This window comes from Hyperolius riggenbachi, chromosome 7 (genome assembly GCF_040937935.1).
Source record: "Hyperolius riggenbachi isolate aHypRig1 chromosome 7, aHypRig1.pri, whole genome shotgun sequence".
Taxonomy (NCBI): Eukaryota; Metazoa; Chordata; class Amphibia; order Anura; family Hyperoliidae; genus Hyperolius; species Hyperolius riggenbachi.
Genome location: NC_090652.1, coordinates 64,405,411 through 64,477,499, shown reverse-complemented (window position 1 = coordinate 64,477,499; position 72,089 = coordinate 64,405,411). Strand labels below are relative to the sequence as shown.

At 45.2% G+C, this 72,089-nt stretch overlaps 1 protein-coding gene across 1 annotated transcript; it reads right to left on the bottom strand.

Annotated features, from left to right (window-relative positions):
* Positions 1 to 20,594: 20,594 nt before the first annotated feature.
* On the bottom strand, positions 20,595 to 69,588 carry LOC137525540 (golgin subfamily A member 6-like protein 6). The gene is made up of 7 exons (XM_068246670.1): positions 69,484 to 69,588; positions 65,539 to 65,807; positions 61,201 to 61,386; positions 57,694 to 57,776; positions 51,703 to 52,126; positions 38,473 to 38,649; positions 20,595 to 24,352 (listed from the first exon to the last, which is right to left on the bottom strand). The coding sequence occupies exons 1-7, from the start codon at positions 69,507 to 69,509 to the stop codon at positions 23,283 to 23,285; spliced, it is 2,235 nt and encodes a 744-aa protein (XP_068102771.1). The 5' UTR covers positions 69,510 to 69,588; the 3' UTR covers positions 20,595 to 23,282.
* Positions 69,589 to 72,089: the final 2,501 nt, after the last annotated feature.

Genomic DNA, 72,089 nt, shown 5'->3' with positions numbered 1-72,089 from the left:
ACTAGGGGGAATGCGTTACTGGATCTGATCATTTCGAATAGACCAGATAATGTATCAAATGTGCAGGTTCAAGAACATTTGGGAAATAGTGATCACAACATGATAACGTTTGATCTGGTGACTGATAGGCCACGGGGCAGCGGGACCACTAAAACTATGAACTTTAGAAAAGCAAAGTTCAATCAAATCAGGCAGGCACTAAGTTTGGTGAACTGGGATAATGTGCTACAAGGGGAGGACACTGAAGGGAAATGGCAAGCTTTTAAACGTATTCTCAATCAATATTGTAGTATGTATATCCCATATGGAAACAAAATGTCTAGGAATAAAAAAAGGCCTCTATGGATGAATAGAAAGGTTAAAGATAAAATGAAGAGGAAAAAGAATGCCTATAAGGTCCTAAAACAGGAGGGGACCGAGGCTGCACTAAGCAATTATAAGGAGTGCAATAAAAATTGTAAAAAAGAAATTAGGCTGGCAAAGATCGAAGCTGAAAATCAAATCGCTAGGGATATCAAATCTAACCCAAAAAAGTTTTACAAGTACATCAACTCTAAAAAAAGAAAGGTTGACTGTATAGGACTCCTAAAGGATGAGGGTGGGAACTCAATGGTGGATGACCAAGGTAAGGCAGAGTTATTAAATGCTTTCTTTGCTTCTGTCTTTACAAAGGAAACAGCACTGTTGCAAATTACAGAGGCGGAAGAGTCTCAATCTTCTAACTGTAATATTAAATACTTAACGCAGGAAGAAGTAAAGGCAAGACTAAATAAATTAAAAATAGACAAGGCACCTGGCCCGGATGGCATGCATCCTCGGGTCCTAAGGGAATTAAGTTCAGTTATAGATAAACCCCTTTATCTTATCTTTTGTGACTCTCTTGCAACTGGCAGAGTCCCAGTGGATTGGCGTACAGCCCACGTTTTCCCATTATTTAAGAAGGGCAAAAAATCAGATCCAGGAAATTATAGACCTGTAAGCTTAACATCAGTTGTATGCAAACTATTTGAGGGGTTACTAAGAGATACTATACATGACTTCATAGTAGAAAATAATCTTATTTCTCAGCATCAACATGGGTTTACTAAAGACAGGTCCTGTTTGACTAACATGCTCAGCTTTTATGAGGTAGTGAATGCTAATATGGATATTGGGAATGCTGTAGATGTGATATACTTAGACTTTGCTAAGGCATTCGACACTGTTCCCCACAAAAGTCTGGTGCAAAAGATGAGGATGCAAGGACTGGGGAAGAGTCTGTGTGCTTGGATAGGGAACTGGCTAATGGACAGAAAACAAAGAGTTGTGGTCAATGGATCATACTCAAAATGGGAGACTGTTAGCAGTGGGGTCCCACAGGGGTCTGTACTGGGTCCAGTGCTCTTCAATTTATTTATTAATGACCTAGTGGATACAGTAGTGAGCAATGTTGCTATTTTTGCAGATGATACAAAATTGTGCAGAATCATCAACTCTAAGGAAGATAGTGTTATATTGCAACAGGATCTGGATAGGATGGCTATATGGGCACATACATGGCAGATGAAATTCAATGTTGACAAATGTAAAGTCATGCATTTTGGTCGTACCAATGGTCTAACACCATACAAAATAAATGGGATACAGTTGGGGACATCAAACTTGGAGAAGGACTTAGGAGTACTCATCGACAACAAGTTAAATAATCGTACTCAATGCCAAGCCGCTGCAGCTAAAGCTAACAAAATTTTGGGATGCATTAAAAGGGAAATAAAAACTCGAGATGCTAGCATAATATTGCCCCTGTTTAACTCTCTAGTAAGGCCACATCTGGAATATGGAATTCAGTTCTGGGCACCACATTACAAAAAAGATATTGCAGTTTTAGAGCAGGTGCAGAGACGAGCAACAAAATTGATACGTGGGATGGAAGGTCTCACTTACCAAGAAAGGTTAGATAAACTGGGTTTATTTAGTCTAGAGAAAAGACGCCTTAGAGGAGATCTAATTAACATGTATAAATACATCAGAGGGCAATATAATAGCTTGGCGGATGAGCTTTTTGTCCCTAGGCCTTCTCAAAGGACTAGAGGACATGATCTGCGCATGGAGGAAAAACGTTTTAGCCATTTATTTAGGAAAGGGTTCTTTACAGTAAGAGTGATTAAGATGTGGAATGCATTGCCACAGGAAGTCGTTATGGCAAACTCTATACCTGCATTTAAAGGGGGCTTAGATGCTTTCCTTGCGTTGAATGACATCCATGGCTACAATTACTAGGTAATGCCAATGATGTTAATCCAGGGATTTTATCTGATTGCCATCTGGAGTCGGGAAGGAATTTTTACCTTGTAAGGGTTTTTTCGCCTTCCTCTGGATCAACAGGGATATGTGAGGGAGCAGGCTGGAGTTGTACTTTGTACTGGTTGAACTCGATGGACGTATGTCTTTTTTCAACCAAAGTAACTATGTAACTATGTAACTATAGTGGGCACAGATGTAGGTGGGAGGGGTTAAGGTTAGTTTTTTTTGGGGGGGGGGGTAGTGTAGGAACTATGAGGTGGGGTTTAGGGTTAGGCACCATGAGGTGGGTTAAGGTTAGGCACCACAAGGGGCATTAAGGTTAGGCACCACAGGGAGGGTTAAGTATTAGGCACCACGAGGGGTAGGGTTAAGGGTTAGGCACCCACAGCACAGGGTTTTGTGTGAAAAGAAGTAGAGGTTAGATTACAGTAAAATATCAGTAAATATTACCATTATTTTACTATATGATTGCAGAAATTTACAGATATTCTACTACCACTATTTTGCGTCCTTTTAAACAGGCACTTTTTAAAAATGTATGCGCACCTATCAGTGGCGTAGCTAAGGAGCTGTGGGCCCTGATGCAAGTTTTACAATGGGGCCCCCCAAGCACTCTATACATAACAATTGATATACGGCGCACCAAAACCTGCCAATGGCAACTACAGTGTCAGAGGTGCAAGAAAGGAATGGGTAGCAGTGTGTTAATGATTACCACTATTCAAAGCATCTATAGAAGTGATTATTATGAGCACAGGACCAATAGAGAGCTAATACTGAAGTTGAGGGAGGGTCCCCCGGGGCCCCTCTGGCCCTGATACAGTTGCAACCTCTGCACCCCTTATTGCTACGCCCATGGCACCTATGACTGTTGACTGATATTAAGGGCTCTCTATGACTGCTGCCATATATTGGGAGCCATCTATGTCTGCTGGAAAGTATTGGGGTCACCTATGACTGTTGACAGATACCAGGGATGATCTATGATTGCTGGACAGTTACGAGGGAAAGGGGGGCTTATAACTGCTTGCCGATATTGAGGACCACCTGAAACTGCTGACAGATATTGAGGGACACCTATGACTGCGAACAGACTGAGAGGCCACTTGTGACCTGGCCAAGGCTGGGGGTAAAACTAAATAAGTACTTTTAGATTCAGGGGCCCTCATAGGGACTGCCAGGCTGCAGTAGTGATTAGCATGAATTTCGCATAATTGTAATTTCACATTGTAATACGCAATTGCCATGCAAAATCATAATGCAAAATTTCAGCAAAAAATGTAATCAATTTTTGTTCGTAAATGTAATCAGGAATAGTGTTGGGCGAACACCTGGATGTTCGGGTTCGCGAACGTTCGCCGAACATGGCCGCGATGTTCGGGTGTTCGCGCCGAACTCCGAACATAATGGAAGTCAATGGGGACCCGAACTTTCGTGCTTTGTAAAGCCTCCTTACATGCTACATACCCCAAATTTACAGGGTATGTGCACCTTGGGAGTGGGTACAAGAGGAAAAAAAATATTTGAAAAAGAGCTTATAGTTTTTGAGAAAATTGATTGTAAAGTTTCAAAGGAAAAACTGTCTTTTAAATGCGGGAAATGTCATGTTTCTTTGCACAGGTAACATGCTTTTTGTCGCCATGCAGTCATAAATGTAATACAGAGAAGAGGTTCCAGGAAAAGGGACCGGTAACGCTAACCCAGCACCAGCAGCAGCACACGTGATGGAACAGGAGGAGGGCGGCGCAGGAGGAGAAGGCCACGCTTTGAGACACAACCCAGGCCTTGCATGAGGACAAAAAGCGTGCTGATATAGCAATGCTTTTTGCCGCCATGCAGTCATAAATGTAATACAGATAAGAGGTTCAATAAACAGGGACCGGAAACGCTAACCCAGCAGCAGCAGCAGACGTGATGGAACAGGAGGAGGTGCAGGAGGAGAAGGCCACGCTTTTTGAGACACAACCCAGGCCTTGCCTTAGGACAAAAAGCGTGCTGATATAGCAATGCTTTTTGCCGACATGCAGTCATAAATGTAATACAGATGAGAGGTTCAATAAACAGGGACCGGAAACGCTAACCCAACAGCAGCAGCAGCACACGTGATGGAACAGGAGGAGGCGCAGGAGGAGAAGGCCACGCTTTTTGAGACACAACCCAGGCCTTGCATGAGGACAAAAAGCGTGCTGATATAGCAATGCTTTTTGCCGCCATGCAGTCATAAATGTAATACAGATGAGAGGTTCAATAAACAGGGACCGGAAACGCTAACCCAGCAGCAGCAGCAGCACACGTGATGGAACAGGAGGAGGCGCAGGAGGAGAAGGCCATGCTTTTTGAGACACAACCCAGGCCTTGCATGAGGACAAGAAGCGTGCGGATAGCAATGCTTTTTGCCGCCATGCAGTCATAAATGTAATACAGATGAGAGGTTCAATAAACAGGGACCGGAAACGCTAACCCAACAGCAGCAGCAGCAGCACACGTGATGGAACAGGAGGAGGCGCAGGAGGAGAAGGCCACGCTTTTTGAGACGCAACAACCCAGGCCTTGCATGAGGACAAAAAGCGTGCGGATATGGCAATGCTTTTTGCCGCCATGCAGTCATAAATGTAATACAGATGAGAGGTTCAATAAACAGGGACCGGAAACGCTAACCCAACAGCAGCAGCAGCAGCATACGTGATGGAACAGGAGGAGGCGCAGGAGGAGAAGGCCACGCTTTTTGAGACGCAACAACCCAGGCCTTGCATGAGGACAAAAAGCGTGCGGATATGGCAATGCTTTTTGCCGCCATGCAGTCATAAATGTAATACAGATGAGAGATTCCGTAACAAGGGACCGGCAACGCTAACCCAGCAGCAGCACACGTGATGGAACAGGAGCAGGCGCAGGAGGAGAAGGCCACGCTTTTTGAGACACAACAACCCAGGCCTTGCATGAGGACAAATAGAGAGCGGATATAGCAATGCTTTTTGCCGCCATGCAGTCATAAATGTAATACAGATGAGAGGTTCCGTAACAAGGGACCGGCAACGCTAACCCATCACAGATGTTCATTGGTCATGTTACTTGGTTGGGGTCCTGGAGTGTTGCGTAGTCGTTTCCAATCCAGGATTGATTCATTTTTATTTGAGTCAGACGGTCTGCATTTTCTGTGGAGAGGCGGATACGCCGATCTGTGATGATGCCTCCGGCAGCACTGAAACAGCGTTCCGACATAACGCTGGCTGCCGGGCAAGCCAGCACCTCTATTGCGTACATTGCCAGTTCGTGCCAGGTGTCTAGCTTCGATACCCAATAGTTGAAGGGTGCAGATGGATTGTTCAACACAGCTACGCCATCTGACATGTAGTCCTTGACCATCTTCTCCAGGCGATCGGTGTTGGAGGTGGATGTGCACGCTTGCTGTTCTGTGGGCTGCTGCATGGGTGTCAGAAAATTTTCCCACTCCAAGGACACTGCCGATACCATTCCCTTTTGGGCACTAGCTGCGGCTTGTGTTGTTTGCTGCCCTCCTGGTCGTCCTGGGTTTGCGGAAGTCAGTCTGTTGGCGTACAACTGGCTAGAGGAGGGGGAGGATGTCAATCTCCTCTCTAAAGTCTCCACAAGGGCCTGCTGATATTCTTCCATTTTGACCTGTCTGACTCTTTCTTCAAGCAGTTTTGGAACATTGTGTTTGTACCGTGGATCCAGAAGGGTATAAACCCAGTAATTGGTGTTGTCCTGAATGCGCATAATGCGTGGGTCGCGTTCAATGCAGTCTAGCATGAATTGAGCCATGTGTGCCAGAGTCCTGCCAGAACCATCATCATCCTCTTGTGGGCATTGTGATTGTTGTGATGCATCATAGTCGTCACCTTCTTCCTGGTCTGCTTCTGCTGACCATTCGCGCTGAATTGTGGAAGTCCAACGTGCACCGCTCTGGCCCTCGTCAGTGGTGGCCTGAAATTCCTGCTCCAACTCCAGCTGTTCCTCCTCCTCTTCTTCGTCATAGCTGCTGCTGGGGCCAGCGTTCCCTGAGGCAGATGGCCTGATGTTGGTACCATCACGCTGATCGTTTTCTCCTTCACATTCCCCCAGTTGCATCATGGCAGCTGTTTCCTTGATTTTCAACATTGACCTCTTCAGTAAACACAGCAGTGGTATGGTAATGCTGACTGAAGAGTTGTCACTGCTCACAAGCAACGTGGATTGCTCAAAATTTTGGAGGACTTGGCAGAGGTCCAACATGTTGGCCCAATCGGATCCACAGAAGCTTGGCAGCTGTCCGGGTGCGCCTCGGTACTGCGCCGTCATGTACTGGACCACTGCACTCTTCTGCTCGCAAAAGCGGGCTAGCATGTGCAGCGTAGAATTCCAGCGCGTAGGGACATCACACAGCAAGCGATGGTGGGGGAGATTGAAGCGCTCCTGCATCTTGGCAAGTGCCCCCGAAGCAGTACTGGAATTTCTACAATGTTGCCCACTCGTCGCACCTTCAACAGAAGATCGGCCACGCCTGGGTATGTCTTCAGGAACCGCTGAACTACTAGGTTCATCACGTGCGCCAGGCAAGGGATGTGTGTCAGCTTAGCCAACCTTAAAGCGCGAATGAGATTACTCCCATTATCACACACAACCATGCCCGGTTTCAGGTCCAGCGGTGCCAGCCACAAATCCGTCTGTTCCTTTATTCCCCTCCAAATTTCCTCCCCTGTGTGCTGCTTATCCCCAAGGCAGATCAGCTTCAGCAACGCTTGCTGACGCATGCCAACAGCTCTGCTGCATTGCTTCCACGATCCTACTGCTGCTGGTGCTGGGTTAGCGTTTCCGGATGAGGTACAGCTTTGAGATGCGTTGGAGGAGAAGGAGTCAGAGAGGTAGGTGCTGCTGTTGTTATCCAGTGGGAGGGACGGCGGTGCAGCTGTTTGCGGCGTGGGCAACACCCGCGCCGTAGCAGGTGAGGAATCGCTGCCAGGCTCCACAAGGTTCACCCAGTGCACGGTAAGTGAGATGTATCGACCCTGGCCGAACGCACTCGTCCAAGTGTCAGTGGTGAGGTGAACCTTGCAGGCAATGGCATTCTTCAAGCTTCGGGTTATTTTGCTGACCACGTGCTCATGCAACTCAGGCACTGCAGAGCGCGCAAAGTGGTAGCGGCTGGGAACCACGTAACGTGGGATGGCCACTGACATCATGCCCTTGAAGCTGTTTGTCTCCACCACTCGATATGGCAGCATTTCGCAGGCCAGAAGCTTGGCTATGCTGGCTGTTACTGCCACGGCCCGGGGGTCATTTGCTGGCAATTTCCTCTTGCGCTCAAACATCCCCGAGACAGACAACTGAACCGTAGGGCTGCACACTGAAGGGCTGTTGGTTGTTGTGTTTGATGAACACTGGGAGATCAGAGCACTACTCCGGAAAGTGACAGTGTCAGCGTCGTCTGATGTTTGTGAATGTTGTGAACCACGCAATGGCTGGGCTACTGCTGCTGCTGAGGCGGGTCTGGTGGTGAGTCTGGTGACCCCAAGGGAGGCAGTGTTGCTGGTACCCTGTCCTGCCGCGTTTGCCCACAGAGTGGGATGTTTGGATAGTATGTGGCGGCTCATGCTGGTGGTGGAGAGGTTGTTAATACTTTTCCCCCTGCTCAGGCGGGTCTTGCACACCTTGCAAATCGCCATGGTACCATCCTCAGTGCAGTCTTCAAAGAAAGCCCAGACTTTGGAGCACCTGCCTTGCTGGCGATTTCTGTTTGCGCCTCTTTTGCCTCTCACTTGAACTTCCACGCTTGTGTTGCCTGAAATTGCGCGCCGCCTACCTTGTGGCACAAGACGAACTCGTGCAGCAGTGGGTTCTTCAACAGACTCATCTGTGCTGCTGCTACGACGGCGATGTTCTCGTTTACAAACAAAATCTGGGTCTATGTCCACATTGTCCATACCCTCCTCTTCCATCTCCTCAAACGCATCATATGTCATTGTGGGGGGCCGCCGCCGTGGAGTAGAGCTCCCCAGAACAACCTCTGCGCAGCTCACTCCAACGTCGTCTTCCAGATCTTCTCGGCCGACCTCCTGCAATTGCAACCCCTCCTGCCCAACTTGCTCTGGGATTTGGGTTTCAAAGTCCTCAGACTCGCCTTGTATTTCAGTGCGCGGTGCATTTCCCACAGTTAATGGTTGTGAATCCGGGCACAGCGTTTCTGGCTGTTCCTCCATTGACCTTTGAAAGGTGGAAGTTTGTTGGGCTGGGAATAGCTCCAGCGAATACCCCATTGTGTCCTGAGGAAATTCATCGGACTGGTTATCTGGCAGTTGTGTGCGTGGTGTCGCTGCCGGTTGTGTCAGCTTTGTGCCCCCTGGCTCCTTGTAACTGGCTGAGGACTCGGACCTCGTGCGTGATGTGCTGGTGCTGCTTAACCCACTGCTGGACGCTTGAGAGGTCATCCAAGTAATTATCTGGTCCTGTTCTTTTGAATTTGTGAGGGTTGTTGTCCTGGACAACATGGGCGGTATTGAGTGGGTTTTCTTGGGTGTTCCCCTGTGGCCTGTACGTGAACCGTCAGGGGAAACACCTCTTCCCTTGCCCCTCCCTCTTTCACCGGATTTCTTACTCATTTCACTTATCCTTAAAGTACACGCTGACTGGCAGCAGTACAGTGGCAGTACAGAAATGCTATACAGTGGTGGGTGAGCGGTGTACCACTATTGCCAGCAGCGACACAGAGCACAATGCTATACAGTGCTGGGTGAGCAGTGTACACAGAGTGGCAGTAAACACAATGCTATATAGTGTGGCTGAGCGAGCGGTGTACTACTGTTCCCAGCAGCGACACAGAGCACAATGCTATACAGTGGTTTTGAGCGGTGTACACAGAGTGGCAGTAAACACAATGCTATATAGTGTGGCTGAGCGAGCGGTGTACTACTGTTCCCAGCAGACACAGAGTGGCAGTAAACACAATGCTATATACTGCTGGGTAAGCGTTGTACACAGAGTGGCAGTAAACACAATGCTATATAGTGTGGCTGAGCGAGCGGTGTACTACTGTTCCCAGCAGACACAGAGTGGCAGTAAACACAATGCTATATAGTGTGGCTGAGCGAGCGGTGTACTACTGTTCCCAGCAGACACAGAGTGGCAGTAAACACAATGCTATATAGTGTGGCTGAGCGAGCGGTGTACTACTGTTCCCAGCAGCGACACAGAGCACAATGCTATACAGTGGTTTTGAGCGGTGTACACAGAGTGGCAGTAAACACAATGCTATATAGTGTGGCTGAGCGAGCGGTGTACTACTGTTCCCAGCAGACACAGAGTGGCAGTAAACACAATGCTATATACTGCTGGGTAAGCGTTGTACACAGAGTGGCAGTAAACACAATGCTATATAGTGTGGCTGAGCGAGCGGTGTACTACTGTTCCCAGCAGACACAGAGTGGCAGTAAACACAATGCTATATAGTGTGGCTGAGCGAGCGGTGTACTACTGTTCCCAGCAGACAAAGAGTGGCAGTAAACACAATGCTATATAGTGTGGCTGAGCGAGCGGTGTACTACTGTTCCCAGCAGCGACACAGAGCACAATGCTATACAGTGGTTTTGAGCGGTGTACACAGAGTGGCAGTAAACACAATGCTATATAGTGTGGCTGAGCGAGCGGTGTACTACTGTTCCCAGCAGACACAGAGTGGCAGTAAACACAATGCTATATAGTGTGGCTGAGCGGTGTACACAGAGTGGCAGTAAACACAATGCTATATAGTGTGGCTGAGCGAGCGGTGTACTACTGTTCCCAGCAGACACAGAGTGGCAGTAAACACAATGCTATACAGTGCTGGGTGAGCGGTGTACACAGAGTGGCAGTAAACACAATGCTATATAGTGTGGCTGAGCGAGCGGTGTACTACTGTTCCCAGCAGCGACACAGAGCACAATGCTATACAGTGGTTTTGAGCGGTGTACACAGAGTGGCAGTAAACACAATGCTATATAGTGTGGCTGAGCGAGCGGTGTACTACTGTTCCCAGCAGACACAGAGTGGCAGTAAACACAATGCTATATAGTGTGGCTGAGCGGTGTACACAGAGTGGCAGTAAACACAATGCTATATAGTGTGGCTGAGCGAGCGGTGTACTACTGTTCCCAGCAGACACAGAGTGGCAGTAAACACAATGCTATATAGTGTGGCTGAGCAGTGTACACAGAGTGGCAGTAAACACAATGCTATTTAGTGTGGCTGAGCGAGCGGTGTACTACTGTTCCCAGCAGACACAGAGTGGCAGTAAACACAATGCTATATAGTGCGGCTGAGCGAGCGGTGTACTACTGTTCCCAGCAGACACAGAGTGGCAGTAAACACAATGCTATATAGTGTGGCTGAGCGAGCGGTGTACTACTGTTCCCAGCAGCGACACAGAGCACAATGCTATACAGTGGTTTTGAGCGGTGTACACAGAGTGGCAGTAAACACAATGCTATATAGTGTGGCTGAGCGAGCGGTGTACTACTGTTCCCAGCAGACACAGAGTGGCAGTAAACACAATGCTATACAGTGCTGGGTGAGCAGTGTACACAGAGTGGCAGTAAACACAATGCTATATAGTGTGGCTGAGCGAGCGGTGTACTACTGTTCCCAGCAGCGACACAGAGCACAATGCTATACAGTGGTTTTGAGCGGTGTACACAGAGTGGCAGTAAACACAATGCTATATAGTGTGGCTGAGTGAGCGGTGTACTACTGTTCCCAGCAGACACAGAGTGGCAGTAAACACAATGCTATATAGTGTGGCTGAGCGAGCGGTGTACTACTGTTCCCAGCAGCGACACAGAGCACAATGCTATACAGTGGTTTTGAGCGGTGTACACAGAGTGGCAGTAAACACAATGCTATATAGTGTGGCTGAGCGAGCGGTGTACTACTTTTCCCAGCAGACACAGGGCCTGATTCACAAAGCGGTGCTAACAGTTAGCACGCTGGTGAAAAGCCCTTTATCATGCCTAAACTCAGTTTAGGCATGATAAGTTTAGGTGTGATAAGTTTAGGTGTGATAAGTTTAGGCATGATAAGTTTAGGTGTGATAAGTTTAGGCATGATAAGTTTAAGCGCCAACTGGGTTAGCACCGCAGTGCACAGCTGATCAAAAGTTTTACGCTAGCAAAGTCTGGTCCACTTCGTATAAAGTTTAATGGTGCTGCATTGCGTGCAGGACTTTGCAAGCGATCTAAACTTATCTAAACTTATCATGCCTAAACTTATCACACCTAAACTGGCTTTTCACCAGCGTGGTGCAATGGTTATCATGCCTAAAGTCTCTAACTGGGTTAGCACCGCTTTGTGAATCGAGCCCACAGAGTGGCAGTAAACACAATGCTATATAGTGTGGCTGAGCGGTGTACACAGAGTGGCAGTAAACACAATGCTATATAGTGTGGCTGAGCGAGCGGTGTACTACTGTTCCCAGCAGACACAGAGTGGCAGTAAACACAATGCTATACAGTGCTGGGTGAGCGGTGTACACAGAGTGGCAGTAAACACAATGCTATATAGTGTGGCTGAGCGAGCGGTGTACTACTGTTCCCAGCAGACACAGAGTGGCAGTAAACACAATGCTATATAGTGTGGCTGAGCAGTGTACACAGAGTGGCAGTAAACACAATGCTATATAGTGTGGCTGAGCGAGCGGTGTACTACTGTTCCCAGCAGACACAGAGTGGCAGTAAACACAATGCTATATAGTGCGGCTGAGCGAGCGGTGTACTACTGTTCCCAGCAGACACAGAGTGGCAGTAAACACAATGCTATATAGTGTGGCTGAGCGAGCGGTGTACTACTGTTCCCAGCAGCGACACAGAGCACAATGCTATACAGTGGTTTTGAGCGGTGTACACAGAGTGGCAGTAAACACAATGCTATATAGTGTGGCTGAGCGAGCGGTGTACTACTGTTCCCAGCAGACACAGAGTGGCAGTAAACACAATGCTATACAGTGCTGGGTGAGCAGTGTACACAGAGTGGCAGTAAACACAATGCTATATAGTGTGGCTGAGCGAGCGGTGTACTACTGTTCCCAGCAGCGACACAGAGCACAATGCTATACAGTGGTTTTGAGCGGTGTACACAGAGTGGCAGTAAACACAATGCTATATAGTGTGGCTGAGTGAGCGGTGTACTACTGTTCCCAGCAGACACAGAGTGGCAGTAAACACAATGCTATATAGTGTGGCTGAGCGAGCGGTGTACTACTGTTCCCAGCAGCGACACAGAGCACAATGCTATACAGTGGTTTTGAGCGGTGTACACAGAGTGGCAGTAAACACAATGCTATATAGTGTGGCTGAGCGAGCGGTGTACTACTTTTCCCAGCAGACACAGGGCCTGATTCACAAAGCGGTGCTAACAGTTAGCACGCTGGTGAAAAGCCCTTTATCATGCCTAAACTCAGTTTAGGCATGATAAGTTTAGGTGTGATAAGTTTAGGTGTGATAAGTTTAGGCATGATAAGTTTAGGTGTGATAAGTTTAGGCATGATAAGTTTAAGCGCCAACTGGGTTAGCACCGCAGTGCACAGCTGATCAAAAGTTTTACGCTAGCAAAGTCTGGTCCACTTCGTATAAAGTTTAATGGTGCTGCATTGCGTGCAGGACTTTGCAAGCGATCTAAACTTATCTAAACTTATCATGCCTAAACTTATCACACCTAAACTGGCTTTTCACCAGCGTGGTGCAATGGTTATCATGCCTAAAGTCTCTAACTGGGTTAGCACCGCTTTGTGAATCGAGCCCACAGAGTGGCAGTAAACACAATGCTATATAGTGTGGCTGAGCGGTGTACACAGAGTGGCAGTAAACACAATGCTATATAGTGTGGCTGAGCGAGCGGTGTACTACTGTTCCCAGCAGACACAGAGTGGCAGTAAACACAATGCTATACAGTGCTGGGTGAGCGGTGTACACAGAGTGGCAGTAAACACAATGCTATATAGTGTGGCTGAGCGAGCGGTGTACTACTGTACCCAGCAGTGACACACAATGACTGGGGGGACCCTGGCTAGCCTGGCTGGAGAGAGAACTACCCTGCCTGCCTACCCAAAGCTAAACCCACAGACAAATGGCGGAGAAATTACGTGGTTCGAGTATTTATTTACCCGAACCACGTGACACGCTCGGCCAATCAGAGCGCGTTTGGGTCCGAACCACGTGACCCGTTCGGCCAATCAGAGCGCGTTCGGGTCCGAACCACATGACCCGTTCGGCCAATCACAGCGCTAGCCGAACATTCGGGGAACGTTCGGCCATGCGCTCTTAGTTCGGCCATGTGGCCGAACGGTTTGGCCGAACACCATTAGGTGTTCGGCCGAACTCGAACATCACCCGAACAGGGTGATGTTCTGCAGAACCCGAACAGTGGCGAACACTGTTCGCCCAACACTAATCAGGAACCGTAATTTTCAGATTTTGCATAATTATCACAACATGTTATGCTAACTTTAGCTGTTAATAACAAAGCCCCCATATATACGTACAAGTCAAAAAAAAAATTCAAAAAGCTTGTAGTTTTTGAGAAACTAGATTTAAAAAATGTAAAGGAAACATTTTTTTTAAACTGTCATTTTTCTAAGTTTAAAAAAAAAATTCCTTTGCATTTTAAAAATCCATTTTCTCAAAAACTACAAGGCCTTTTCCTACTATTCCCTGTAACATACCATGCAATTTGATGACAATAGCATGTATGAGGGCTTTGCTATTAAAAGCTAAAGTCGGCATAAAATTATGCGAAAATTATGCAAAAATACAAATGGATTATATGGAAGGTAGGAGGAAGATATACCGCTGCACCCAAATAGGAGACAGAGCTGGACCGAGGCCGCCCAGGCCAGTAATGAAAATGCAAAAGAGGAACACTGGTCCGCTTCAATGTCTCCACAGTTTATTGAGGACTTATCCCAAAACAGAACATACAAAATGCTGACATGTTTCGGACCCGACCTGGTCCTTAATCATAGCAACTATGCTATGATTAAGGACCAGGTCGGGTCCGAAACATGTCAGCATTTTGTATGTTCTGTTTTGGGATAAGTCCTCAATAAACTGTGGAGACATTGAAGCGGACCAGTGTTCCTCTTTTACAAATGGATTATAGTTGCGTGTAGTCCGAAGTTGCATGTAGTTGCGTGAATCCGAAGACAGAACAACAAAAGTTGTTTAGCTGGTATCTTTAATGACTGGATCAGAACCATACCTACCTTGTACAATTAGTCATTAAAGGCATCACCGAAACAACTTTTGTTCTTCTGTCTTCAAATGGATTACACTAAATCAGTTGAATGTCCAAATCATAATTACGGCCGTAATTGTGAAAATGCATGCAAAATTTTGCATCATAATTTGCATTTACGCAGTGTGACCCAGTGAACCCTAGGTGAGAGTGATATGGAGGCTGCCATATGTTTTTCCTTTTAAGCCATACCAGTTGCCTGACTGTCCTGCTGATCCTCTGCCTCTAATACTTTCAGCCATAGACCCTGAACAAGCATGCATCAGATCAGGTGTTTCTGACATTATTGTCAGAACTGACAAGATTAGCTGCATGCTTGTTTCTGGTGTAATTCAGAAACTACTGCAGCCAAATAGACCAGCAGGGCGGCCAGGCAACTAGTTCTATTTAAAAGGAATAAATATAAATAAACATCCTGGCAGCAGTGATCTTCACATGGAGCTCGGAAGGTGAGCCTTTACTTCACCGCTCCTGCTGACATGCATTGTTCAATGGAGGGGGAAACACGGAGGGGGGGGGGGGGGGGCCGAAGTTAGGGAGGGAGGAGACAGACCCATCTCCCGATGGCGGAGTCTCAGTGCGACACTGCTCCCCCTTCAGCGCGTCGGGGGGGGGGGGGGGCTAAGGTATACTGGGGCTAAAGATTAAATAAAACTATGAGCCAATGTATCATCAAGGAATACAAATGTCTATTTATTAGTTTGATGATACATTAATTCTCGTACAAAAATACACACTATAAACACTAATAGTGCCAATCTATACATATACAGTGGTGTGAAAAACTATTTGCCCCCTTCCTGATTTCTTATTCTTTTGCATGTTTGTCACACTTAAATGTTTCTGCTCATCAAAAACCGTTAACTATTAGTCAAAGATAACATATTTGAACACAAAATGCAGTTTTAAATGATGGTTTTTATTATTTAGCGAGAAAAAAACCTCAAAACCTACATGGCCCTGTGTGAAAAAGAAATTTCCCCCTGAACCTAATAACTGGTTGGGCCACCCTTAGCAGCAATAACTGCAATCAAGCGTTTGCGATAACTTGCAACGAGTCTTTTACAACGCTCTGGAGGAATTTTGGCCCACTCATCTTTGCAGAATTGTTGTAATTCAGCTTTATTTGAGGGTTTTCTAGCATGAACCGCCTTTTTAAGGTCATGCCACAACATCTCAATAGGATTCAGGTCAGGACTTTGACTAGGCCACTCCAAAGTCTTCATTTTGTTTTTCTTCAGCCATTCAGAGGTGGATTTGCTGGTGTGTTTTGGGTCATTGTCCTACTGCAGCACCCAAGATCGCTTCAGCTTGAGTTGACAAACAGATGGCCGGACATTCTCCTTCAGGATTTTTTGGTAGACAGTAGAATTCATGGTTCCATCTATCACAGCAAGCCTTCCAGGTCCTGAAGCAGCAAAACAACCCCAGACCATCACACTACCACCACCATATTTTACTGTTGGTATGATGTTCTTTTGCTGAAATGCTGTTACTTCTACGCCAGATGTAACGGGACACACACCTTCCAAAAAGTTCAACTTTTGTCTCGTCGGTCCACAAGGTATTTTCCCCAAAGTCTTGGCAATCATTGAGATGTTTTTTAGCAAAATTGAGACGAGCTTTAATGTTCCTTTTGCTTAAAAATGGTTTGCGCCTTGGATATCTGCCATGTAGGCAGTTTTTGCCCAGTCTCTTTCTTATGGTGGAGTCGTGAACACTGACCTTAATTGAGGCAAGTGAGGCCTGCAGTTCTTTAGATGTTGTCCTGGGGTCTTTTGTGGCCTCTCGGATGAGTTTTCTCTGCGCTCTTTGGGTAATTTTGGTCGGCCGGCCACTCCTGGGAAGGTTCATCACTGTTCCATGTTTTTGCCATTTGAGGATAATGGCTCTCACTGTGGTTCGCTGGAGTCCCAAAGCTTTAGAAATGGCTTTATAACCTTTACCAGACTAATAGATCTCAATTTCTTTTGTTCTCATGTGTTCCTGAATTTCTTTGGATCTTGGCATGATGTCTAGCTTTTGAGGTGCTTTTGGTCTACTTCTCAGTGTCAGATAGCTCCTATTTAAGTGATTTCTTGATTGAAACAGGTGTGGCAGTAATCAGGCCTGGGGGTGACTACAGAAATTGTTATTTTTTAACAAGGGGGGGCAATCACTTTTTCACACAGGGCCATGTAGATTTGGAGGTTTTTTTTCTCACTAAATAATAAAAACCATCATTTAAAACTGCATTTTGTGTTCAATTATGTTATCTTTGACAAATAGTTAACGGTTTTTGTTGAGCAGAAACATTTAAGTGTGACAAACATGCAAAAGAATAAGAAATCAGGAAGGGGGCAAAACGTTTTTCACACCACTGTATAGTGTTAATCTATACTGGGGCACCTATACCTGGCTAAGCTATACTGGGGCATCGATACCTGGTTAATCTATAATGGGGCACCAATACCTTGCTAACCTATACTGGGGCACCAATACATGGCTACCTATACTGCAGTACAAAGGAGTTTCAGCAGTGGCATACTTACTTACTCAAGATTCGGGAGCATAACCTGGGTGCTAAACCAAGTCACCCAGAAGTCAATCAGTAAAATAGAAAGCCAGGTTAGCACACCAAACTTGTAAATGCAGTGTTCCATTTATTGCACTGTCAGCACAAGCTTGGCAATTATTTCGGGGTCACGGAGGGTTCACTTCTTCAGGAAACGCAGAAAAGTGCACTTTCTGAAGAAAGGGACCCTCCGTGGCCCAGAAACAATTGTCAAAGTTGTGCTGACAATGCAATAAACGGAACACTGGATTTACAAGTTTGGTGTGCTAACCTGGCTTTGTATTTTACCGATTGGCTACCTATACTGGGGACACCTTTGCCTGGCTACCTATACTGGGGGGCTAAATGCCACATTGCAAATAACATTCCTGAGCCCACTGGGGAGGTACCATTTGACACCCTTTCGCCCTGGGAGCAATTTAGCCAAGAAACTGTTATAATTTAAGTAGGCCTCAGTTATTTGGACTGAGTTAGTCAAAAAGGCTTGAGGAGCAGACCTGCCCTTTAAGGGATTTTCTCTTAGAGAGAAAATCTGCAGTTCTGTCAGCAGAACTAGAACATACCAAGAAGCTGTTCTGTGGACAAGGCCGCAGGTCTCACTGACCTCAGCTTGTATGCCACTGGAACAATAAACATCAGCCATATTTACTAAACAACCAGATTCCTTGTAAGTGGGGCAGAAGCCTCATTGACTATTAATTGAGTAGGTGTGTATGATGACACGAGTGGGTCCACCAATAGTCTGATCTAGGGGATGGCGAATATGATGTCACGTTGAACTCTTTCCTAGTCGGTATTAAACACCTAGGTGGGCGATCAGAGCTCACTATGCTTCTGACTTTCCCACTAGATCTAAAGGCTGACTGGAACCTCTAAGTATTTTCATTCTATATGTAATCTGATATAATGTATGCTGTACATAGGTAGTCTAGATGTAACATAGAGTAGATACAAGAAGACCTGGGTACCTTCAGCAGGAAGGTACTCACGCAGCTGTAACGCAACATGGAAATCTGCTTTGCCAGGATAGGATGAACTGTATCTATCTGTATTTCTGTTTCTGAATAAACTCCGTAAACATTGAAGAAGCCTGAGAAAAGTCTATCTCCTGCTTGCTGTGTGGTAAGAGTCAAGTGGTCTCACAGTCCGTGAGACGCAACTGTAAGAAGTTAATGGTGTCGAAGCAAGGTGATTTAGAACAGTTTATAACAGAAACTACCTTGTTATTCAGGATACTGACTGTTATGGTAATTTTCCTGGTTTCAGCACCCCAAGTACATCCTACATCTATACTGTGTATTGCTGTATATTAAATGTAGCCCTCCCGGTGATGATGTTTAGCCTAGGCTGATTAGCTATTTGGAAATCACCCCCCCCCACCACCACCACCAGACCATTCTGCGGGTCCAGGTATAATTTGTATTGGCCTCTGAGCACTAAGTAAACAAACATTCCGCATAAATCACCTGACAGAACTAAAAATGTCACCACCTGTAAAAAATTATAGAATGTAAATCGGGGTGAGGAAAGATTTTGCAGAGGCTGAACACCGACAAAATAATTTATAAATGAAAATTGTGAAAAATAAATACATAAATAAATAAGCTGTTATGCATTGGGTTATTTTCACTACAGTTGCTCTTCAATATTATTTGCATAACAGCAATCAGAGATTCCCTGAACCTTTCTCAGCTCCAGCTGTTTTGCATAGCCAGACGACAGAAGGAAATGTTTGCATCTAGTTTATATGGCTATAGACCTTGTACATCTTTATGGAATGATTCCAAGTCTCATCTTCCTTATTGCCATCGTTATTGGTATCTTTGCTGCTTGGACTTAGGAATTTGCCCTATGACAGCAAGTGATACTGTCAGAGAGCAAGAGAAATTTATGTGTGTGATACTGACAGAGGTCAGGAGAAAGGACTACGTGTGTGCAGGGCCGGATCGGATTTGTACTTTTTACTGCCCAAGGCCCACTATCACAAAAGCTACCCCCGACCAACAGTATTCTAAACTCCACTACCCCCCCCCCCAACATTAGGATGTAGGCTCCTCTGAGGACAGTCAGTGGAGTGATGGCAGGGATTAGATTGTAAGCTCATTGGTGAGTGGCAAATTCAGTGAGTGACAGGCAGCTCAGAGATCACTGTAACTGCCCGTTCATTGATCCTTCATCCCAGAGTGCCAGATCCGGCTGTTGGTAGCCAGCCACTGCTATGTTCAAACTTAGTGTAGCTGGCCACATTTTCAGCAGGCTAACTGCTACGGCCACCCTGCTGCCAACAGTCCACTCCTGGCTTTCCTGGTGCCCTAGGCCATGGCCTTTGTGTCCTTACCTTAAAGAGACTCTGTAACAAAAAAAAGTTCCCATGGGTGGTACTCACCTCGGGTGGGGGAAGCCTCTGGATCCTAATGAGGCTTCCCCCATCCTCCTGTGTCCCACGGTGGTCTCGCTGCAGCCCACGGAATGCACAGCTGACAATTTGTCAGGCTGTGCAATATTTACCTTTTCTGGCTCCAGCAGGGGGCGCTGTTACAGCTCTCCGCTTGGAAATAGGTGGAAATAGTCGATCTCTGTCGGGTCCACTCTACTACACAGACGCAGGAGATGTGTGCCTGCGCAGTAGAGCGGGCCGACTGCGATCGGCTATTTCCGCCTATCTCAGAGAGGAGAGCCGATACTGCGCCTGCGCTGGAGGCGGGAAGGTACATATTTACATCCCTGCTGTTCGGAGGGCTGCAGCGAGACCGCCCTGGGACACAGGAGGACAGAGGAAGCCTCAATAGGATCCGGAGGCTTCCCCCACCCAAGGTTAGTACCCCCAGGGGAACTTTTTTTGTTACAGAGTTTCTTTAAAGGGACTCAGAGCTCAAATAAGCCCAATTGCTCCCACGCCACCGTCCTCCGCTGCCCACAGATTTGGGAACCGGGTCCTGTCACTGACGTCAGTCGGCTCCAGTCTACGCAGGAGGAGTGCGCCCTCTACGTATATCTCTCCAGCGGCTGCTGGAGAGATGCACAAAGAGCGCACTTCTCCTGCGTAGACTGGAGCCGACTGACGTCAGTGACGGGACCCTGTTCCCGAAGCTGTGGGCAGCGGAGGACGGTGGCGTGGGAGCGATCCGAGAGGATTGGGCTGGAGGAAACCCCAGGTATGTATACATTTTTTTTTATTATTTCAGCTCTGGTACACTTTAAATCTGGCCATGCTGTGTGTGTGCGTGCATGTGAAACTATCAGAGGCTATTCATTATTATCTATAAATCAATTTCTTAGGTATTTTCTCTTTTTACCTTGCAAACACCGAAAATAAATAGTTTCAAATAATTTTCTATTAAATGCAGATAAACAACAGACAGCCTGAAATGAAAACACAAGTAGCAGAAGCCTGTAGATATAGGACATTTTTAAATAACTAGGTCAGACCTTGACAGTATTTTGTGCCATGCTACTAATAAGAATAAGACAATGTTTTATATGTACAACATCTGTTATTTTGTTTATTTTTTCCTTAGTTTTTGTCATGTAAAACATAAACAAATAGTGTGGCAAAAGGGCACAGGGGACCTTAAAGGAATAAAATATGTACAAAATTGCTTATTTATACACTCACATGGGTTTAAAGTAGGGCCAACATTTTCTGACAACAGAGATCAACAGATAAACAAACATGATCTAAAAGATCCATTCAGACGCATTTGTTTTCAAAGTATTTGTTGTCTCCAATATGGTAGTGATAGTGAATAGAACAACCCTAAACTGCACAACTTTTTGGACACAGCACGGAAAAAAGGACAGGTCCACTATGATCTTCCTCAATGTTCGATAGACACCAACAAATACCAAAATTGAGTGTACATTGGCTCCACTGTGATTGTTCACATTGTCAATCTGGCATAGCGCTGACACCCCCCCCCCTCATTTCCCAGCCTAAAACACATATTAATAGCAACTATAAAAGACACAAGCGCCTATATGCGATTAAAGGACAACTGAAGTGAAAGGTATATGGAGGCTGCTATACTTATTTCCTTTTTAAAAAAAATTCAAGTTGCCTGGCAGCAGGGGTGCTCGGATATCCCTTTTCAAAATCCGGATTGTCCCGGATCCGGATACCCAGATATCTGGATCCAGATCGGATATCCGGATTTGACCATTTTGGTATCAGACCCGGATCGGATATTCGACCCCAGTATCCGGGATATCCGGGCAAATTCGGATATCTGGATAGAAAAACCGGAAGTGGCCTTTAAATTGCTTTAAAACATTTTTTAGGGTAAATGAGGCATGTAGCATCATTATGTTTTAAAGGGGAACACTAATTGATGATGTCGGGACTTAAAATCCCAATCCCCTAAAAAAAATGGCTGTCAATTAACATCAGGACTAGGTTCCAGACAGCAGTCGTGCAGCTCACATTGTGTCAAAAGTCCAACCGCACAACTGGGACATGGCAGTTTTCAGCCCAGACACCTCCAAAAGATTACACAGCAATTGTGTTTTGGGTTAAATATAGGTGGTATCAGCACAGCAGCAGTGGCCTGTGGCACGGTTAGGAGCAGATGAGGCAGCAGGAGCAGCAGGGCAATGCAGCAGCAGCAGCAGGTGTAACGTCTGCCAGGAGCATGCCGGATGTGGCACTTGGCAGCGGCACATGGCACGTGGCACTTTGCACATGCAAAGTGCAAAGTGCCATGTGCAAAGTGCCACATGCCAAGTGCAAAGTGCAGAGTGACAGCCAGACAGCAGAGGGTAGAGAAAACTAACTGTCACACTGGCACTGCTCAGCAGCACAGCAGTTCTGTAGTAAGCTAACACAGTAGTACTACTAGCACTGACTGCAGTACTACAGTACTAACTACACAATAACACAGTAATCATATTCCCTAATCCCTAACCTAACCTATACTGTAGCTAGCTAAGGCTAATAGCTGGCCAGCAGGCAGCAGCTGGCCTGGTCTGTGTACAGCACACACACAGACACACAGCAGCTGCAGCAGCCCTGCGCACACACTCTGACTGTCACATAATGAAATCAAGCTAATTAACAATACAACAATAGTGTAGTGATAGTGAAGGGGTTAATCATTGTACAGCTTTAGGTTTATCACTGTATACACACTTGCTAAGCCAGCAGCACTGGAGCATGTCTCTCAGTGAGCATTCACAAGCTAGGACAATATGTCTCATCATGGCAGCCCTCCTTATTATACAGGGTGGCTGGCCAGGGTTCCTTTCTGTGATTGGGTGCTAGGGCTTCTGCTGGGAGCCCTCTGATTGGCTCAATGACATCCTGGACATCATACAGTATCTCAATAGTCAGATTTCTCCGGATATCCGCGGATATCTGCATTGCCAGCCAACTATCTGCAGATAGCTATCCGGATTTCTGTAAAAATCCGGAATCTTGAAACAGATTCGGATAGCTGAAAAATGGTCAGATATCCAGGTTATCCGGATATCCGGATGAGAACCACTGCCTGGCAGCCCTGCTGGTCTATTGATTGTGTCTGAATGGCACCAGAAGCAAGCATGCAGCTAATCTTATCAATTATGACAATAATGTCAGAAATACCTGATCTGCTGCATGCATGTTCAGGGTCCATGGTTAACAGTATACGAGACAGAGGATGAGCAGCACAGCCAGGCAACTGGTGTTGCTTAAAAGTACCTCTCACTTCCATTGTCCTTTTTTCCTGAGCTTTCTCTTAGTTGATATTTTCATACCTTCTCAATAAAATGCCCAGCAGGCAAGAAAATAAGGTACTCAGAATAATTTTGATAGTACTTTTTCAATTGAAAAGACTGAACAGATCTTTTAAAGAGAAGGTCAAAAATGATCTCCCTTGGAGAAAACTCAGGAGAAGAAGTACATTGCATATGGCTCAAAATGTACAAAATATACCGGTAAGTATAAAAAACACAGTACCTTTACATTCTGAAAAAAAATAACATTATTCAATTCATTAGAATGCCTGCCACCACTGATGCATGTACAGTTTAAGGATGACAGATATCATCATTTTGCTCCATTTCAACTGTGTAATGTTTCTTTTTGAGGAGAAAAAATATTTAGGATGTGTGGTAAGCAAAAAAAAACCAAAAAAATAAAATGGTATGTCTAGATCAAGATTTCATCTCCTGAAACTGCACTAAAAGTATGTCCATTTGAGATATTTTTATTTATTTATTTCCCATCATGTTTATTAGCAAATTCCTTTGCAATGTACTGATAACTTTTTATTTCCTCTTTCATTCGCTCTATAATGACTTCCTTCTTCTTCAAAGTAGCTAATAGATCAGTGATGGTGAGTTCTGGTTCCTTCATTTCCAGATCTTCCGTATGACTTGAACCATCATTAAATTCTTCTGTAAATGTTTCTGTCTGGACTTTGCTGGCTTTTAAGGTATAATCTGTTTGCCATTTCTGAACTGCCTTGAGGTCATTTCTTCTACCTTGTTCTTCCTCCAAGAATCTCTCCTTTTCTTGGATTTTCCTCTCTCTCTCAATCATTTCTTTCTCTTTCCCTTGGAATAATATGTTTATTCTTTTCTCTTCTTCGATAAGTACTTTTTCTTTGTCCCGTAATTCCCTCTCCTTCATATCAATGCCCATTTCTCCCTCTTGAAGCCTTTTCTCTCTGTTTAGGAGACCCTGCTCAATTACCTTGATTTTTTTCTCTGTCTCCCATAGTATACATTTTCTTTCATCGTCTGCTTTTTTCTCCAACATTTGAATTTTTTTTTCTTGTTTTATTATTATATTATCTTTTTTGTGAATCTCATTGTTAAGGAAACATATTTTAGATTCTTGCTCTTTCAGTTCTTTCTCCAAAGACATGATTCCATCTTGAGCACTGATCCATTCTGTTTTTAATTCGTCAAGCATTTTGAAAATTTTCTGATTTTGTGCCTTATTCGATAATTGTCTCCCAGAATTTACCACTTGCATGGAATCAGTTTCCATAGCTTCATCTAATATTATTTTCTCGGACTGGGGTTCTTCTGAATCACTTACTGGAGATACTGGTTTATTTTGATAACTACCAGATCTTACAATCGATGCTGGAGAATCAAAGTTCGTATCTTGGTTTTGTATTGCTTTGTTATGTAAATGTTCAGTAGAAGAACTAGTCATCTTGCTTGGACCTCTACGTCCATGGGAACTATTGGAGCATGATGGATATGTCTCTAAAACTGCATGCTTTTCTGTCCATATAGCATCTAACCTGTTATCTCTGGCATAAATTTGTAAACCTAAAGTAAAAGAGAGAAGAAAAAAATAAATTAATAAAAACATATAGATCATTCTTTTGTTCACTTATGTACACCTGACTACTTTCTTTTTTTCTCCTTCTTCTTTACAGTGTACCAGAGACAAAGTTTCCTCCAGCCCCATCCACACAGATCGCTCCCACGCCGCTGTCCTCAGCCTTCTCCAACTCCGGTACTGGGTCCCGTAACTTCAGCCAGTCGCGGCCAGTCTGAGCAAGCGCAGTGCGCTCTCTCCACCTCCGCAGTACTATTCTCCTCTGGAGAGAGCTCACTGCGCATGCATTAAAATGGCTGGGAATGCCGAAGTTAGGGGGCCCAGTACCAGAGCTGGAGAAGGCTGAGGACGAGAGCGATTTGGGCTGATGGGGCTTGAGGAAGCCCCAGTTATGTATAAAACTTTGAATATGCTTTGTCTCTGATTTCCTTTAAAGGAAATGCCTGAGCTGTTGAAGAAAATTATATCTTATTACCCAGGGGAGAGGGCTTCCTAATACCTTGAGGTACATCTGGCTATGGGGAGGGGGCTTCCTAATACCTTGAGGCACATCTGGCTATGGGGAAGGAAGCTTCCTAATACCTTGAGGCACATCTGGCTATGGGGAGGGGGGCTTCCTAATACCTTGAGGCACATCTGGCTATTGGAGGGGGCTTTCTAATACCTTGGGACACATCTGGCTATGGGGAGGGGTTACCTTATACCATGGAACCCATCTGGCTATGGGAAGGGGGGCTACCTAATACCTTGGAGCATACAGTGGTGTAAAAAACTATTTGCCCCCTTCCTGATTTCTTATTCTTTTGCATGTTTATCACTCTTAATTGTTTCTGCTCATCAAAAACCGTTAACTATTAGTCAAAGATAACATAATTGAACACAAAATGCAGTTTTAAATGATGGTTTTTATAATTTAGTGAGAAAAAAAACTCCTAATCTTCATGGCCCTGTGTGAAAAAGTGATTGCCCCCCTTGTTAAAAAATAACTTAACTGTGGTTTATCTCACCTGAGTTCAATTTCTGTAGTCACCCCCAGGCCTGATTACTGCCACACCTGTTTCAATCAAGAAATCACTTAAATAGGAGCTATCTGACACAGAGAAGTAGACCAAAAGCACCTCAAAAGCTAGACATCATGCCAAGATCCAAAGAAATTCAGGAACAAATGAGAACATAAGTACTGTACTTGAGATCTATCAGTCTGGTAAAGGTTATAAAGCCATTTCTAAAGCTTTGGGACTCCAGCGAACCACAGTGAGAGCCATTATCCACAAATGGCAAAAACATGGAACAGTGATGAACCTTCCCAGGAGTGGCTGGCCGACCAAAATTACCCCAAGAGTGCAGAGAAAACTCATCCGAGAGGCCACAAAAGACCCCAGGACAACATCTAAAGAACTGCAGGCCTCACTTGCCTCAATTAAGGTCAGTGTTAACGACTCCACCATAAGAAAGAGACTGGGCAAAAACCACTATATCCAAAATATCCAAGGAGCAAACCACTTTTAAGCAAAAAGAACATCAAGGCTCATCTCATTTTTGCTAAAAAAACATCTCAATGATTGCCAAGACTTTTGGGAAAATACCTTGTGGACCGACGAGACAAAAGTTTAACTTTTTGGAAGGTGCGTGTCCCGTTACATCTGGTGTAGACGTAACACAGCATTTCAGCAAATGAACATCATACCAACAGTAAAATATGGTGGTGGTAGTGTGATGGTCTGGGGTTGTTTTGCTGCTTCAGGACCTGGAAGGCTTGCTGTGATCGATGGAACCATGAATTCTACTGTCTACCAAAAAATCCTGAAGGAGAATGTCCGGCCATCTGTTAGGCAACTCAAGCTGAAGCGATCTTGGGTGCTGCAGCAGGACAATGACCCAAAACACACCAGCAAATCCACAAAATGAAGACTTTAGAGTGGCCTAGTCAAAGTCCTGACCTGAATCCTATTGAGATGTTGTGGCATGACCTTAAAAAGGCGGTTCATGCTAGAAAACCTTCAAATAAAGCTGAATTACAACAATTCTGCAACAATGAGTGGGCCACAATTCCTCCAGAGCGCTGTAAAAGACTAATTGCAAGTTATTGCAAACGCTTGACTGCAGTTATTGCTGCTAAGGGTGGCCCAACCAGTTATTAGGTTCAGGGGGCAATTTCTTTTTCACACAGGGCAATGTAGGTTTTGGGTTTTTTTTTCTCACTGAATAATAATAACCATCATTTAAAACTGCATTTTGTGTTCAATTATGTTATCTTTGACTAATAGTTAACGGTTTTTGATGAGCAGAAACATTTAAGTGTGACAAACATGCAAAAGAATAAGAAATCAGGAAGGGGGCAAATAGTTTTTCACACCACTGTATCTGGCTATGGGGGGGGGGGGGGATCCTAATACCTTCAGGCAAATCTGGCTATGGGGAGGTGGGCTTTTTAATACCTTGAGGCACATCTGGATATGTGGAGGGGGGCTAATACCTAATACCTTGGGGGCACATCTGGCTATTTATACTGTGTAGGAGGATGCCTCATTCTGGAGGCACATCTGGTTATTTATGCTGTGAAGGGGGCTATACTGGGGAGGGGGCTTATATGTGAGTCAAGGGAGAAGTGAGTACCTGGACTTATATGTGGGTCGGCTTCAGTAATTTGTGTGAGGCATAAATCAAACTTTTAGTGGAGCCTTGTGTCATTTTTTTTTTTACTAGATGCTTAATCCTTTTCCTTTACAGCAATTCAATGTGGTAGTCAATAAGGAATATTAATGTATCCTTATTCTCATTCCTCTAAATGGGAATGGATACAGTATATGGGGGTCTAATTATTATTAAAGATGGCTTTCTGTAACAAGCATGGGTCTGGTGGCTGCTGACTTGCACGGGGGGTCTGCAGCTGCCTCTCTCCCTGGCTCTCAAGTGCTATCCGTTCCCTTGGCGTCTAGCACACCGGGAACGATGTTATCTCCAGCTCATAGGGTTTCTGTCTCGCGCGTAGGACCTTTATGCGGGCAGAAGGCGCGTCGCGCGTCAGCTGACCTGCCGGTCGGCTGACGTCACTGATGACTCTCGCCGCGCCGATTGGCAGATTCCGTGGAGGGAGTGGCTGGAAGCGTGCCTCCGCTTCTTAAGCCTCCAGTCTTCATTTGTTCCCTGTCTGCTGTCGTGAATACTTTGTGTGAGCGCTCAGACCTTAGACTAGTGCCAGGTGTTGAAACCAAGGACTTCACACCAAGACTAGGATTGATGTTATATTGTATTTCATTACCTGTGTATGATTCTGGCTATACCTCTGACCTTGCTTCATGCTTAAACGCTTCTGTACTTCTGCCTATCTGATTAGTTGCCGAACTCTGCCTGATTACTGATTACTCTTCTGTCTCACAATTCTGTACTGATACTTATCTCTCTGTTGCCGAACCTAGCCTGTCTGACCTTTCTACTCACCAGTGGGCCCTCGCCACTGGTGAGGTACTATTGTCTCACCAGCTTCTCTGGGGAGATAGTTTCTTATTGCTCTATTAGTGACTGATAGCACCTTTCCAGCTCCTCTGGCAAGGTCTGATCAAGTCTATACAGTCACTTTCACTACTACGACTACTAGTACCTGGCCAGCCCCTCTGGTGAAGGACTAGTCTGTATTTTCCTATTCTCTCACTGTTTGTACCTATTCCAGCCCTTTGGAAAGGTCTGTACTAGTATATTCAGTCAGTGTACTGATAGTACTTTACCAGCTCCTCTGGTAAAGTTCCTCTCTACTATTAAAGTTATGGTTGCACTAATACACAACTCTGTCAGTATCTCTTCCAGCTATACTTGCATTATTGGTGATTCTGCAGATCACCACATAATCAGGTATAGTGTCTGTATTGTTGGTGATACTGCAGATCACCTATAATCAGACGATCAGGTATAGTGTCTGTATTGTTGGTGATACTGCAGATCACCTATAATCAGACGTCTGAGTTGCAGCACCCAACCGTTACAGAACAGCAGACCAGAAATATTATGGAGACACTGTGCAACCGGGTGGATCTGTTGGCAACCAATGTTAATGAGCTTATTAAAACGGTTAACATGCAACAGACCCAGATTCATCAACTGATTCAAACAGTCAACCATTTGAAAGACCCGAATGCACAAGTACCCTCTCCACAAATCATAGAACCCAGGGTGCCACCTCCTGAAAAATTCTCAGGGCACCCCTCCGATTTTCGAAATTTTAAACACAGGTGTTTATCATATTTTGAGCTACTGTCAGTTTCCTCAGGGACAGAGGGTCAGAGGGTCAGTTTCATTAAAACTTTATTATCCGGTGATTCTCAGTCCTGGGCTTACAGTCTCCCTACGGGGCACGAGGCTCTGACCTCAGTTGCAGAATTATTTAAAGCTATGGCAGTGATTTACGATTATCCCGATTTAGCAGCAATCTCAGAAAGGAGATTAAAGACCCTCAGGCAAGGGCACAATCCCGTTGAAACTTACGCGGCTGAGTTTAGGAGATGGGCAGCGTCAGCCAGGAGGGGGCAGTATGCACTTTTGGACTGCTTTTTGTCAGGGTTATCTGATGCTGTAGCTGATCTCATGTTGGGTCACCCCGAGCCCAAATCATTGGATAAAGCTATATCATTAGCAATAAAGATTGACAGGCGAGTTCGCTATCAGAAGCAGACTCGGACTAAGGTTTCAGGGAGATTTGCTTCATGTACGTTTTCTGCTCCTATGCCTTCCTCTCCACCGTCTGACGAGCCAATGCAAATTGGGCACGCCAAACTTTCTGAGGTTGAGAGAAACAGAAGACGGATGGAGAAATTATGTCTGTACTGTGCTGACAAAGGGCATATGGTTTCTGCTTGTCCCAAGAATGCGGAAAACTCTATCGCCCAGGAGTAGCTGGAGGTACTACCCTAGGCGATCCAGACTTACCTCTAAATAACAAACGTTTATTGCTCCCGTGCCGTGCTCTATTACCTGGGAGGGCCAAGTTCACTCCACCCAGGCGTTCATAGATTCGGGTTCAGCGGTTAACGTAATGTCACAAGATTTTGCCGATCAGTTTGGTTTTCCGTTGACTTCTGTGAGACATCAGGTCAAAATTACAGCCGTGGATGATTCTCCACTACCTATTAATCAGACCATTCTCAGACTCCTATATTGTTGTGTCAGATTGGGGTCTTGCATAAGGAGCAGATACAGTTTCTGGTGCTCAAGATGTCCACCTCCACTATCATTTTGGGTATGCCATGGCTAAAGAAACATTCTCCTCAGATAGACTGGAGTTCCAGACAGTTATTAAACTGGTCTCCTTACTGCCATCATCATTGTTTGGAGAAGGTTACTATAGCCGCCACTGAAGCCCAAGTGGAGGGAACCTCTGAGCCCAGCTCTGAACCCCCTGAGGTAGATTCCTGGGTGGATTGGGTGCCCACGTTAAGCCCATTCCAACAGGAGGCCCCCGAGGGAAAGCCAGAGGGGGTTCTATTTGTGCCATTACAGTTCAGATTCAAAGTTCTACATACTTTTCATGCCCATAAAAATGCTGGTCACCCCGGGATTGCCCGCACACAGGAATTGTTGGACCGCTGTGTCTGGTGGCCCTCGATAGTTTCAGATTGCAGAGTTTGTGGGTAGTTTTTCCATCTGTGCTAGGAGTAAGGCATCTCGGAGGGCTCCTGTGGGTACTTTGCAGCCACTTCCAGTGCCTCAGCAGCCATGGACCCACGTGTCCATGGATTTCGTGGGCGAATTGCCTAGCTAGCCTATTGTCTCCACCCCCACCCTTTAGATTGTAAGCCTCTGGCAGGGCCATCTCCCTTAGTGTTTCCAGCTTGATTATGCAATTTTACTGACAATCACCCCTCTTGTGGACTAGAACAGGCTCTATTTTGACCTATGACACTGTATTATCAAATCATTTGCATGATCTTGTTTTCTTGTGAGTTTCCTGCATGTCCTACCTTGTATGTTAACCCTTTTATCTATTGTGCAGCGCTGCGTAATATGTTGGCGCTATATAAATACAATAAATAATAATAATAGCTCTGAGGGTAAGACAGTCATATGGGTGGTAGTCGACAGGTTTAGTAAGATGGCCCACTTCATTCCCTTGAACGGACTCCCCACTGCCCAGGAGCTGGCAGAACTCTTTATTCACCACATTTTTAGATTGCATGGGATTCCAGAAAGTGTGGTGTCAGATAGGGGAGTCCAGCTCATTTCCCGGTTTTGGAAAGCGTTCTGTCATCATTTGGGAATGAAATTATCATTTTCCTCCGGCTACCACCCACAGACAAACGGTCAGACCGAAAGAGTCAACCAGTCGCTACAGCAATTCCTTAGATGTTATGTGGCTGAGGCCCAGACAGATTGAGCCAAATGTTTGCCTTATGCTGAGTTTGCCCATAATAATTTGAAAAATGCCTCTTCGGGATTCTGCCCCTTCCAGATTGTTACGGGGAGATCACCGAAATTCTCACCACTACCAGTGGTGTCCTCACCATTTCCAGCTTTGGAACAATGGCAATGGACTTTAAAGGAAATTTGGGGAATGGTGAAAGAGAATATAAAGAGAGCTTTTTCCACACAAAAGAAACAAGCGGATAAGAAGCGGTCACTGGAGTGGGAATTCGCAACGGGTGATTTGGTGTGGGTTTCTACTCGACATCTGACATTGAGACAACCTTCTTCCAAGTTGGGTCCCAAGATTATAGGACCATACCCGATTAAGTCAACAATGTAGCTTATGCTGTCTCGCTCCCACCCAGTTTCAGGGGTGGTAGAACTTTTCATGTGTCTCTCTTGAAACCTGCAGTACATGTGGACTCCACTCCCCCCCCCCCCCCCTGTGGTAGTTAATGGGGAACCAGACTATGAGATAGAGCAGATCTTGGACTCCAGATTGGTGCACAATTATGTGCAGTACTTGGTTCATTGGCGGGGATATGGTGCAGAGGAGAGATCTTGGGTGCCAGTCACTCGCATGCATGCGGAGGAACTCAGGGAGGAGTTTCACAGGTTGCATCCAGATAGGCCGGGTGGTGCGTGTCCGGAGTCCCCGCCTAGAGGGGGGGGGTACTGTAGCAAGCATGGATCTGGCGGCTGCTGACTCGCACGGGGGGGTCTGCAGCCGCCTCTCTCCCTGGCTCTCAAGCGTTATCCGTTCCCTTGGCGTCTAGCACGCCGGGAACGATGTTATCTCCAGCTCATAGGGTTTCTGTCTCGCGCGGGCGCGCGCGCGGAGACAGGACCTTTATGCGGGCAGAAGGCGCGTCAGCTGACCTGTCGGTTAGCTGACGTCACTGATGACTCTCGCTGCGCTGATTGGCAGATTCCGTGGTGGGAGTGGCTGGAAGCGTGCCTCCGCTACTTAAGCCTCCAGTCTTCATTTGTTCCCTGTCTGCTGTCGTGAATACTTTGTGTGAGCGCTCAGACCTTAGACTAGTGCCAGGTGTTGAAACCAAGGACTTCACACCAAGACTAGGATTGATGTTAAATTGTATTTGATTACCTGTGTATGACTCTGGCTATACCTCTGACCTTGCTTCCTGCTTAAATGCTTCTGTACTTCTGCCTATCTGATAGTTGCCGAACTCTGCCTGATTGCTGATTACTCTTCTGTCTCATGATTCTGTACTGATACTTATCTCTCTGTTGCCGAACCTAGCCTGTCTGACCTCTCTACTCACCAGTGGGCCCTCGCCACTGGTGAGGTACTATTGTCTCACCAGCTTCTCTGGGGAGATAGTTTCTTATTGCTCCATTAGTGACTGATGGCACCTTTCCAGCTCCTCTGGAAAGGTCTGATCAAGTCTATACAGTCACTTTCACTACTAGTACCTGGCCAGCCCCTCTGGTGAAGGACTAGTCTGTATTTTCCTACTCTCTCACTGTTTGTACCTATTCCAGCCCTTTGGAAAGGTCTGTGCTATTATATTCAGCCAGTGTACTGATAGTACTTTACCAGCTCCTCTGGTAAAGTTCCTCTCTACTATTAAAGTTACGGTTGCACTAATACACAACTCTGTCAGTATCTCTTCCAGCTATACTTGCATTATTGGTGATTCTGCAGATCACCACATAATCAGGTATAGTGTCTGTATTGTTGGTGATACTGCAGATCACCTATAATCAGACGTCTGAGTTGCAGCACCCAACCGTTACACTTTCAAACTGTAAGTCTGAAATACTATTACTCCCAACAAATGGGGGTATCTTTGTCCCTGACATCGGTCAATGCTGCCTTGTTAGCAAAAGGATGCTTTCCTTCATGCAACGTACCCATCCAATATCATATGTCATGTGTTCTGGTATAGTAAAGGCCAGGAGATGATAATCAGTGGTGCTCGGATACCCCCCGATCACATATTCGAGTGTTCACGATCACGAGTCCACCCATTCACGAATTGCTCGTGATCGTGAACGCGGGTAAAAAACAGCTAAAACAGACTCATATCCGAATTCGAGTCGGATAACCCATGTAATCACAAATCATGACTTATAATTATGAATTGCCTTTAAATCGCCTTTAAACCCTGTTTTACATGAAATGATGCATGATGCATCTTGAGGAAGGTAAGTCTGTCCACAGACTGTGTGGACAAACGAGAGCGCTTCTCTGTGACCACGCCACCGGCTGCACTGAAGCATCTCTCTGACAGCATGCTGGAAGGGGGGCAGGACAGGACTTTCAGGGCGTACTGGGCAAACTCCCTCCAGATCTCTAGTCTCTTGACCCAGTACTCCATGGGGTCCACGGGGCCATCGGTGTCAAGCCCACTGAATTACCCCATGTAGTCAGACATTATGCTGGTCAGTTGCTGGTGCTGGGTGGAGGGGGATGCTGTGGCTAGCAACTCTGCTCTGGGCAGCTCCTCTGCATACAGGCTCTTTGTTAGGCTCAGCAGGTCTCTGGAGTGCTAGATGCTGCTGCTGGCCACAGGCACCGGCTGCTGGACAGGGGCAGGGGGGTGGAAGGATGGGGGAAGGCTTTCTCCAGTCTGCGAACATGGGCCGTCTGCAACTCCCTTGTCCGACTCTCTGGGTCTTCATGCCACATGATCTGACCCAGCTTGCCCTTCAATCGTGGGTCCAGGATCATGCTGATCCAGATGTACTCCCTCTCCCGCATCTGGATCACCCTGGGGGTCTCTGCGCAGACATCGCAGCATGTGTGCAGCCATGGGAAGAGGATAGTCACAGCATGCACATCATTGTCATCATCACCCCCCTCTGAGACAACACGCCTGTCCTCCTCTTGTTGTGCCCACTCATCCTGCTCACTCCACCCTTACACCACTGCAACTGTGCTCTGGTGTTCCCCATCAACAGCAAAGTCAGGGACCTCCAACTTGTCCTCCACCAACTGAAAGTCCTCCTCCTCAGAGGTGGACTGTGCCTGCTGATCCAGCTGGGTTAGGGCTGCCTCTCCTGCTTGCAGCAGGTCACAAATTTCCCTGACCAGCAGGCAAACCATGGGCACCCACTCACACAGGGATGCCCATTCCCGACTCACCATGTTGGTTCCCTGCAGGAAAGGAGCAAACAGCCAGCACACCTGATGCATCTGACCCCAATATGCCATCGAGATGACCTGGAGGTGTGTGGTGCCGGAGACATTGTCCTTAATGATGTAGTGGTTGACAGCCCTCCTTTGCAGGCACAGCTGCTCCAACATCGCCGGGGTGGAGTTCCAGCGAGTTGCTACATCAATGATGAAACTGTGTTGTGGCAGGCCCTTGCGCCGCTGCAAGTCGGCCAGGACAGCTGAGGAAGTGGCGGAAATGGCGAACCATTTTCCTTGCCCCTTCCAGCAGATCCTCCATCCCCGGATGTGGGCCAAACAGGGGACGTGGGTCAGGGGTCCCCTGGTGATGGCAGCTAGCAGGTTGGACCCATTGTTGGACTTCACGAATCCGACTCTGAGGCTTCTGGGAGACATCCACCTCTGTTCCTGCTCCCTCAGGACGGCCAGGACATTTTTTTGCCATGAACTTGTCGTTCCCCAGGCTAATCATCTCCAGCAGTGCTTGGCAGTGGCGGGGCAAGACGCTGCTGCTGAGGCGGGGGCATTTGGAGAGTGTGACAGAGGAGGGAATGGGATCAGAGGCGCCTGATGCATCTCCCCTGACCCCGCCGGGTGGAACCATCCACTGGGATGCAGCTGGTGCTGTGCCCGATGCTTGTGCTGCTGCCTTACCCCCTTCCACCAAGCTGACCCAGTGAGCTGTGAAGGACAGGTAGCGGTCTGTCCCAAAATGGCTGCTTCAAGAGTCCATGGTGACATGGACCCACTCGCACATGGAATGATCCAGCGAACGGGCCACGTTTGCCAACACAAACTGGTGCAGTGCTGGGATTGCTGTACGGGATAAGTAGTGGCAGCTGGGAATTCGCCACTCCAGGATGCCATACTGCAGAAGCGCATGCATGTCGCTGCCCTCCTGTACAAGGGAGTATGGCAGGAGCTGGGAACACATGGTCCGGGCAAGCAATCCATTCAGCATCCGGATGCGCGAGTGGCCTGGAGGCTGAGTCTTGGTCACACCCAGAAAGGCATCGCTGATCAAGGTTTGCCGCTTGCTTGCACAGGAAGCTGAGGAGGGAGTAGAGGAGGCCAGTGAGGACTGGCTGCCCTCACCAGTCTCAATGTCGGAGGTGGGAGGAGGAGGTCTGGAGGGAACAATGCGTGCATGCGCTCCTGCTGGTGGATGAGCAGTAGGGTGCGATGCTGATGCTGCTGAGGGGTGCACACCAGTTCCCTTCATCCTCTCGAATTTGTTATGCTGAGTCTTGTGCTGACTCTTCAAATGTGCCTGCAAAGCTTCAGGTACCCATCCTGGAGAGATTTTTACCTCTGCTCAGAGTTATTTTGCATAAATTGCAGACTGCAAAACACTCTGACAGTGTGGACACCTCGAAAAATGTCCAAATGGGGGATGTGAACAACCCCCTACAGCTGGAACGGGGGGCCTGCTGGTGTCTCACACTGCTGGTTGGGGGTGTACTGGTGGTGGTAGCTGAAGCAGCAGGCTGTGGTTCCCGGCTACCACCCTGCCCCTGGCTGCCATGCTGCACCTCTCTGCCACAGCCTCCTCCTCACGCCCGAGCTGCCTTGGGGGGAGAAATGTGCTGGTGGCACGTAGGGACAGTCCAACACCTCATCCTCCTCTTCCTAAAACTCCTCCTCCTCCCCCCCAAACATCTTCTCTGACCCCTCAATCACCTCTTCAGCCCCAGCATCCCCTGGCTCTGGCTCCTCCACTTCCAGAGACTCCTGGCTGACAGTCCCCCCTATGTGTGCAATCTCCTGCACAACAGCCCTCAATTTGCTCTCTGACACTGGACTAAAGTGGAGCGAACTTTCATCCAGTGAGATCGAACTTTCATCCAGTGAGGGCCAACTTTCATCCAGCGTGACCTCCAGAAGGAAGTGTCTGCTGTTGTTGCTGCTACTCACGGGAGTGCTGGTGACAGTGGAGGTCTGTGTGGAACCGGTGGGCTGCTGCTCCGCCATCAGCTCCACGACAGACTCTGCCTGCGTCTCCTGAATGGGCCGTCGACCCTGTCCAAAGATTGGTGCAAAGCACCGCGCCTCTGCACTGCACCTCTCTGCTCCCTCCCCCAGAGCTGATCGTCCCGTGGCTGGCGGCGGACCAGACACAGACCTGCTGGTGGCCGCGATGGTGCTGCCTCTCCTGATGCCTCTGCCCCTGCCAGACATTGCAAATACAATTTATAAAGAAAAAAAAAATGGAAAGGGGGATACCCTGATTGGCTAAGTGACTGTACGCAGCAGGGGGTCAGGGACCTTTTTGGCTGAGAGAGCCATAAATGCTACAGATTTTAAAATGTAATTCTGTGAGAGCCATACAATACAGTATGTTTCAAACTGGGACAGTGCACATGCGCAGCAGAGGGCTCATGTCCCTGTTGCCATGGTGATGTGTATACAGTTGATCCACCGGGCAGCGGAAGTATCAGACACATCTTCAGCTTCTCTTGGGTTTCAGTAACATCAGCAATTTCCCAGACAGGAGAAATACCGACTAACAGCTTTTACAATTAGCTAACTGACTTGGGGGTTGATTCACTTTATAAGACGAGATCCCTGCATGCTGGCCCAATAGACTGCCTGTCAAGTAACAGGCAGCCTATTGGGCCAATCAAAGTGCAGGGTTCTCGTCCTACTAGGTCACTGGACCTGATAGGGTCCAGAGTTGGACAATTGGAGCAGCCGTTCATTTTGGGGTAGTGCGAGTAAGTTAGTAGTGCATGCTGCAGCAGTAGCGTGTCTACTTTGAACATTTTATTTGCGCTGCCACACTAAGCTGTGCTGCTTGATCAGTGTAGCTTAGTGAATCAACCCCCACTATGTGAGGCAGATGTATCCAGCAAAAGAGCCACATCAGGCTCCTGAGCCATTGGTTTCCTACCACTGGTATACAGAGTATACTGTATACACTGACTGCTCTGACTATCAAATGTCAAGTATACAGCAATACAATGTATGTGTTCTACGGGTGTAAAATAGCAAAAGCAAGCACACAGTTTTCACAGTAAATGAGCACTTGCAGGAGAGTGTCACAGCAGAGTGACAGTAAGAGACTGCCTGTCACACACACTCAAAGGCAGTAGGCTGCAGAAGATGTGAGAGATGCTGCAGTGCTAACTGACAGACACTGACTAACTGTATGCTACTATAATTCTAACACTAAAATAACACAGTAACTGCACAGTAACTAATAAATAATCAAGCACTAATCCCTAACCTACCTATAGGCTACTACTAGGCTACCTAGCAGTCCTAGCCTGCACACACCTCAGCTAAGCTAGCCTAGCACTTTATACAGTATATACACTCAGCTACACTGACTGACTAATACAATCAAATCACTATCTATCTATAACGCAAAGCAATGCAATATATCTGTTCAGAATGTGTTTGGATGCAAAAACGCATTTGCTAAAGTATAAGACACAGCAGCACTGGAGATGCTCTCAGTACCACAGAGTCACAAGCAAGGAGGTTATAGAAAACATGGCCACCACCTTATATAGAGGAGGGGAGGGCCAGGCTCCCCTCCTCTGATTGGTGCTAGGGCCTCGACTGGGGGCCCTCTGATTGGTCCAACAGCGTCACACTACGTCATTTCCCTAACTACCGTGATCACGAGTAACGCGTGATCACAAGTAACTCGTGCTCATGATTCGAGTAACGCGTGTATCATGAGTGCATTCGTGATGGAGAGCCAATCACGATTACCGATTATGAGCTCATGATCTGCAAAAACGTCTTTTCGTGATGAGCAATCCTGATGAAAACAATAACCTCTGTGACTGTTACACAGGCCAAGAGCTTGATGACTTTCCCCTATACCTAATATGCAGAGTAGTGCAGGGAGCAGTGTGCCTACTTCCAGTGCTGGGTCAGATTTGTTCTTTTGTTGACAGCATCACCTTCTGTGCAGTCATATAAATTCATAAAGTGTTCTGTATTGTGACATGCAGAAACACCCAGAGTCATACAGAGCCATGCGGCTGCACAACAGGCAGCACTGTGAATGGACCTAGGAATGGAAGCAGGTAACATGCACTTCTTTCTGAGCCATTCTGTAGTGCATCCTGATTGTAACTAACACTAACTTTCCCACTACTACGCCTAACACCAACCTTCCTACCAATATGCCTAACACTAACCATCTAACCCGTATGCCTAACGCTAACCTTCCTGCCAATACACCTAACACTATCCTTCATTCCCACTCAGGTCACTGTTTGTGTGGAGTCCGTATGTTCTTGTGGCATATTTGTGTTCTTGTCGTAGTCTTCTCAGTTCCTCTACAACCTTTAAAAATGTTACAAATGTACTTGTCTTCACCCACCTAAAGTTGGTTATAGAATAAGACAGGGAAATTATTTCTTAAAACCTTTAGTGGGACAGGAAAAACTGCATGCAAATTTGATAGATAGACCAGCACCACCACAATAGTATTCATCATATTTGTGTGTAGTACTGCACTCTATGTAAAACATTCAAAACTATATAAGAGATTCCAGAAATAATTACAGTATTTTTGACATATGCTATCACTCTTCCATTCATGTTGTCACTTACTCCTGTGAGTAGTTTGTATCATTTCCTTCAGATTTTCAGCGTCTTTCTCTTTTTCAGTGAATAAGAAGAAGTCTTTGGCATATCTGCAGATGCTGGGCTGGATGTTCGCTAAGCGTTTCTTCTCTTCAAAGCCAGCATTCCTCAGGTCATCGATCACCACAATCACATTCTCTCGTCCTAAATTGAAGAGAACAAATACAGTGGCCCATAGCCTATTAACTTTTCTCCTAAGTTTTCTACAAGTAGATGTTTTAAGCCTTATATATCTCAAAATTAGTTTGGTATTACTTTGAACCTTGCTTGTATCCTGACCACGCTAACCTGTTTGATTCCTGTTGCTGAACCTTTCTTGTATCCTGACCACGTTACCTGTTTGATGCCTGTTGCCAACCACTGCCTGGACTCTAAGTTTATCTCTGCTGGATTCCCTGTTGCCAACCTTGCTTCTGTTATTGGATTACACTACTATCTGCCTGGTTTGACCTCTGCATGGACACGGACTTGCATGAACGCTGCCTGGACCGATCTCCGCTTGTCTAAAGGACTATGCTATCTCTGAAAATCTTATCTGGACTGCCTTGCTTCTGTAGGACATCTATCTCTGCAGTCATCTGATTCTCTCATCTGGATTGCCTCATCCTATAGACCTCAGGTGACTATATATATGTACTTGTGAATACTGTGCCCATTGCAATGTTAGAGTTATCAGGTTCTGTTGATGGATTACTATCTGTCAATCTGTATGCTACATCTACCTGCAGGGTGTATTGTAGTATTTTGCTAGGTAGGAGTTTTGTGCAGGTGTTACGGGCTGTGGTATGGGTCAGCCATATGGGCATACAGCCTGACCTATAGTCATTGACCTATGTTGTAGATCACCTGTCATGTGCAACAGCGTCCCTCCCATCCATGTACTTGCAGCCCATCTCTTTCATGCACCTCCGGCTAAAAAAAAAGGTTTGAATGGCAATACATATATGTAGTCGATGCACTGTGTACAGTTAGATGAACATATAAAGTTTACATCTGAAACATCGTAGTGGATAGAACTGACATCTACCGTATTTTGTCGGACTATAAGACGCACTTTTTCTTCCCCAAAACTGGGGGGAAAAAGTCAGTGCGCTCCAGATCACGCAGTGACTTTACATCACCAACCAGGAAGTACGGAGAAGCCGGTATTGAGTAGAGCGGCATGATTGTAAAAGCGGCTGCAGCTGGAGGGACACGGGAGGCAGAGGAAAGCATTGCACGTGCTGCAGGCTGGTATGCAGTGTCTTATGTCCGCGGGAGGATGGCAGCTTCGATCAGCACACATCGGCGCTCATTGATGTCTCCTGTCCGCGGGTGGAGGGATGCCTTGATCATGCAGGCACTGCTGCTTGCTTGGATGGCAGATTCGATCAGCACACATTGGCTCTCATTGATGTCTCGTGTCCGCGGGTGGAAGGATACCTTGATCATGCAGACACTGCCGCTCCCTGATGTCTTATGCCCACGGGTGGATGGCTGAGTGAGTAACGCTGCCAGCACTTGGTATATTGGAGGGAGTCTCTGCAGCACTATCCATATCAGAGGGAGGGGGGCTTGCCAGTGTCTTTGCTCAATGTAATTGGGGTGGGGGCAGGGGATCACTGTACATGGGGGTATTACTGTAATTGGGGTGGGGGCAGGGGATTACTGTACATGGGGGTATTACTGTAATTGGGGTGGGGGCAGGGGATTACTGTACATGGGGGTATTACTTTAATTGGGGTGGGGCAGGGGATTACTGTACATGGGGGGTATTATTGTAATTGGGGTGGGGGCAAGGGATTACTGTACATTAGGGGTATTACTGTGTTGGGGGATAACAGAAACAGTTTGGGTAGAGAAGCTCCACAAGATGCCCCTGCCATGGACGCACCTGGTTTAGTGTAATTTTTTTTCCTTGGTTTTTGTCCTCTAAACCTAGGTGCGTCTTATGGTCTGGAGCGTCTTATAGTTCAAAAAATACGGTATATCTCATCTGTAGTAGCACTTCCTTATTTCTAAAGTACACCCTCAGCATTCCTCTGCTCCTCCCCCTCTGCTCTCTGCCTGCCTGGATCAAATTACTTCTATTTTCACAGTGTGTAGGAGAGAGGAGAGATAGGAGAGCTGCAGCAGCCTGACTTATCATGTCTGCTTGCTATAATTCTTATTTGGAAAGAAAAAAAAAATCACCCTTGCCCAATTTCACACTGAACATATATGAACATATAAAGTTTACATCTGATACATCGTAGTGGATAGAACTGACATCTACATATCTGTAGTAACACTTCCTTATTTCTAAAATACACCCTCAGCATGGTGTCCTTCATTCCAGCCTGGTTCCCTCCTCTGCATGACATCATGCATAACTCAATCATAAGATTGAGTTATGACATCAATCCCCCAGCATCCTTTGCACCTATGGTTTGGAAAGAAAAAAATCACCCTGGCCCAATTTCACACTGGGGGCATGGAATTACAAGACCATATGTGGAATGTGGACCATAGGGGTGAGAAAATCACACTTTAATATGTGTGATTTTATATATCTTGGCAACTTATTAGGTTTAAAGCAAATTTTAATGTATAATTTAGGTACTCTTTAATAAAATGCCCTTTTAAGACACCAACAAGAAAGAAAATACTCAGAATACGTTTTACAGTACTTTTTAAAGGAGAACTGTAGTGAAAGGTATATGGAGGCTACCATATTGATTTCCTTTTAAGCAATACCAGTTACCTGGCTATCCTGCAGATCCTCTGCCTCCAATACTTTTAGCCCTAGACCCTGAACAAGCATGCAGCAAATCTGGTGTTTGACATTTTTGTAAGATCTGACAAGATTAGCTGCATGCTTGTTTCTGGTGTGATTCACACTACTGCAGCCAAATAGATCAGCAGGGCTGCCAAGCAACTGGTATAGCTTAAAAGGAAATCAATATGGCAGCCTCCATATACCTCTCACTACAGTTCTCCTTTAACCTACCCTTTTCAATTGCAGAGTGCTTAAAAGTTATTTAAAACAGAATATAAAAATGATCTCCTGGAAGAAAACTTAGGAGAATAACTCAATTGTATTGGACCCAATAGTGTTTAATTACTAAATATGCTTTGTATCTGACCTGTCTGATTTCCATTTTCTCATATAATTGCCCCAGAGTTTTAGAAATATGTAAAGTTTCCTCTTTGTACAAAATTTCCCTCATCTGCAGTAAAAGCCAACGAGACACCACTGTCACTTCAATGTTTTTTCTACAGTAGGAGGTACAAGGTCTCCTCGCTAGTACAGCAGAGTCATTCAGGGGTCACTGCACCGTGTAACAATGGAATTCCAATTGGTGGAGGAAAATCCAATCAGCAGCTGCCATATACACAGAGGTTTGTCTGAATACTGAACATTCACGTGGCATTAGGGCGATTGCTCCAGTAAGGGCCTATTTCCACTAGCGGTGAATCATGGCTGTTTTTTTTGCAAGTGATTTTGGACATGGAATCTTAGCCTGTTGAAATTAAAAGGCTGCACGTGTGGCCCCCCAAAAATGCTGCTGACTGCAGTTTTCCGCATACCGCATCTTAATCCCTATAGCCATGCATGGTATGGCTATAATGATTCAGCTGCAGTTTCGCAACAGCATGGGTGCCACGTCCGATTCGGAAAGGGGTGCGGCACCCGATGGAAATAGGTCCCAAGTAGGGAACAGGGAATTCATAATTCATTTCTTTGAATGCCATGCATTATTTATGATAAGATACAGTTTCCAAAATATACTCTAGAGAGTTTCCTTAGTAATGTGCCCCCAGGAATATCAATGCTATTAAAGGACACCCGAAGTGAGAGGTATATGAAAACTGTAATATTTCACCACCTGAAAGCTCACAAAATTGATCATTGAGTGACTGTGTGTCAAGGTTACAAAAAAGTGGGCGGAGCCAAAAACAAATTTCACTGGTCAAATATAAACTGCAGCCCTTCTTACACAGTTAATGTCAGGGTGGTTCTCAAACTTTGCACAGTTGGTCACTGGGTGACTGGGATTAATATTCAGGAAAATTGGTGAAGCCTACAACAGCCAATCAAAATTAACCTGTTGATTTTCATGGGGAATATTTAAACTGCTGCCATTGTTACACTGTTAATAGCAGATGCCTCAAACCTGGTACAGTAGGTCAATGGGTGACTGGGGTTCAAATTCAGAAAGGGGGCGGAGCCACAAACAGCCAATCAAATTTGCTAATTTCAATGGGAATATACAAATTATTGATACCAAGGACCCCAAAGCTCATAAACTTCATAACTGAGTGACTGTATGTCAAGGTTAGAAAAAGTGGGCGGTGCCAACAACTACATTTTTTACATGGGAAAATATACACTGCAACCATTCTTACACTGGTAATGGCAGGGTTCCCAAACTTGACACAGTTGGCCACTGGGTGACTGGGATTAATATTTAGAAAGTGGAGGAGCCTACAACAGCCAATCAAAATTTACCTATTGATTTTTCAAAGGGGAATTTACATTGCTACCATTCTTACACTGTTAATGCCAGAAGCCTCAAACCTGATACAGTCAGCCATTGGGTCACTGGGGTCCAAATTCACTAAAGGGGGTGGAGCCACAAACAGCCAATCGGATTTGTTAGATTGATTTCAGCCATTCTGTCATTGGCAGGGTTCTCAAACTTGACACAGTTGGCCAATGGATGACTGGGATTAATATTCAGGATAGTTGGAGCCTACAACAGCCAATCAAAATTCATCTATTGATTTTCAAGGGGAATATTTACATTGCTGCCATTCTTACACTCTTAATGGCAGAGGCCTCAAATCTGGTACAGTCAGTCACAGGGAGACATTCTGTAAAGGGGGCGGGCCACAAACAGCCAATCAGATTTGTTTAATTTCAATGGAAAAATGCAACTTATTTATGCCAAGGACCCCAAAGCTCATAAACTTGGTCATTGAGTGACTGTATGTCAAGGTTACAAACAGTGGGCAGAGCCAAAAACAACAAATTTTTTACATGGGAAAATATAAACTGTTGCCATTCTAACAGTGTTAATAGCAGGGTTTTCAAACTTGACACAGTTGGTCACTGGGTGACTGCCTGGGATTAATATTCAGAAAAGCAGGTAGAGCATAAAACAGCCAATCAAAGTTCACCTATTGATTTTCAAGGGGAATATTGAAACTGCTGCCATTCTTACACTCTTAATTGCAGAGGCCTCAAACCTACTAAAGTCGATCATTAAGTGACTGGGGTTCAAATTCACTAAAGGGGCGGAGCCACAAACAGCCAATCAGATTTTTATGCTGGATAAACTGCTTCCATTCACACAATTTTGATGCCAGGATCCCGAAAGTTCACAAACTTGATCATTGAGTGACTGTGTGTTAAGGTTACAAAAACTGAGTGGAATCAAAAACAGATTTCCCTGGGAAAATATAAACTGCAGCCCTTCTTCACTGTTAATGGCAGGGTTCTCAAACTTTGCACATTTGGTCACTGGGTAACTGGGATTAATATTCAGAAAAGTGGGTGGAGCCTAAAAAAGCCAATCAAAATTTGCCTGTTGATTTTCAAAGGGAATATTTAATTTGCTGCCATCCTTGCACTGGCACAAGCCTCAAACTTGGTACAGTTGGTCATTGGGTCACTGGGGTTCAAATTCAGAAAATGGGGCAGAGCCACAAACAGACAATCAGATTTGTTTTATTTTACTGGGAAAAAACAAATTATTGATGCCAAGGACCCCAAAGCTCACAAACTTGGTCATTGAGTGACTGTGTGTCCAGGTTACAAAAAGTGGGCAGAGTCAAAAACAAATTTTACTGGGAAAATATAAACTGCAGCCCTTCTTATCCTGTTAAAGAGACACTGAAGCGGAAAAATGTATATGATATAATGAATTGGTTGTGTACTATGAATAATTACTAGAAGATTAGCAGCAAAGAAAATATTCTCATATTTATATTTTCAGGTATGTAGTGTATTTTCTAACATTACATCATTCTCTAATATGTGCAGATTACACAACACTCAGCATTCAAAATGATTATTCCAGAGCAGTCTGTGAACTAATGACCTCTCCTCTGGCAGAGAAAAAGTAAAAAAATTAACTAACAGTTGAGATAATAAAAGTCAGAAAACAGCCCTCTCCACGACTTTGAAAGTCATAGAGCTTAATGGCTTTTTTGTAAAGAGATAACAACTGGAGTTTCTTAACTCTTCCTGTACTGGAAACAATTAGACTGATGTATCTGATCTTAATGTTTTATTTCTTAGCTGTACTACACATACAAATCATAATATCATAATTTTTTTTTCGCTTCAGTGTCTCTTTAATGGCAGGGTTCTCAAACTTTGCCCAGATGGTCACTGGGTGACTGAGATTAATATTCAGGGAAGTGGGTGGAGCCTATAATTGCCAATCAAAATTCGCCTGATGATTTTCAAGGGGAATATTTAAATTGCTGCCATTTTTACACTGTTACTAGCAGATGCCTCAAACCTGCTACTGTTGGTCATTGGGTGACTGGGGTTCAAATGTCTGGAGAGAGGCAGAGTCAAAAACAGCCAATCTGATTGGTTTAATTTTGTTTAATTTTCTATGAGAATATACAAATTATTGATGCCAAATTTCACAAACTTGGTCATTGAGTAATTGTGTGTTAGGGTTAGAAAAAGTGGGCAGAGCCAACACCAGCCAAATACACACCTGGTGTCAAAAACCTGAGCGTTTTTTGCCTTTTTCATGATTGCTAACTCAGTAAAGGACCAGCCCTTAAAGCGTTGCTATCATATAAATCCGGCATAGTGGGGTCTGAACCCTCTATAACAGTAATTATAGATTGACGGTATACCTTGAAATGAATCAGAGCACTCAGTATATGATTTTATATAAAAATTGTATTTGCTTATCATACAGCATATATACAAAATATGAACAGTTCCAAGTAGTGTTTCCTTATAACCAACAGTATTCCATCTTATCAATAGAGTTGGGCCGAACCTCCGATTTTAGGTTCGCGAACCCTGTTCGTGAACTTTCGCAAAAGGTTCGGTTCGCGAAAAAGTTCGCGAACTGCAATAGACTTCAATGGGGAGGCGAACTTTCAAAGTTTTAAAATATTCTATCAGCTGGAAAAATGATAGAAAACATGTTTCAAAAGCTCTAATACCTGGAGCAACACCTAATTGAGTGAAATACACATCACTGCTGGAGGACCCACCCTCCCTCCCTCCTTCAAGCAAGGTCCTTTATACCATTTGCCTACCTACACTAATTAGTTATGGGACAGCTGCTACACACTCTGCTAGGGAGATTTTATCCTCCCTCCTCCCTCCTACTGGAGGGAGGAGGGTCTCTTCTGCCAGGGAATTATACTATTTTAAAAACCAGTATACATCATACCATAGCTGGGAATACATACATGAGTATACATCATACCATAGCTGGGGATACATACATGAGTATACATCATACCATAACTGGGAATTGAACCCAGATCTCACTGTGTGGTGGGCACGTCACCCTAAGCACTGTACCACTACAGAAGTAAGTGAAGCTTGCCTAAAATTTAACATTTATGCTCAATGCAATAGAACCATTAGGTTGCTTAAAGGAGAACTGTAGTGAGAGGTATATGGAGGCTGCCATATTGATTTCCTTTTAAGCTATACCAGTTGCCTGGCAGCCCTGCTGATCTATTTGGCTGCAGTAGTGTGAATCACACCAGAAACAAGCATGCAGCTAATCTTGTCAGATCTTACAAAAATGTCAAACACCAGATCATACCATAGCTGGGAATCGAACCCAGATCTCACTGTGTGGTGGGCACGTCACCCTAAGCACTGTACCACTACAGAAGTAAGTGAAGCTTGCCTAAAATTTAACATTTATGCTCAATGCAATAGAACCATTAGGTTGCTTAAAGGAGAACTGTAGTGAAAGGTATATGGAGGCTACCATATTGATTTCCTTTTAACCACTTGAGGACCCACCCTTTACCCCCCCCTTAAGGACCAGCGCTGTCTTAGCTGATCTGTGCTGGGTGGGCTCTGCAGCCCACTAGGGGGATGATGTGCTGGGGGGGTCTGATCGCTCCTGCCTGCCGGGTGTTGCGAGGGGGCACCTCAAAGCCCCCCTCCGCGGCGAAATCCTCCCCCTTCCTCTCCTACCTGGCCCCCCCTGGAGATCCGGGCTGCACAGGACGCTATCCGTCCTGTGCAGCCAGTGACAGGCTGTCTCCTGTCACATGGCGGCGATCCCCGGCCGCTGATTGGCCGGGGATCACCGATCTGCCTTACGGCGCTGCTGCGCAGCAGCGACGTACAATGTAAACAAAGCGGATTATTTCCGCTTGTGTTTACATTTAGCCTGCGAGCCGCCATCGGCGGCCCGCAGGCTATTCACGGAGCCCCCCGCCGTGAATTGACAGGAAGCAGCCGCTCGCACGAGCAGCTGCTTCCTGATTAATCAGCCTGCAGCTGGCGACGCAATACTGCGTCGCTGGTCCTGCAGCTGCCACTTTGCCGACGCACGGTATAAGCGTGCGGTCGGCAAGTGGTTAAGCAATACCAGTTACCTGGCAATCCTGCAGATCCTCTGCCTCCAATACTTTTAGCCCTAGACCCTGAGCAAGCATGCAGCAGATCTGGTGTTTGACATTTTTGTAAGATCTGACAAGATTAGCTGCATGCTTGTTTCTGGTGTGATTCACACTACAGTGGCTGGATAGTGTACTGGTTAAGGGCTCTGCCTTTGACATGGGAGACCAGGGTTTGAATCCTGGCTAGGTCAAGTACCTATTCAGTAAGGAGTTCAAGGCAAGACTCCCTAACACTGCAGGGTGGCCTCTTGAGCGCGTCCCTGTGGCTGCAGCTCTTGAGCGCTTTGAGTCTGACAGGAGAAAAGCGCTATACAAATGTTTGGATTATTATTACTGCAGCCAAATAGATCAGCAGGGCTGCCAGGCAACTGGTATAGCTTAAAAGGAAATCAATATGGCAGCCTCCATATACCTCTCACTACAGTTCTCCTTTAAGCAACCTAATGGTTCTATTGCGTTGAGCATAAATGTTAAATTTTAGGCAAGCTTCACTTACTTCTGTAGTGGTACAGTGCTTAGGGTGACGTGCCCACCACACAGTGAGATCTGGGTTCGATTCCCAGCTATAGTATGATCTGGTGTTTGACATTTTTGTAAGATCTGACAAGATTAGCTGCATGCTTGTTTCTGGTGTGATTCACACTACTGCAGCCAAATAGATCAGCAGGGCTGCCAGGCAACTGGTATAGCTTAAAAGGAAATCAATATGGCAGCCTCCATATACCTCTCACTACAGTTCTCCTTTAAGCAACCTAATGGTTCTATTGCGTTGAGCATAAATGTTAAATTTTAGGCAAGCTTCACTTACTTCTGTAGTGGTACAGTGCTTAGGGTGACGTGCCCACCACACAGTGAGATCTGGGTTCGATTCCCAGCTATGGTATGATCTGGTGTTTGACATTTTTGTAAGATCTGACAAGATTAGCTGCATGCTTGTTTCTGGTGTGATTCACACTACTGCAGCCAAATAGATCAGCAGGGCTGCCAGGCAACTGGTATAGCTTAAAAGGAAATCAATATGGCAGCCTCCATATACCTCTCACTACAGTTCTCCTTTAAGCAACCTAATGGTTCTATTGCGTTGAGCATAAATGTTAAATTTTAGGCAAGCTTCACTTACTACTGTAGTGGTACAGTGCTTAGGGTGACGTGCCCACCACACAGTGAGATCTGGGTTCGATTCCCGGCTATGGTATGATGTATACTGGTTTTTAAAAGAAGAGACCCTCCTCCCTCCGGTAGGAGGGAGGAGGAGAATTAAAATCTCCCTAGCATAGTGTGTAGCAGCTGTCCCATAACTAATTAGTGTAGGCAGACAACTGAGTCAAATGGTATAAAAGGACCTAGCTTGAAGGGAGGGTGGGTGGGGTCTTTAGCACTGAAAGCAATGTGTTTCACAATACCATGTCTGCTCACAGTAAAATGGAGGCGAAAATTTTTGCTCAATACAGCTTTATGAGGCGAATCGAACTTCCGCAAAAGTTCGCCTGATGCAGGCGAACGCGAACCCCCAAAGTTCGCCTGGAACCGTTCGCCGGCGAACCGTTCGGCCCAACTCTGCTTATCAAGGCTTTAGAGCCAAGCGATCATCCATCTTCCAAGCACATTCAAAAAAGAATATAACAGTTGTGTTATGTAGAATAAGATCAAAAGTAGTCTCATCTGTATCAATAGCTGTGTATATAATAGCTGTGTAAAACTTGTAGTAATCTTCTTAAAGAAATAGCATAAAAAATAGCTTCTAAAAAACTTCTTGCTAACATCTTAACAAAACTTAATGCTGAAAAATTAATAAAGTAAATCACCAGAATATGAAGCATATTACCCTTTCTCTGTCATCTCTTCAGCATCTAGAACCACGTGTGGGAAGGTAGCTTCTGCCTCATGTGTCTTCTCAGGAGATTGTTGGGCTTCTGCAAACTATGAGCTTTCAGCTTCTACTTTTATAGGGGTTGGAGGCAATATGGCTGCCTAATCTGGACTTTCCCTGAATCCCAGGCTCTGATTGGCTAAAGCTTTCGTGCGTCAATGCTTTATCATGTTTTGATTACCTAAGTCACAATATTATTGTTTATAAATTCTTAATTACCTTATCTTGTGGGAATTAACGTCATTTGGAGTGCTTGACATTTTGTTTAGGTCATTTCTGACGCACGTAATTAAAAATGGACGTCAACAGCCATCTTGTCTGTTGGCTGACCCAGACATGGAGACTAAACAATGTCATTCATGACGCATTTCTGATAAAGTGTTCCCTGTTAATTATGTTGAAATGTCTTGGTACTTTCCCAGGTCAGATTGACACTAACACAGACCTGCAAGAGCCTTCAGCAATTTAAGGCTTATTAAAACATACAGGGCTTCTAATATACTTATTTAAATATAAAGCTTATTATATAATTCTTCTTAAAACAATTAATCATATAAGAAATAATTGCATATTAAATCTTAATAACATAAAATCATGTTGTATATATTTGTCTTTCTTATAAAATAAATATATGTCTAACCGGCAGATGTTGCTATCTCATCATAAATAACAATCTATTAATATTAAAAAAAAAAAACTATGAACCCACCAGCTAATTGGGAAAACACCTTGTTTTTGTTTTATATCTTTCATATTTTGACTTCTCTAGCTGGGAAATTTGTATCTTTTCTTGCTGGCCTTGGCCTTCAAGCAAAGGAACATGTAAACAATTGTCTAGCTTACAAGTTAAAATAACCTTATAAAAGTTGCACTGTCTCTAACTGTCACTGACAGAATCTATTACTTTGAATTTCATTTAATGCTGGATTCTATCATATAGGGTTTAACAATAATTATTTATTTCTTTAGAAGGACTGTATTGATCATTAATATTTAGATTAATAATATCTGTGTGTAATAATTATTGCAGTAATGTTAATTTTAAACCAGCATTCTGTCTTACACATACTGTGCAGTCTAACCTTGACATTAGCAAAGAATGTTTTGGCTTCTTGTAACCAGTACATCAACAATCTTCCAGCTTGCAAGTTAAAATCTTCTAAGCTTTACAGCCTGGAATATGCTCATCACAGAGCAATATAAAGTACTCTAACTTTTCACTTTACAATAAAATTTTGCATAGAACATTAAAACTTAACACATATACATATGACATCTTTTCCTGCATAAATAAAACCGCTAGAATTCTGACACTGGGCAACCCCAGGTCATAAGCTAGTGAATATATATATATATATATATATATATATATATATATATATATATATATATATATATATATATATATATATATATGTGTATATATATATATATACCTGGGGCTTCCTCCAAACCTCTTCAGGCTAATCGGTCCCTTGCCGTCCATGACTGCTGCCTGCATCTTCCACTATGGGTTCTGATATTACAGCCAGTCAGAGCGTAGCGTGCATGCGTGGCCCGGCCACACACGTGCGCGTCTCTTCGTGCACACGTGAACGCTACTGGGTAGTGTGCGCGGAAGGACTGCACCTGCAGCCACTGGCTCCAACTGGCTGAATAACCGGGACTCATAGCGGAAGATCCAGGTAGCGGAGGAGGACATCAAGGGGCCGATTAGCCTGAAGGAGGTTGGAGGGAGCCTCAGGTATATATACTGTATATATATATATATATATATATATATATATATATATATATATATTTAAATTTATCTGTCTCAGGTACACTTTAAAGATATGGCACTCCAGATCACTGAGTGATGGTAATGGAGCACTGGTAGCTGCACAGTCATGTGCTGAGCTTTCCTCCCTCCTCCCAGCTTTTAGAAAGAGCAGGAACTGTTTTGTGAGAATTGAAACTACCCTGGCACACATGGTAGATGAAAAGCAGTAAGCAGCGCAGCAAGGCGGCAGTATAGGAGAGTAAACCATCTAAGCCAGCATTGGACTGGGCTGTTGTAAAGCTGAGGAAATATACTTGCTGGTCAAGCAGCAATAATGATATGTTGCTGCTCACAGCGAAGACGTGCTACAGGTTTCTATTGGGAGTGATAACACATGGTTTCCAGTCAGCAGGTGGATTTCTTCCGCTTCAGTTTCAGGCCAGGGGCGTATCTGTGGAAAACAGTGCCTATTGTAAACATTAAACTTTACCAGGGGGAAGTAAATTTGAGTGTCTCTCCAACTATTTTAACCTGTAGTCTTGGTTGATTTGGTTGTGTCCAAATTGGAGTGAAGCATGGCCTATAAGAATGAAGTACCGCAATAGGTCATCCCCAAATAACAGGCAGCTTGTCCCCCCAAAAGATGTAACCAGGTAGCAGAACGTCCTCCAGATAAAAACTAGAATCCTGCACCCCTGTAAATACGCCTCTGTTTCAGGCCAACGTCGTTTTCCAAGTGTCACTTTACAAAGGGTTGTGGCCTAAATGTCGAGAGTGCCTATCTTTTCTGTACAGTACTGTAAATATTGTTCTTGGATCCACTAAAGAGTCCCTTTTTTTTTTCGACTAGCTGGACATTTGAAAAAAAAGATGTGTGCCATCTATGGCAAGCTACTGTGTCACAGTATTTTTACATCACACATTTTCAGTTTTTTTGGCACACTTCAGTACTAGGCAAGAACATGAAACTCACCAAGATGCTTTGACAGGTCTTTAAGCTCGCCATCATACAAGGAATCGGTGACATCTGTGATGTTAATCCGGCCTTGCTTTTGTGTGTGGTAGACAATGGCAAACTGACACTTGGCCATCTCTGTACTGAACACTTGGTAACTATTAGTTACTGCAACACTTTTGACTTTAGCTGAGTTTAATCTATCCTCTCTCTCCAGTCTGTCGATGAGCCATGAGTAATTATTTTCTGCCGACCTGGAGAAGATGCTGATCTGGAAGTGCAGGCATGCTGGTGGTCTTGGGGAACACGGTGCAGCTACAGAATCACTTGGTGTACTTAAAAAGGGCGACATAACTGAGTTGATGAATATCTGTGATATTCCCGAAAAATTTTGAAACATACCAGTCTGCTTCTTGTTGTCAATTTGCTTAGATTCACCTACCTAAAAGCAGAATAGATGGATTCATTAGTGAATTAATACATATGCAAAGAATCACTATGTAACTATGGCTTCCTCCTCTGCCGCCTGGATCTTCCGCTAAGGCTCCCAATACTTCAGGCAGTCGAGGCGCAGTGCGCATGCGTGACTCGGCTATACAAGCCCTGTTGCCGGTAGCATTCTGAGCCTGCACAGTACCACTATGTAGGTGAAAGGAGTGCTATGGGGGAGTGCGCATAGAAGATGCAGGTGGTAGAGGTAGACAGAAAGGGAGGGATTAGCCTGAAGGGGGCTGGAGGAAGCCCCAGGTATGTATAACTTTTTTCTTTATACTTTATATCAGGTACACTTTTAGTATATATCATAACATGATGACATATTACCATTAGAGCTGATCAATGAGATGCTATTATTTCTAGCTTGTATGCTTGTGAAGCTTGTATGCACATTTACTGTAAATTGCATGCAGCTGGGAAATGGGCCAATCAAATGCTTTTACTGGTGATTTTGATTGTCCTGGTTCCAAGGTGCATACAATCTACATTAATCTCCTTGGTGGTAATCCCGAGCTGAGCTCGGGCTATGCCGCCGCGGAGGATTGCTCAGGCCCTGGTGGGCCGATTTGCATAATTTTTTTTTCAAACACGCAGCTAGCACTTTGTGTTTGTTCCGATCGCTGCCGCTCGCTGCCGATCCGCCGCTATAGTGCCCCCCCCCCCGCAGACCCCTTGCGCAGCCTGGCCACTCACCGCCAGGCTGCGCTATGGGGTGGATCGGGGCTCCCCATGACGTCATGACATCAATGACGCAGATGACGTCATCGCGATCGTCGCCATGGCGACGGGGAAGCCCATACAGGAAATCTCGTTCAGAACAGGATTTGCTGTTGGGATTATGCGCCGGCGGCGATCGTAGGGGATGGGCGGGATGCCGCAGGGAGGGGGGAATCATGTAGCTAGCGCTAGGCTAGCTTCATGTTAGAAAAAAAAAATAGGCAAAAAAAACCCTCCTGTGGCCGTGCGCCGCAAATAATCATAACGCCAGCGAGGTTAAAGCATACCTGAAGTGAAAACAAACTTACGAGATACTTAATTGTATGTGTTTCATTGAGAGTAAGTTAAAGGACCACTATCGCGAAAATCGTTACATTTAAAATGCATGTAAACACATACAAATAAGAAGTACATTTCTTCCAGAGTAAAATGAGCCATACATTACTTCTCTCCTATGTTGCTGTCACTTACAGTAAGTAGTAGACATCTGACATTACCAACAGATTGTGGAGTAGCCCATCTTCTCATAGGGGTTTCTCAGGTTTTTCTTCATTTTCAAAAGCACTTAGCAAACGGCAGTTGCTCCGTCCAACTGCCAAAAAAGTGTGCAGGGAGGCTGGTCAGAATCTTTGTATAAATCCCTTTCAAGGAGTGTCTTTATAAAGAATAAAGGCCATGCTGAGAATCCCCAATGAAGAGATGGACTAGCCCAAAATCTGTTGGTTCTGTCAGATCAGATTTCTACTACCTACTTAAAGGGGAACTGAAGTAAGAGGTATACAGAGGCTGCCATATTTATTTCCTTTTAATCAATACCAGTTGCCTGGCAGCCCTGCTGGTCTATTTCTCTGCAGTAATGTCTGAATAACACCAGAAACAAGCATACAGCAAGTCTTGTCAAATCTGACTTTAAAGTCTGAAACACTTGATCTGTTGCATGCTTGTTCAGGGGCTATGGCTAAAAGTATTAAAGGCAGAGGATCAGCAGGATAGCCAGGCAACTGGTATTGCTTAAAAGGAAATAAACATGGCAGCCTCCATATAACTCTCTCTTCAGTTCCCCTTTAAGGGCATAACTAGAAATCAGTGGCTGAGCAGATGCAGTCATTAAAACAATTGTGCAGAGAGCAGAAAGTTTTTTTCTCTCTGTGCCCTCAGTTGTTAGTCTCTCATGACAGGGAAAAGAAACTTCTCCCCCCACGGGGCCCCCTGCTGCTTCTGGGCCCCCCTGTGGCTTCATCCCTTGCAGGGCCTATTGTTACGCCCCTGTACCTACTGTAAGTGACAGCAACATAGGAGAAAAGTACTTATTGGTTTATTTTACTCTAGAAAAAACACACTTCTTATTTGTACGTTTTCACGTATTTTATATTTTATGATATTCGCGATAGTGGTCCTGGAAATAGAAAACCGATTCTCACATTTTTATGTTCAGTTTAAGTGCCTCATTTTAAGATTTGATTGTGAATAGTACTGTGGCATACCTGCCTTTCTGAATGGAAAAAACAACAACAAATGTAATGACCCTTTGAACGTCCCTGCACTTGAACCCCATTATAAGCCTTATCTCAGTGTTTCTCAGTTTTGGTTTTTCTGAAAACCGGACTGAATTTGTCAAGCTGTTGGACAAGCACTGTTGTATAGGTAACAAATGTTAACTCTTGCTATACTGGAAAACAGAAAGGGGCTTAAAGCTAATATAACCCCAGTGTAAAAAAAAAAAAGTGAGATACTCACCTAAGGAGAGGGAAGGCTCCGAGTCCTAATGAGCCTACCCTCTCCTCTCCCGGTGCCTGGTGGATCCTCCGCACAAATCCGCCGCCGCGGGGACTTCAGAAGTCTTCGGGAGCACTCGGGCTCCCGAAGGCCGGTGGCTCCATACTGCGCACGCGTGAGTGCGTCATAGACACGCACGAGCGCGTCATAGAGTGCAATCGTGCATGCGCAGTATGCAGTGGCCCCTCTTCTTGAGCCCGAGCGCTCCCGAAGACTTCCGAAACCTCCCTTCGGTGGCGGAAGTGGCAGTAATTGACCGAAACGGTTGAATTCTGCTATGGGGGATCCTGCGCGGGACCGGGCGCCGGGAGAGGAGAGGGAAGGCTCATTAGGACCAAGCCTTCCCTCTCCTTAGGAGAGTATCTGACTTTTTATTTTTTTTTACCCCGGCTCCCATTAGCTTTAAAGTAAACCTGAGATCTTAGAATAAAAAGATTTTATGCTCACCGGGGGGGGGGGCGGGGACTTCCTCCAGCCCCATGCCGGGCCAGGCATGCACAGAAGAGCTGACTGACGCGACTGAGCCAAATTACCGGGACTAATTGTGGCCAAACGAAGGCACTCGGGAGTACAGTGAGGGATGCATTGGTGCTCATGGGGCTGGATGAAGCCCTGGGTGAGTATAAAATCTTTTTATTATGAGATCTCAGGTACACTTTAAGATGATGTCTTAGTAGGACCATATTTTCCGGGCTATTAGCCACTCCAGACCATAGCATGCACCTAGGTTTAGAGGACAAAAACCAGGGAGAAAAAAAAATATATTAATCCTGTTGCGAACATGGTTCAAGAGCATCTTATGGATCTTCCCCCCAGTTATTGTGTCCCCCTTGTACATTTTGTGTCCCCGTGTCCTCAGTCCTTCCTCTGTCTTTTTCGTGTCCCCGTGCCCACTTCTGTCCCCCTCTGTCCTTCCTGTGTCCCCCTGTGTCCATATCTGTCATTTCCTTGTCCCCCTGAGTCCTTACTGTGTTCTCTTCAGTCTGCTCCCTGGATCCTTCACCCTCTGTGAGAGCCACAGCGTCAGCCTTCAGATTTGCAGCCAATCAGGATGTGGAGGCTGCCAATCACAGCTTCTGAACAGGCAGAGCTGAGATTTGAACCCAGGTCTCCTGTGTCAGAGGCAGAGCCCTTAACCATTACACCATCCAGCCACTTAAGGAGAACAGTGGGAACAAGGAGTGTTACCACAGGAAAAAAAGTTTTTTTCAAATGCAGACAGATTAAAAAAAAATCATTTCTATATATATATATATATATATATCAAAAGAACAGTGAATTGTAGGCCGGGGTTTCCAGGTGATCAATACGCAGTGCATAATTAACACCTGGAAACCCAATGGAACTGGTAATGCTTTGTCCAGTGAATGCTGTGCAGCCACAATATAGCTGTATAAGGACCCCTGGCAAATTTAGCTATGATTTGGACTTTAAATGTTAAATTAAAAAAAAAATGTGGCCCCCCCTGCCAAGGTTTTTTAACCCCTTGTCACCCATGCAGGCTGAGAGGCCAGAATGCTAAGCTCAGACTGAGTCGGCCTCCGCAGCCTGAGCTATGCTAGGAGGCTCTGGAAGAGAGGGGCAGCCAAGCCTCCTCCTCTCTCCCAGAGCCCTTGACCAATTTATGGACAAGGGGCTCTTCCCTAAATCCGGTGCCAAGGAGGAAATAGGAGTGTACACTGGGAAGTGTTGGGAGGTCATGGTGGCATCTGGGGTTCCACTTTTAGAAGATGACCCCCCGATGCCCGCCCCCTCCCCAGGTGAAATAAGTTTAGGCGTACCCTTACCCATTTCCACAAAGTGTTAAAATTGAATAAAAATGTAACTAAAAAAGTCCTTTAATGTTTTCTTATTAACCAGTAATACTTACCTTCATTTACTCCCACAACAGTATCCTCGGAAAAGTCCCACGTCATATCCTCTCTATAACGATGAATGACAAAGAATGCCACATATGTCAATTCCTGCCTCGACGAACAGTGCCGTACACATCGACACAATCCTTGTACTTGCTATACTAAGTATGGCAAGCCCCAGAGCACCTTTGAAATTCCCTCCAGTGCCACCTATAGGTCTTTTAACAGACCAATGAGGATTCCCATTGAACTGTTAAAAGACCAATAGAAAGCGCTAGAAGGTATTTTAAAGATGCTCTGGGGCTTGCCATACTTAGTATAGCAAGCCCTGAGACAGCGGTACCTGCTGCTTCCTCTGCCCCCCTTCTACCCATCCCCTGCTCTCTGCTGGATGCTGCATCTACTTGGCACACAGGGCAGCGCACCCACAGCACCCTGCCATTTGACACCCATGCCACCCCTGCACTGCTTAACGTACTGCACATTAACCCCATTGAGCAGGGGTTAATGTGGGGCAGTGCAGGAGTGGCAGGGGTGTTACAGGGCAGGGTGCTGTGGGTGCCCTGCCCTGTGTGCCAAGTAGATGCAGCATCCAGCAGAGAGCAGGGGATGGGTAGAAGGGGGGCAGATGGATCGGCAGGTACCGCTGTCTCAGGGCTTGCTATACTTAGTATACAATGCTCCAGAGCATCTTTAAAATGCCTTCCAGCTCGCCATGATCGGTAACATATAAGCTAATATTATTATTTATATAGCTCCGACATCTTACGCAGCGCTGTACAGAGAATATAGTCTTGTCACTAACTGTCCCTCAGAGAAGCTCACAATGTAATCCCTACCATAGTTGTATGTCTATGTATGAATCGTGGTATCGTTTTGTGTATTTATTGGAGTCTAGGGCCAATTTTAGGGGGAAGCCAATTAACTTATCTGTATGTTTTTGGCATGTGGGAGGAAACCAGAGTGCCCAGAGGAAACCCATGCAGGCCCGAGGAGAACATACAAACTCCTTGCAGATGTTGACCTGGCCGGGATACAAACCAGGGACCCAGCGCTGCAAGGTGAGAGCGCTAAGCACTATGCCACCATGCTGCCCATGCTGCTAATACAACAAGTATGTAAAGTATATATATTTGTGAGTAAAGAGTAATGTTATGTGACATACATGAGATGAGGACATTCCCGGAGGAACTGAAGAATTAGGTACAGCACGGTAGGATCTGTTCTCCAACTCAGATATCTTCATTCCTAATGTGGAAAAATTGAGACTCAACATTAATTTTAAAAGATAAAGAGGACCCTCATTTTTCTTTCAGTATTCTCTTCATGGATCAAAAAATAATTGCATTTCTAGAATCACCTCTCCTTTCTAAACAATTCGCTGTACTCTTAACTTTTACTCACTATCCGCCCAATTGCTTTTTTAAAAGTCCTGTAGGTCTCTCTTAATGGACAACAGCGCGTTTTAAAATGTCCTCCACCACCACCGCTACCATGCCTGAGTGCTACCCCCCGGTACGCTTACCCATCCGAACCCACAGAGCCACGATTGGTGAAAGGGAAGGGGTCTTCTCAGAACCAGTCAAAGTGCCCGCAAGCAAAGATAATAGCTTCGACGAGAAGCCAATGAGCTTTGCTGTAACAAAAACTGTCTCTGTACATATAGACCAGGCTTTCTCAACCAGGGTTTCTTGAGTACCCTGCAGGTGTTTCTTGGCATTTTTCCCTTTGGTGGTGGTGGTGGTGGTGGGGGGGAGTATGATTGAGAGTACACTATAATAGGGGGTACTGTAAGAGGAAGCACTAAATTGGCGGTAAGAATAATGAGCATGTTAATAAAAAGCACTAGAATAAGGAGACAGTATAATTAGGGGGCAATGTAATGGGGGTAGCGGCATAAACCGCCAGCCACACCAGCTTTTCAAGACCATGCCTCCTGCAAAATAAAATCAGGGGTTGCTTGAGATCCAAAAATGTATTTGCAGGGTTCTTCCAGGATAAAAAGGTTGATAAAGGCTGATATAGACAGTGATTATGAGGACATCTAGTGGTAAAAAAAAAATGACATACAAATGTAAGAAAAAAAAATCCAAAAAGATTTAACACTACATTTTACACTCTTTAGATTAAATATAAATTAATACCTCCTTTCCCCCTCTCCTGCACCCCCCTTCCCCCATAGTTACCAAAAAAAAATTGACAGCATTTAAAACATAAATAGTAATGTTAGGGACTCTGTTTTTTTTTTACTATGTATGGCATGATGGTATATTACTGTTATATTTGCATATATGAGGTTGCAATTAGTGACAGACGCAAAACTGAAAAAAAATGCACTTTTATTTCCAAATAAAATACTGTTGCCATACATTGTACTACATAATTTAAAATTTGTAGTAACTGGAACAAATGGGCTACTAAAATATGTCGGTTTTATTCACAGTAGCACATTTTATTTTAAAACTATAATTGCCAAAATCATAATAATAATGACTTTTTTCCTATTTTCTTATTATTCCCATTAAAATGCAGTTAGAATAAAATCATTAGTAGCAAAAAGTACCACCCAAAGAAAGCCTACTCTGTGGTGAAAAAAACAATGTATAGATCATTTCAGTGTAATAAGTACTGCTAAAGTTATTGGCAGATGAGAGACGCAGTGCTTAAATGTGAAAATTGCTCTGGCGTTCTATTAAGATCGCCAGGGCAGCTGCGGGAGGGTTTTTTTTAAATAAAAAAAAAACTATTTCATGCAGCCAACTGAAAGTTGGCTGCATGAAAGCCCACTAGAGGGCGCTCCGGAGGCGTTCTTCCGATCGCCTCCGGCGCCCAGAATAAACAAGGAAGGCCGCAATGAGCGGCCTTCCTTGTTTTGCTTAGATCGTCGCCATAGCGACGAGCGGAGTGACGTCATGGACGTCAGCCGACGTCCTGACGTCAGCCGCCTCCGATCCAGCTCTTAGCGCTGGCCGGAACTTTTTGTTCCGGCTACGCTGGGCTCAGGCGGCTGGGGGGACCCTCTTTCGCCGCTGCTCGCGGCGGATCGCCGCAGAGCGGCGGCGATCAGGCAGCACACGCGGCTGGCAAAGTGCCGGCTGCGTGTGCTGCACTTTATTTGATGAAAATCGGCCCAGCAGGGCCTGAGCGGCAGCCTCCGGCGGTGATGGATGAGCTGAGCTCGTCCATACCGCCAGGCTGGTTGGACAGGTGTGAGTTAAATAAAAAAAAAAAAAACAAGATCTACTTACCTAGCTTCCTTCAGCACCTGCCAGCCAGGGCCGGTACAAGGGGCCCTGTGGCCCTGGGGCAAACTTCATCGTTGGGGGTGCCCCCCCATTACCCCTCTGCTCCCCGGGCCCTGCTGCAAGTATATTAGCGGCCATAATCAGCCTATCTCCTTCGGGTGAGCGGGCGGGCAGCGGCTGCACTCGGAGACACTCTGTCTCCCTCCCACTCAATGACCCGGCGCGTCATGTGTAAAGGGTCATAGAGTGGGAGGGAGACCGAGTGTCTCCGAGTGCAGCCGCTGCTGCCCACTCACCCGATGGGGATAAGGTGATCATGGCTGCTAATATACTTGCAGCAGGTCCCCAAGAAGCAGTGCGAGCAGGAAGTGGGGTTAGGGGGGGAAGAAAATATCGCAGGGTCGGCGCTGCTGGGACCCAAGCAGCGTTACCCTTTTGCCTCTATGGTAACGCCGGCCCTGCTGGCAGCCTATCTGTCCCTCACCGCCACTCCGGTGTCCCAGGATCCCCATGCAGATGTCAACCTCGACAGGTCGGCATTTTCTGTGGCTCGTGCTCGCGTGGTCTGGAGCATTCTGCTCAGGCACAGTACTTCTGCGCCTGCGCAGAATGCTTCAAGCCAAGCGAGCGTGATAACGAGCAGCGCAGCTGCGCACATTTGCAGGCTCAGAGGATGCTGACCTGGTGAGGCCTGCAACAGAGGGGATCTTGGGACACTGGAGTTGCAGTGAAGGACAGCTAGACTACCAGGGGCAGGAGGAAGCCCCAGGTAAGTACATCTTGTTTTGTTTTTTTAACTTGCATTTGTCCTTTAAGAGGGAAAAATCCTAAGAGGTGAGTACCCTAGATCTAACTTGTATTACGTGATCTCTTTTCTTGATCTCAGATTTCCTTTAAAAACGTAGGTCTCTTTAGTCATTGATAACTGTTTACGTATAGCCGGTAAATAGAACGGTGATTTACAGTGAGTAAGGAGAGGGGAATTACATTTCAAGTCACCACTAACATATTCATATTAATGAGGTCAAGAAACTGTGACAATTAAATACTGATACAATATAATAATAAACTAATAAATAGTTTTAATATAAAATAAAATAATAAGTAGAGGTGCAATAAATGAAGATTTTACTTCAATTCAGGCACCTGTAGTGTGAAGGCAGTTGCTCAGTTCTTGCACGTGTACATGGACCTTTTTGCTCAGATTGAGTTTATGCTGAAGTCGAAAGCTTTATCAACTCAAACCTCTGAGTACACAGTCTCTAAGTGACACAATGAAAGTGCAGTCCATGCTTACAAAAGTGAAGGGTATTTCATTGGGTAGAACAAGTTAAAATGTGGACTGGACGTAAAAGCTTTGTGTGTCTTTTTGGCTCAGAAGAGTCTCTATAAAAGAGAAGAGGACCTTTATTGGAATAAACATTTACCTTCTGTTAGAACTGCAAGGAAGTCTCCCCTTCTTTCATAAGCAGCGTTGCGTTTCCCATTTGCTGGCATAAGAATGATCTGAGAGGACAGACGTCCCATGGTGGGTTGTGCTTGCAGAATCCTCAGTTTCTCTTGCTCATGTACATCTCCCATATCATCCAGCACCACCAATACTTTCTTTTTACCTTCAAGAACGTAGAGAAGAATCAGATATTCAGAGGATCCGATTTAATAAGATTTCTCCAAGCATCTCTTTAGTGGGAATCTGCTACTAAGTGATAAAGGATCACAAACACCATCTGTTACACTGGCATTCAAGCCATATTTAGCACTAGCCACACTTGGCACAAGCTTAAAGGTGACAATGTGTTTAGAGGCAGTTGTTACGGGTTAGTGTCAGGGCTGGTTCTAGACTTGTGAGGATGCTGTAACCCCCCCCCCCCCCAAATAGGTAGTATTAATGTCCCCACTATATGTAGCTTGTAGGGGTAGCACCTAGAAGGTAGGCAGTAGGCAAAGCAGTGATGAGGGGGGTCTGACCCCCCTCCCTCACCTGGCTCCCTGGCTATTAGAGCAGTGTACAAGTAACAAGTATCAGGCAGCGGGGGGAAGCAATGATTCACTTCCTTCCGTGCTCCAGCGCTGCATTCCACCGCTTATCACTTCCTGCAATGCCGCTCACCGTACTTCCGCAAGTAATGTAACATAAGGAGGTGAGTCATCTCTTCCCCCTGCCTGATACTTGTACACTGCTCTAATAGTTGAAAGGGGAGCGCATACCAGGGGGATCACCCCGCCGCCCACCACTGTTCCCGCTGCTCCCCCTTCCTGGCCGCTCCCCCCTCCCCCCCCCCCCACTTTCGCCACCTGAGGAACCTGCCTCACCCCGCCTCATGGACGTCCCAGGGCTGGTTCGTGTACCTATACTTACCGTCCTGACATCATTGCCCCCCCCCCCAGCCTGCATATCCAGCCTTCGATGCATTGGGAGCAGTGATGTCAGCGCGGCTCTGTGATAGTGAGCCGGGAACACCAGGCAGAGTAAGAAGAAGAGGCAGGCGAACCCACTTTCACGTTGGGATTTCTGAGTTCAATAGAAAGTGGAGTATAAGGTGCCAGAACTTCTGTGCTCATAGGCTCTGGAGATATTAATCTTGCCTAACTGACACAGGAGGGATTGCTGAAAGGTAAGTATATTAGTAATGGTATGCTTTTAATCTTATTCAGGCATCACGTTTTTTTTTCCTTAAAGGAATTCTATCAAACTTTCACTATTTCTGTACGCATTACAAATCATTTTGCCAACAACAGTAAGAATGATCAAAGCATATATTTTTGCTGTGCAGCTTCTTCTGTCTTTATTTAACTTACTGCCTGTGTCCCCTGAGAAAACTGACGGCGACGGGGAATTGGGGCAGTTCATTATTCAAGAGGGGGATCCTCTTGCTGCATACAGCCATGCTTTATTCTATTGTGATGCTCCTCACACAGCAGAGCGACTTATGCAGCACATGATTGGCTCATAAAGTTACTGAGGAGCCCTCTCTCGCTGCTAGACTGAAGTAGACTTCCCTGTTCTGAGCTCCATAATTAGTTGTATCTACACAAAGGTAAACATGAGCTGGAGGAAGGCGCGTCATTGCTCTGAAGAGAGCCGTAGAGAAAGATTTATTATCATAAAAGTGATAGAAAGTTTGATAGAATTCCTTTAACTCAGGAAGTCCTGGATTATTATTATTATTTTGTTTTAAGTTAAGCTGCTGCATGATGCTGCAGTCATTCAACCAATAGTTTATTAATAAAAAATCCTGTAAACTGTTAATTTACTAGCCTTTCAGACACCCTTACGGTCTTTATATGATGGGGAGACGTTGCAATTAAACCTAGTCCAGCTTTTCTGAATCAGAGATCTGGGCCCATATGCAATCATTTTTTTCACCTGCTTTTTCTCCCAGGTGATATTTCCAAAATTGTCAATAAAATACTTTTAAAATGACCAGCAAGCAAGAAAATATGAAAATAATTTTGATAATCCATTTTCACCAACCTTTTTGTACTTTTTCCATTGCAAAGTGCTGAAAAGTTATTTTAAATAGAATTAATGAATATATATATATGAAATGCTATAGGTGCATCCATGAGGGAGGGGGGAGTCGGGTTCCTCTCCCCGCAGCTAGGTGTTCTGGCTGCTCCCCCCTCCTGCGCTGAGCCCCACCCACCCCTAAAAATGTCCCGTCACGGCCCCCATAACACCTTCCCCCCTGCACGTCTGCATCAATTGCAGGTGCGACTGCTACACCCCTGGTGCCATTACAATATAAAGGCCTTTTATAAGCAATGTGATTACAAATAGCCCCCTACCTACAAACAAGTTCCATTCCGGTACATTGTTCATTTGTTTGTAAGTTGAGTCCTGCGTTAAATGTGTTGAAACGTGGATAAATTATTGACTTTTGGATTTCTTTGTATTTGGACATATAGCATAAGCAATGTTTTTGGTTATTTCCAATGTGCTTTTCATTTGTTTTAAACTACGGTATGTGCGACAGTTTATACAATACTGTAACACAACAACAAAACAGCAAAAATATGTAATAACAAAAACAGTACTGCGTATTTTGTACATGGAGACAACTTCGTTGTCTGAGTCGTTTGTAAGTAAGAGTCTGTCTGTCTCAGGGGTCTAGTCCTGGGAAAAGAGGTGAGTAGACTCACCTGGAAAACCCCTGCGGCGTGCGTAGCGCCGAAAAAATGGGCGTGGTCAAGCATAACGTGGGCGTGGCCATGGGTGGGGCCAAATATACATGACCTTGGCAGTGATGTAAAAGGTCTGCCGGGGAAGTTTGAGCTCTGCCGTAGTGTATCCCCCCAAAATATATGTAATCTGACAGTATTTCACCAAAAAGACACATAATCTGGTAGAAGTTCCTCCAAAATACAGATAATATGGCAGTGGTTCCCCCAAAATAGATAATGTGGCAGCATGTGTTCCCCAAAATACACGTAATCTGGCAGCAGCCGTTCCCCTAACATACACATAATCTGGCAGCTGTTCCCCAAAATACATAACAGCGGTTGCACAAAAATGCAGATAATCTGACAGCAGTTCCCCCAAAATAGGTACCCCCAGCATAGGTAGCCAGGTCTATATGCAGCCATGAGTTTAGTAGTCCCCAGTATATGTAGCCAGAGGTAGATGTGCCTAGTATATGTAGCCAGGGGTATATGTGCCCAGTATATGTAGCTAAGGTTATATGTGCCCAGTATATGTAGCCAGGGGTATATGTGCCCAGTATATGTAGCCAGGGGTATATGTGCCCAGTATATGTAGGCAGGGGTATATGTGCCCAGTATATGTAGGCAGGGGTATATGTGCCCAGTATATGTAGGCAGGGGTATATGTCCCAGTATATGTAGGCAGGTGTATATGTGCCCAGTATATGTAGGCAGGGGGTATATGTCCCCAGTATATATGTAGTCAGGGGTATATGTCCCCAGAATAGGTAGTAAGGTGTCCACCCAGCATGAGGGGAGCAGCGCAGTGGCAGGAGAGCTGTGAGCAGCAGTGGAGAAGGGGGGGCATCTCCCCCCACCTTCCCTCACCTTAAGGCTCTCCATTCCTCGCTCTCCTCTCCAGAAGTAACGTGCGGGCAGCCTGCAGCAGGTGGGACTTATCTCTCCTCGTACCTGCGCTAGCATTCCACTGCTGCTAGTCTGGTCCAGAACAGAGGCACGCAGATCCGGCGCCGGAACGAGGAGAGGTAAGTCCCGCCCGCTGCCCGCACTTTACTTCTGGAGGGGAGAGCGAGGGAGGGAGAGCCCCAAGGTGAGGGAAGAGGGGGGGGAGATGGCCCCCCTTCTCCACCGCTGCTCACAGCTCTCCTTCCACTGCGCTGCTCCCCTCCGAACATGCCAGGGTGGACGGCGTCCACGCTCTGGAAATAGTAAGTGGACGTCGTCCACCCGCGTCCACGCACCACTCGACCCCTGGTCTGTCTATTGTATGATGCAACACACTGTAATGCACCAGTGTAAGCTTAGCATTATGGTGCCTATACATGGTACCATTTTTTTTTATAAGATCATTTCTTTCGATTATTCCGTTAGATCAAATATAAAGATTTTTCCAAAATGTCCGATCGGATTTGTATTGAAAAAAACGGGATAATTGTTTGTTTTTCTTGTAAAAAAAAAAAAAAGATTATTCTTGACTTTCATTCGATTTGATCGTTTTGGTCGAATAAATGGGATAATTGAACGTTTTTATTGTACCGTGTAAAGGCACCATTAGAGTGATGAATGGGGATACAGTAATATTCATGAAGAATACTCCTTACCTAGTGTATTATGCATGTAGGACAGCTCATCCTGGTATAACGCTCCATCCACATCAGTGATATTAATCCGCCCCTGGCATGTGGTGTGATAGAGGATCCCAACAGTGCATTTCCTTATGTTTCTCTCCCAGTCATATTGGTTTGTGTTGGTGATGGGAAGATATGTCACCGGTGAGATGATACTATAAAATTCTGTATTCAGGTAATCTATCAGCCACTGCAGGTTGTTTTCTGCGGAGCGGGAAGTGATCCCCACCATGGCCTTTCTCCTGCAAGGAAAAAAATAAAAAAGCATAATTTTAAAATAGATGTAAACATATACAGATAAGAAGTACGTTTCTTCCAGAGTAAAATGAGCCATACATTTTTCTCTTATGTTGCTGTAACTCACAGTAAGTAGTAGAAATCTGACAGAACCAAAAGGTTTTGGACTACCGTGTTTCCACAAAAATAAGACACTGTCTTATATTAATTTCAGCCCCAAACAACATGCTAGGTCTTATTTTTGGGGAGGGCTTACTTTTTGTTCCCCAGTGGCAGCCCCCAGCACAGTAAAGCTCTTCCCTCCCTCCTTCCCTCCCTGATGTGCTGCCCTGGACCAGATCCCCTCGGCTACAGAATGGCAGCCCCAGCCCAGTAAAGCCCTTCCCTTCCTCCCTCCCTCCCTCTGTAGAGTGGCGAGTGGAGCATTACAGCAGAGGATACTCACCGGCTTCCAACGTGGCAGCAATAACTTCTCTCTTCAGCAGCGCCCAGTTCCTTTGTTTGACAACTGCGGCTCATGTCATGTGTCGCGGACGTGAGTGCGTCACAAGATGACAACCGCCGTTGTCAGGGAGAGGAAGCTGGACGCTGCTGAGGAGAGATGTTAACGTTGGAAGCCGGTGAGTTTCTTCTGCTGTAACGGTAATGCTCCGCTCGCAACTCTGCAGAGGGAGGGAGCGAAAGGGAGGGGGACACATTGCGTGGCCCAACTAGGCCTTATATTCGGAGGATGTCTAATATTTCAAGCTTGCTTGAAATATAAGACGTCTTCTTTTTGGGGGATGTTTTATTTTAGGGGAAAGACGGCAGCTCATCTCCTCATGGGGTTTCTTTATATTCAAAAGCACTTAGTGAATGGCAGTTGCTCCGTCCTACTGCCCAAAAAGTGTGCTGTGAGTATGGAGGCTGACCAGCATCTTTGTATAAATCTTTTTCAAGGAGTGTCTTTATAAAGAATAAAGGCCAGGCTGAGAATGCCCAATGGAGAGATGGACTAACCCAAAACCTGTCGGTTCTGTCAGATTTCTACTACCTACTGCAAGTGACAGCAACATAGAAGAAAAAGTAACTTATGGATCATTTTACTCTGGAAGAAACATACTTCTTATTTGTTTGTGTTTACATATATTTTAAATTTTAAGATTTTCGTGACAGTGGTTCTTTAAAGAGACACTGAAGCGAAAAAAAAATGATGATATTATGATTTGTATGTGTAGTACAGCTAAGAAAAAAAACATTAAGATCAGATACATCAGTCTAATTGTTTCCAGTACAGGAAGAGCTGAGAAACTCCAGTTGTTATCTCTATGCAAACAAGCCATTAAGCTCTCCGACTAACTTAGTTGTGGAGAGGGCTGTTATCTGACTTTTATTATCTCAACTGTAATTGTACTGTTTACTTTTCCTCTGCTAGAGGAGAGGTCATTACTTCACAGACTGCTCTGAAAGAATCATTTTGAATGCTGAGTGTTGTGTAATCTGCACATATTATAGAATGATGCAATGTTAGAAAAAACACTATATACCTGAAAATAAAAGTATGAGAATATTTTCTTTGCTGCTAATCTTCTAGTAATTATTCATAGTACACAACCAATTCATTATATCATATATTTTTTTTCGCTTCAGTGTCTCTTTAAGGAGATCCAAAACTCTCCCTTCATTCCCAACAAAGTGTGATTCTGGAGAGTGAAGGGAAACAGATGCAAAGACTAGGAGAATATACTAACTACAGGCAGATATTAGAGTCAGGACCCCAGTGCTACAGGACAAAAAGGCCACGAGTCTCCAATTCCAAAACACACAGTTCATAGTTCATATCTAACTTCCCCAAAAATACAGTTGAAGGCAATGGGAATATTACTCCCACACTTACATATAAATGTATAGGGTATATTGGAGATTCCCAGGTTTCCCTAACATATTCACATCGTTCCCCACATGCGCACCGCTGCAACAAATTTAGAATCCCTGTGCCTCCAACTGACATACATGCATTCCGCTGCCACTGCATCGCCGCAGAAGTCTGACGGTTACATGTTTTTTGACTATGTGGCACATCAGCAGCCAATCGGGCACTTCTCGCACTATGTGACGCGGTAAGTGTGCTAGGCCCCGTAGCATTGTTGTTGCATCACCCTGTGGCAAAAGAGGGTACTTGCAAGGTAAGTGTAGAAGGGTCCTCAAGGGAAGGAACGCCAAGGATGACGAAGTACTACTTATGTAAGAAAATTCTAAAAACACTGTGTTTACCTTGTGAGCCACTCAGTTCTGCCATGGCACTGAGTGCTGTACAGAGGTCCCAGCTGCCTCCTCTGCTCAGTTAGCAGCGGACCTACTTTTTATTATTATGAAATATTTATTTAACACTGATATCTTCCACAGTACAAAGTATATTGTCACTAACTGTCCCTCAGTGGGGCTCACAGTGTAATCCCTACCATAGTCATATGTCTATATCGTGTAGTGTATGTATCATAGTCTAGGGCCAACTTAGAGGAAGCCAATTAACTTATCTGTATGTTTTTGGGATGTGGGAGGAAACCAGAGCACCAGTAGGAAACCCACACAGACACAGCAAGAACATACAAACTCCATGCAGATTGTACCCTGGATGGGATTCGAACTAGGGACCCAGCGCTGCAAGAGGAGAGTGTTAACCACTACACCATGCTGCCTACTTTGAATTAACTCTAACTGGATTTTCCATGTACAGGTTTTTTAGACTAATGAGATATTTAAAAAAACATATTTTAAAGTGGTCGTGGGGCGGTAAGACTTTAATTTCTTTAGTGTTGCCAAGCAGTAAAAATGGACGCAATGCAATTAAAATGCACTAGTGTGACAGGGGCCTGAGGGGGTGTGATACTTCTAGCGTGTCGCACTGCATCAGAAATGACATGTCCCATAGGCTTTCACTGCTTTAGTATTATTCTGTGGGAAAAATGGGTAACACAACGCAATGAATAAGCGCTAGTGTGCAAGGGGACTGAGGGGACTTAAAAAGAAAAAAAGTATATCAAAAAAATATTTTAATCCCTAAATAAGCAAAAAAAAAAAAAGTACCGTATATGTTTACTTTTCTTAAAGGACAACTGAAATGAGATGACAGTGGAGGCTGCCATATTTATTTCCTGTTAAGCAATACCAGTTGCCTGGCTGTCCCGCTGGTCTATAAGGCTGCAGTTGTATCTGAATCACACCAGAAACAAGCATCCGGATAATGTTGTCATATCTGACAATAATGTTAGAAACAGCTGATCTGCTGCATGCTTGTTCAGGGGCTATGGCTAAATGTATTAGAGGCAGAGGATCAGCAGGGCAGCCAGGCAACTGGTATTGCTTAAAAGGAAATAAATATGTCAGTCTCTCACTTCAGTTGTCACTTGCCAGGTCACCTTTCCACTTGCCAGGTGCTAAAAGTTATTTACAAGGTAAGATTAAAAATAAATAAATACAAAAACATTTCCTGGGTAGAAACTCATGAAAGAAAAATGAATCAGGGTCTATGACTTCGTATATAGTTTCCACCTTTATAGGTCGCCATCTGCTTCCTGTCTCTCTGCTCTTTCACTTTCCTCTCTCTCCCCATCTTGCTCTCCTCCCCTCAATCTCCCCTTCTTCCATACAGTCCACTAGTCCAGAGCACAGAGATGTGGATGATAGGAGATGTTACTGTACCCCTTTGTGTTTCCCCGTGAAGCCATCTCTGTATTCTGGGTTGTTATATGATCGGTTGGTTTGTGTCGGCACTTCTCCCCTTACAGTTTCTCTTTGGGCCTCGCAGTAGATTTCAGCTCCGTCTCTGAGCCTCTTTCACTTTCACTTTATGTAAAATCAGCCTAAAGTCTGACACATCTGTCCCTCCCATACAGGAAGCCTGCACTGTTACTGCTGCAGGACATACGTACAGCTCACTGTGGAGTGGACTACACAGGAATATGAATATGCTGTATATATATCACGCATGTTCCCACCAATACCTGTACAAGTTACTAATAAAGCTAAAGTTGTCAAGTATCTATGCACCTGGCCTGAATTGCTGAATGTTTTATATCACGTGAACCATTAATATTTCCTGTCTCTCAGTGTTATTGTTTACATGACATTTGGTGCACAAAAGGCTGAGCAAAGGTTATATATTTCTTACAATTTTTATGTTATTTAACATTTTTAAAACTTTTACCTACTGCAGTGGGTTGGTTGGTAGGTGTGGTTTGTGTGAAAGAGAGTGTATGAGACCTATGCATTCTTAAAGCTATTTTATGCAAAATGATATGGTGTAATTTGTTAGGTATACTAATAAACAAGGGCGTAACTAGTAACCACCGGGCTCCCCTGCAGAATTTCTGACACCCCCAAGGTAGGTGTTCCTGCCCGCCGCCTGCACAGGCACTGGTTGTAGTTGGAGGGGAGTGCATAGAGGAGAGCTTTAACGGGCACTTCGCACAGAGTTTTGCGCGCATAAAGTTTTGTGCGCATAAAGTTTTGCGCGCTAAAAGCTCGTTTAGATGTGCTAAGGGGGTGTTCACAGGCGTGCTAACAGTTAGCACCGCTTTGTAAATCAAGCCCCAACTCAGATAAGGCACACTAACCTCAGATAAGGCACACTAACTCAGATAAGGCACACTAACCTCAGATAAGGCACACTAACTCAGATAAGGCACACTAACCTCAGATAAGGCACACTAACCTCAGATAAGGCACACTAACCTCAGATAAGGCACACTAACCTCAGATAAGGCACACTAACCGGCTTAGCGCCGGAAAACTCTTTTTTACTCCGGCGCTAACACTTACCGCCGGTTAGTGAATCAAGCCCTAAGACAGCTGTAAGGGGAAGAAGAAGCCCCAGGTGAGTACAAAATAGATTTTTAAGTTTGCCTCGGAAGTTCTGTAAGACTTAAATTACTACTTATAATGAAAGTGTAGAGGCAGCATGGTGGCATCGTGGATAACTTGCTGCATCACTGCATCCCTGGTTTGACTCTCAGCCAGGGCACAGAGATTGTATGGATAGTGTGCTGGTTCAGGGCTTTGCATCTGATACAGGGGACCTGGGTTCATATCTCAGCACTTTTTGTTCAGTAAGCCAGCACCTATTTATTGGGCAAGACTCCTTTCTATTAGGTTGAGTACACCCATCAGATAAAAGTCTTTGCAAACTGCGGCACAGATTTGTCAGAGAGGTTTAAGGGCGGGTTCACATTGAGCACTGAATCGCGATCGCATCCGCGATTTAGCGGGAAAATCGTGCGTGTTACCACGATTTGCGCTTGTGATTCCCACTCAATAGAATGAGAATCATAGTGCAATTGTCACCAAAGCACTGCATGCAGCAATTCACCGGTACAGATTTTGTGAACATCAAATTTTGGGTTGGCGAACACCGAACTCAAACTTCCATAAAAGTTTGCGTTTGCGTGAACCGGGTGAATAGCCATAGACTTCAATGGGCAGGTGAACATAGAAACCTACAGGGACTCTTTCTGGCCATAACAGTGATGGAAAAGTTGTTTCAAGGGGTCCAACACCTGGACTGTGGCACACCGGAGGGGGATACATGCCAAAAGTCCCACCAAAAATTACGTAGTTGATGCAGAGTCTGGTTTTAATCCCTAAAGGGCAGAAATCACAGTACATTCCTACATTTGATTTGAGGAATAAAGGACTGCTTTTAAATGTCTGGAGTGTGTACACGTGGTGGTAGTGTAAGGGTTATGTCCGCTTCACACCGACAAACCAAACTCTGACAGACCAAACTCACCATATAACGCACCGTTGTTAATAGTTGACTCTCTCAGGACTTAAATGTTAGTCCTCTCGGTGGCAATATGTGTGTAGTAATGGCCATGCTGGTGCGCACGTTGGCAAGAGTGCAGGCGATGGCGGTTTTCCAGCCCCTATGGTCGGGCTGAGATAGTTCAATGACAGTAAAGGGACCAGAAAAATACTGGTTCTGCAGTGTGGGCCCAGTGTTGGCCTAGTATCATCTGAGGTGACCATAAAAAAAACGGTTTTCCCAAACCTTATCCAGCCGATCGAATTTGGTCTGTCCACAGTGAAGCAACAATCTTGTCATCTTGGATGTGTCCCCAACACACTCATATAGGTCATTGCTTCATTGTGATACACAAGTCCCTTCACCATGACAAGGTAACGATCATGAGGAGAATTTACATCATGTACATGCCTTTTTTGTTGTTGCGGCCACTGTGTATCACCAGGGGCCAGAAAAATTAGGCATGTACAGTCACATGCCAGAAAAATTTGGTTTTGTAGCAGCC

What these genes read in the sequence shown, in the direction of transcription:
- LOC137525540 (XM_068246670.1), bottom strand. Translation starts at nt 69,509, where the DNA reads ATGGCTTCACGGGGAAACACAAAGGG. An exon ending in CGGGAATGTCCTCATCTCAT is followed by an intron (nt 52,127 to 57,693) that starts GTATGTCACATA and finishes TTCTGCTTTTAG; the next exon opens with GTAGGTGAATCTAAGCAAAT. An exon ending in AGACCTGTCAAAGCATCTTG is followed by an intron (nt 38,650 to 51,702) that starts GTGAGTTTCATG and finishes TCTTCAATTTAG; the next exon opens with GACGAGAGAATGTGATTGTG.